A 63,414-nucleotide genomic window follows, 5' to 3' on the forward strand; every position below is an offset into this window, starting at 1 on the left:
TTGCATCATGCGCACTCATTAGATAAAACCAATAATCTTGCCACTGACTCATTTTAGTTACTTCAGTATATTGCTCTTCTAAATTTGCACCCGAATAGTCAGGAACCGCTGAGATCTTGCTGAACCTTGTCTGGCAGGACTGCAATTGGTCCAGCGGGATGGTGATGGAAAGTTCTTGAGAAAGGGAAGTTACATTAATCATCGTCCCCGTTCTGTCCATCAGCAGCCATAGGTTTCCCAGGATGGACGTAGATAACAGTCTACGGCTGGGCAACCGTTCCGTGTTGGTGCTTTCCTTGCTGCGAGGTTGTGCACCATCTGCCATCAGGCACAGCCCTGGAAGAAAGTAAACAGCATATATGGTCGACAGGACTGCGGTCAGCCTCTTGAGTGTGGGTGTGTTTGCCACAGAAAACCCTCTCTCCAACTGTAGTCTTTCGTCGGTACACTGGTGTGTACGTCGTGGAGATCCTACCCCATGGGACTCCCGTCACTAGGCCCGTCAGCAGGGAATCGAAGGAGTTTGCACTGCAACTGGTGGATCCAACCGTCACGTCCCTGGACCTTTACAGCCGTAGGTGTCACTGCTATCACCTGGTGGGGGCCGTCCCAGCGTTCACTGTCCCAGCGAGGTCGTCTCAGCACTTTGAGGAAGACTTGGTCTCCCACGTGGACGTGATCTGTCTGTGGAGCAGAACACACTGGCAAGTCATTGTATTTATGCATCTCTTTCCGGTCAAACATGTTTTTCATGTGGACTGGGATCGATGTACCCGTTGCTGGTGATTCTGACGAGTCCAGGTCTGGAAGTCTACAAGGGCGGCCATATAGAATTTCAAATGGGGATAATGTTTTTCCTTCGGCTGGCACTATCCTCATTGCCATTGCAACGATTGAAACACAGTCTGGCCATTGTCTTTTTGTTTCCCTCATTGTCTTTATGAGTTTAGCTTTGACAGTTCCGTTTGTTCGTTCAACGAGCCCAGCAGATTTCGGATGATACACGCAATGACGTTTTAAGTCGATTTTCAGCAGCTGTCCAACTTTTGTCACAGCGTCATTCACAAAATGTGTGCCATTGTCACTTTGAATCACACTTGGAATGCCAAATGTTGGAATAATACGATTACACAGTGCTTTTACAACTGTCTTTGCATCAGCATGCGCTGTTGGAATCAACTCAACCCATTTGGAGAACACATCAATTATCAACAACCAATATTGCATCCCTAATGCTTTGTTTAACTCAATGTAATCCATATGGATTGTGTGAAATGGTTCTGGAGGCAGAGAAAATGTTCCTCTTCCTGGTCTTAAATACCCTTGTGCATTATTTTTTAAAAAGATAACACATTGTTTGCAAAAAAAATTTGAAAAGTGTGTAAACCCATGTGTGTGATAAAACTGTTGTGTCAATGGCACCATCCCCCCTGTTGACACATGACTCAAGCCATGTGTCAATCTTGCTGTCCATCCAAACAATGATTTTGGCAGCCAGGGTTTTCCATCAGCCAATTTGCTAACCCCGTCCTTGTCAATTTTTGCACCTTTGTCCTCCCAATGTGTGCGTTCAGTGAGTGGTGCTTTTTTTCTGATGTGAAATCAAAATGTCATCATTAACTGCGTGTGTTTTTGTTACCTCTTTCACCAGTGCTGTGTCAACCATGGGGAATCCCTGGGCTACAGCCTTGGCTGCTTGATCAGCTAGTCTGTTACCTATTATGATTGGGTCATTTCCTGCTAAGTGAGCTTCACATTTACAAATGGCTACTTTGTCCGGCAATTGTACTGCATCCAGTAACTGCTGGAGAAGTGCCTTGTGAGCAACCTCTTTACCTGTTGTGGTAGTAAAGCCCCGATTTGACCATTGTTGACAATACACATGAACTGAGCCCCAGCCGTATTGGCTGTCAGTCCAGATTGTAACATGTTTCTTGGAAAACAGCTTACAAGCCTGGATCAGTGCAGACAATTCTGCTGCCTGTGCCGAACACACAGAGTTGAGTGTTGCCTGAAACAAGACCTTAGTTTGTGTCGTGATTGCAAATCCCACCCTGTTGCGGCCATCTTCCCCTTTGCTTGCTGATCCGTCAACAAAAACAACCTCTCCAGTCGGGAGGGGAGTGTCCATTAGGTCAGGTCACAGTTTGGTGGAAATTTGGACCTGCCTTCCACAGTCGTGTGGAGTGCCCTTTGCTGGTGTGGGTAAAAGTGTCACTGAATTCAGTCCCCCACATCTTACAATTGTAATGTGTCCCTGTGATAACAATGTCGCGGTGCAATGTAAGTGCCGTGCTGGTGATAAAAATGTCATCTTTGTTTCCAGCAGAAGGACTGAAACTGTGTGTGGCACTTTCAGTGTTAACTGGTGGAACAAGACTACTTCCGCAGACGCCTCAACAGCCAGAGCAGCAGCCAGCACTGCCTGAACGCACTCTGGAGTGGCTCGTGCTACGGAATCCAATTGTTGCGAAAAGTATGCAACTGGTCTCATTTTTCCTCAGTGTTTCTGCAGTAACACTGAGGTCATGAACCCGTTTTTTGCAGTCACTGTCTGCTCAAATGGCCTATCATAATTTGGTAGTGCTAGCACAGCTGAACAATGAGTTCTTTTTCGCAAGATCAAAAGCTTTGTCGGCTTCTGGCATCCATGCAATTTTGTCTTGTAATGTCATTGGCTTATCATAAATTATGTTCAGCAATGGTCGCGTGATTTCTGAGTAATTTGCAATCCAGGCACGACAATAATTGCAAAGAGCCAAAAATGACATCATGTGCTTTTTTGTTACAGGTTTTGGAGCCTTGGCGACGGCTTGTTTCTGTTTGTCACTGACAATGCGTCCTCGCTCAGTCAAAATGTGTCCTAGATAGGTTACTTCTTGTTTCCATAATTGCATTTTGTCTTTTGAAACTTTATTTCCTGTCTCATACAAATATTGCGGTAACGCTAATGTATCGATTTTGCATTGCTCTTGTGTGTTTGATACAACTAAAATGTCATCCACATATACCAAAATTTGGCTCTTGTGTGGGGCATTAAATGAGGCCAAAAACCTTTTGATTGCTTCTGAGAAAATTGTTGGGGAGTCAGAAAATCCCTGGGATAACCTTGTGAATGTTAATTTCTCACCTTTGAACGTAAACGTGAACCAGTATTGGCTGTCAGGATGGACAGGGATACTCCAAAAGGCATTACTCAGGTCCACCACCGAAAACCAACTGGTTTCCGGTTGTAATGACTTCAAAAGAGTGTGTGGATTAGGAAGGGTTATTTGGCGCACGCGATTGTAGTGCTTGGTTTACTGCAAGCAAATCTTGAATTAATCTCCATTTGTTAGAGTGTGCTTTTCGGACTGGAAATATAGGCGTATGACAAAGCGAGTTTTGGCACGCGCGTATAATTCCTGGCTTTTTTAATTCGTTAACTACAGGTTGGTTGCCTATTTCAGCGTCTTTTTTCAGCGGGTATTGTCGAATTATCGGACGACGTTCCTTCTTCCTGTATAATTACTGGTGGTGTGTTTGTCATGAGTCCAACATCAGCGGGTCCAGTGCTCCACAGCCCGGCTGGGAGATGACAAATGGCATCCTCTTCAACAGGGGTGAGCACAAAAACTTCGGCTAATCAGCTGTAGTGGACTCGTGCAAACGTAGCAAAATTCCATCGAACACGCAATCGGAACCATCCTGAATCTGTTTCTCCAACGCTGTTGATGTTTTGTGATGGGACCCACATTTCGTGTGGAATCATTCCGGCGAAATTGACCCCTTCGTACAGGGCACTTGACCACGCCTCCTGAAGTTACGTCACCCCACGTGTGCTAACCTCAGACAAACAATTACCAAAAATGGCGGCGCAGGAAGAAAAGACGAGAGCGAAATTGTCTGATTTACCAGCTGATTTCTCACTCGCATTCTTAGCGAATAGTGAAATATTGTTGAAAAGCAGACAGCAGGGATTCAATTATTTCAGCGAGGGGTATTTCAATGGTATTTACATGCATATCGACGGAGAAACCATTGATATTAGCGCAAGATATTTCCGGAGTCAGAGGAAGACCGAGAAGCCACCTAATATAATATATTATAACCCAAAGACGAATTCGTCATTGACAGATTCCTATTTTTGTGTTACATATCACACTTGTGTGCAGATTCTGTATGTGTATCTGTATAGCCGTTTGTGAACCGCCGTATGAAGGAAAAGAAGGCAAGGCTTGATTTACGAGTTGTTTCTCTCATTTTCTTTGTGTAATGTCACGCGCTCCCCTCAATAATTATTCTTGAATTATTGCCGAACCTACGTAAGTCCCGACCGAGTACGACAATCACTACTTTAGTGTCCTCAAACATCCTTCCTTCAGTCTTGGTGTCTCGGTGCACGTCGAAGGCTTTTAGGACTCGCTAGTCCGGTTTAGCTTAGCTCACTAGCCGCGAACAAAGAGACACGTTTGTGCAGTCAGGTCCTCGCAAAGTATCGCTCAACACAGATCAAGTGTGTCAATCATTCACACGTAGCTATGTTATGCAAGCAAAGAACTGCTAATTCATTTATATGAGATATGTATTGAAAATCAAATATAGGGCATTCCTTCGTGCTAACAAAGTCTGGTTGAGCTTAGCTCGGGACCGCCGAACAGAGACACGTTTGTGCAGTCAGATCATCGCAAAATATCGCTCAACACAGATCAAGTGTGTCAATCATTCACACGTAGCTATGTTATGCAAGCGAAGAACTGCTAATTCATTTATATGAGACATGTATTGAAAATCAAATATAGGGCATACCTTCGGCCAAACATAGTCCGGTTTAGCTTCGCTCCCTAGCCGGCAACAAACGGACACGTTTGTGCAGTCAGATCATCGCAAAATATCGCTCAACACAGATCAAGTGTGTCAATCATTCACACGGAGCTATGTGATGGAAGCGAAGAACTGCGAATTTATTTATATGAGACATGCATTGAAAATCAAATATAGGGCTTACCTTCGTGCAAACATATCTGTTCCGGTTGATTTTAGATGGATTCAGTTGATCATACGATCTTCCACAAAGTTTGATGCATCGAAGACATTTTTCGTACTGGGTCTTCGGTTTTGGAAAGGGTACGAATTGAACTCCACCAACTACCCTTTCAGGATACCTGACGTCACTCTTACAAAGTCCGTGACTACACCTCTTAACCATATCGATTGTTAAAGAACCCAAAACCAAAAGCTATACTGGACCATGCAACGTTGTCTGAGGGAACGGCGGGTGCAAAAAAGGGGCGTGGTTTATGCAGAGCTCTGGCCTTTGATTGGTCAGTGACGCGGATGACGCAATTTCTACGGAGGGGTGAATTGGCTGGCAACCAGGTCAGGGTGTTCCATGCCTCCTGCCCGTTGACAGCTGGGATAGGCTCCAGCCCTCCCCGCGACCCTTGTGAGGATAAGTGGCTAAGAAAATGGATGGAGGGATGAATGGATGTGTAGCTTGAGGAAACTGACCACGTTTTGGATGCACATTCCCTTGTGGATTATGTCGCATACAGATCAAACAAGCCCTACAAAAAAAGTTTTTTGCATACACGTTAAATCCATGGATCATGTAATGCCTTTGTACCAGGGCAAACATTCCCCCTGTTGAGACCTGAGACTTCCCATGGCTCAAGATTGCCGCCCACTTAAAAAATGTTTTTGGTAGAATTTTTTTTTTTGTGTCTGTGCTGACATAATTCCCATTTTGTAATGTAGTACCTTAACTTTTCCACATTTTTAGTTCTACTGGTAAGCTTTGTTGTTGCATTTTGTTTAACACATCATCTTAAAGTATGTCTTCATTTGTTACATGGTCAGCTGATCCCATAAAGGTTTTGGCTGCTGCTTCTTTTGCTGTTTTATCTGTAAATCAATTTCCTAATGATTCTTTGTCTGTATTTGATGTGTGTACTGCACATTTACATATGGCTATTTCTTTTGGTAATTGAACTGCTGTGAGCAAATTTTGTAGTCGCTCTGCATGTGTCACTGTGTTCCCTGTAGTTGTCGCTATTCCTCTATTTTTCCAGTATTGTCTGTGTAGATTGTGATACCACCGTGAATACAGCAGCATCTGGTCTCAGATTGTTTAAGACTGTCCAATAAGATATTGTCTGTACAGTTCAGTCATCCCAATCCAAATCTGGTTCTTTTTCTGTCCAATCAGGAACATTTCATACTACCAAAACAAATTGTCCCAAACTCTTCCACTCCTGCTGTAATGACGTGTGTGGTGGTGTCCATTGCTTGTTTAGTGCATTTAGTTTGTCAGTCAGTCTTGTTCCTGTGACCATGACTGATATACCATCTGAGGACAGATAATCATGATTTTGTCTGGTGTGGGTTGTTATAAGTTTACAGTATCTTATACTACATAGTCACATGCAATGAGTCACTTCCTATATCATTTTGTGGTTGTTCAATCACGTCTTGAGCTGTTTGTGGCAAGAAATCTCCTGTTCTTGTGGGAGGTTTGTTTGGAATATCTAAGGTGTAATAATAGAGTGCTGGATTTCTATTTTGTAAGATATTTAACTGTCCTCCCAGTAATTCCTTTTTTTCTTTTTACTTCTATTTTTCCTGTCAGAGAGGGAAATAAGCCCAGTCCTAGTACGGGGCAAATTAAAAAGTTGCATTTTGGGAGCATTAGTTGTGACATTTTTGATGGGGAGATGGCTGCTCTCTTCCTCATCTGTGGCCACAATTATCAAACGTTTCGCATAAAGCTCCATAAATTTCTCCTTCCTCTGTCAGAAAGGTGTCAACTTTCTTTTTCTTATTTTGTAGGACTCTTTCTGCATGTCGTGCTTGGTTAACGTAATGTTACAGGCTGCCAGTCGATTTGTCAACCCAATGTTTTTCAATCCATTGTTTTGTAGGATTATTTGAATTTGCATGAAGAGCATTTTTTAATTGCCCTTGATACACACGCTCGGAGTGTGATCTTCAGGAATGCCACTCTTTGCTTTAAAACATGCAGTCATTCCAATTCTATATTCTTCAAATGGTTCATTGTTATTTTATTTTGCTCTTCCAATGGCAGAACAATTTGCCATTGGAAAATTAAAAAAAAAAACTCATTTAGATTTTCTAAATCTAGCAGAGGTGCGCGATATTCACCCTCGAACTCCCTGTTGCTGTGAGAAAGTACTTTGCTGTCATCCAAATTTATTGTACTTCCACACCATTTAAGTGGAAAGATTTTCTCAAGTCTCGCGTTCCCTGGACCAATTATGTTACATCAACTTTATGAGATGTGATACCGTTTTCACATCATCTTGAGTCCAGCTTTTTTTGTTGTTGTTGTTGTTTTTTTTTTTTTGTTTTTTTTTTGTGTGTGTTTCTCTTATTTCATCCTGCAGGTCAACTATATATATTTTTGTGTGTGTATGTTGAGCTGGCCAGCAAAGTCATATTGTGTTATCCACAAATTTGGATGTTTTATTTTAGTAGGACATTTGCTTTCTACAAACTTCTAGTCCTTACACATCATTCTTTTTTTTTTTTCAGATGTGTTTCAACTATTTTGCTGTTTATCAACTATTTTGCGATTTGTTTTTCCCCTGTTGGAGTCAGTGGTTCACCTAGGGTGACTTTCCCCTGAACTATACTGACTGTCCCCTGAAGAGGGTGACAATTATGTTCTGTTTGAGGTAATTCTCAAGCTTCTACCACAAGTGGCGGATAATTCTGACCTCTGCATCCTCAAACAGTTGTCACTCAATTTCCTGTTCAAATGAGGGAGCCAACCTCCACTCATACTTTTACACATGCACACGTTTCACGGAGTTCACGTACAGGACACACCTTGCCCTTTTCTCAGTTTTATAGACTAAAGGTCTACTCAATAGTGACTAGTATTCTCGAGGTTTGGTTCTGCCGCAGTCACCCAGACGCGCATTCACTCATACCTCATGAGTGTGGGAGTTTCCTACTCTCCAGAGATGTCTTCACTTCCTTCGGGTTCTCATCAACCCTCAGCTTCCAGGCGCAAAGTCGAGGCCCAGTCCCGGAAAGGGTCTCGAGTGCCGTGGCCACGGTCTTTGCCTGGACGTGAACTCACCCCTGGAAACCTCAGGTATAGGTAGGAAACTACCCAAATCACTGGTAACGTGGCACGTGATGTTGAGGGCATCAAGGAGCACATGAAGAAAAAATGGGGTTGAGAAAAGTTTTATTTGATATGTGGACGTGGGTAAAAAAGGGACTGGAAATGAGGAAGAAGGCAGATCGAACACACACACACACACACACACACACACACACACACACACACACACACACAGAGAGGAAGCGAGGTGCTGAAGTGGGGGTTGGTGAAAACGGTCTTATTGATTTTGATGCGAAGCGTCCTCTCGGAGGCAGAAATAACACGACTATTATATTATTATATATTATATTAGTCAGTCATTCAGTATCCCACATTTCACTAGCTCTGTCTCCAGGACACGAGGCCCGGCAGCTGGGACCTATGGTGAAACAACTGACTCAAATGACTTACTGGGAGGACACACCACTCCCGAACGTACAGATCTCCAAATCTGGAGATGCATACCGCATCATTGTTCCCGACACACCCCCGACAACTAATATGACTATATTGGAACACGAGACCCGAACTAGAGAACACGGACGTGACTACTCTGACCATGATGACGCCGAGTCAATGTTAAACGAACTGCCTAAATCAGTTTGGTCCTCTGGAGCCTTTGATGTTGGACATTGTACTAAGACACCAGACATTAAAATCAGTGTTGTTCCAGGATGTTTACAGATCTCAATATCTTTGGCTCACAGCTCCGAACCAGGGGATGGAGGACACTCGCAGTGTCCTGTGGAATTCTGGAGTCCTGGAAACATCCACATCCTCCTGGTGTACACCACTCAGGCCAGTTCTAAAAGCAGATGGTAACACTTATTGTATGGCGCATGCTTTGAGAGCGTTGAAAATTCTCATGGCACCAAACATCACATACAGTGAAGAAAATAAGTACTTGGACACGCTGCTATATTATATATAAGTTCTCCCACATAGAAATCATGGAGGGGTCTGAAATTTTCATCGTAGGTGTATATCTACTGTGGAAGAAAATCCAAAAATCACAATATATGATTTTTTTTAACGATTTGTGTGATACAGCTGCAAATAGTATTTGAACACCTATCTATCAGCGAGAAGACCTGTTAGTCCACCTTCCAAAGTCCAGTTCCACTCCATGTATTATCCTGATTCAGATGCACCTGTGTGAGGTCATTAGCTGCATAAAGACACCTGTCCACCCCATACAATCAGGAAGACTCGAACTTGTAATGTGGCCAAGACCAAAGAGCTGTCCAAAGACACTAGAGCCAAAATTGTACAACTCCAAATGGCTGGAAAGGGCTACAGAGAAATTGCCAAGCGGCTTGGTGAAAAAAAAGTCCACTGTTGGAGCAATCATGACAAAATGGAAGAAACTAAACATGACTGTCAATCTCAATCGGAGTGGAGCCTCATGCAAGATATCACCTCATGAGATCTCAATGATCCTTAGAAAGGTGAGGAATCGGCCCATGACTACACGAAAAGACTTGGTCAATGACCTGAAAAGAGCTGGGACTACTGTTTCCAAGGTGACAGTTGATAATCCACGAAGATGTCATAGTTTGAAATCATGCATGGCACGGAAGATTCCCCTGCTTAAACAAGCAAATGTCAAGGCCCATCTTAAGTTTGCCAATGACCATTTGGATGATACAGAGGAGTCATGGGAGAAAGGTTTGTGGTCAGATGACACCAGAATGGAACTTTTTGGTAATTCCACAAACTGTTTTTGGAGGAAGACGAATGACGAGTTCCATCCTAAGAACACCATCCTTACTGTGAAGCATTGGGGTGGTAGTCTCATGCTTTGGGGTGTTTTTCTGCACATGGGACAGGATGAATGTACTGTATTAAGGAGAGGATGACCGCGGCCATGTATTGTAAGATTTTGGAGAACAACCTCTTTCACTCAGTCAGAATATTGAAGATGGGTCGTGGCTGGGTCTTTCAACATGACAATGACCCGAAGCATATAGCCAGGAAAACCAAGGAGTGCCTCCGTAAGAAGCATTTCAAGGTTCTGGTTCTCCGGACCTAAAACCAATGGAAAATCTTTGGAGGGAGCTGAAACCTCTCTGATCTAGAGAAGATCTCTGTGGAGGAGTGGGCCAAAATCCCTCCTGCAGTGTGTGCAAACCTGGTGAACGACTACAGGAAACGTTTGACCTCTGTAATTGCAAACAAAGGCTACGGTAACAAATATTAATATTGGTTTTCTCAGGTGTTCAAATACTTATTTGCAGCTGTATGACACAAATAAATTGTTGAAAAAAATCATACATTGTGATTTCTGGATTTTCTTTTAAGATTATCTCTCTCACAGTGGACATGCACCTATGATAAAAGTTTCAGACCCCTCCATGATTTCTAAGTGTGAGAACTTGCAATATAGCAGCTTGTTCAAATACTTCTTTTCTTCACTGTATCTCCATACTGGCATTAACATGACTGGTTAGCTGCATAAAGACAACTGCTTAACTGGTCATGGATTTCACAGACATGATCACTCCTGTTCAAGGTAAGCGCTAGCTTCTTGTTTTCATTGACACCTTTTCCGGATGGCCTGAAGCCTACTACACCTGTATTTTCCTTCGAGGTGATGGTGCCCCTATTGGCAATATCTCCGATGATCAGTATGCGGAGACCCAGGAAGCACCTTTCTTCCAACCATCCAGCCATGCTGATGTGTGGTGGTGATGCGGAGGGGACAGTCTCTTCGACCGCCTCCTGCGCAACAGGACGGGCAGATGTGCATTAGTAACTTTACTTTTACCCATTTCCGTTGTTCCTGTCACCCTAGATGATCCCCTGAAATCTTAAAGGAAACTCTTGGCCTATTACATAGTTCACATAGGTCCAAACCTACCTGGCTCGGTGCTGACGACCCCACCTACATTGACGCTATTGGCGTCCCCCATGGTGTCCCAGATGAGTATAAACTGGCTGATCAGGTATTTGCCTGTTTTGAAAATATACCTGTAATTTCCACTCTGTTCCATGCTATTCCTAACGAAAATGTCAACTATATTAATTACATACATTATAATGTGCAACATTTGGGCAATTTCCCCCTTGAAGGATTTGAAGTTGTACATGAGCAACTTATGGCTACATCTATTATGGCTTTTCAACATAGAATCGCATTAGAAGCACTGTTGGCCGAGAAAGAAGGTGTTTGCCGAATAACACGCATCCTGGCGGACGCCTTACTTAGGCCGCAGATAACTTAGAACCCTTGCTAAGAAAATGAAGGAAAACTCTGGTGTTGACCCGTTTATGTGGGATAACTGGATGAATGTGTTTGATAAATAGAAGGGTGTCATTGAAACAATCTTCATCTCTCCGGCTGTTTTCACCTCTATTCTCACCCTCTGTGGATGCTCTTGCATTCGTTGCATTCATTCTCTTTTAACCTGTCTGATTGAGAAGGTGACTGGTGCCCCTGCTGATGGCCGCAGCAATTATGTCCTCATTCGACCCCAGCCCCATGTTGCTCCTCAAGATGATTTTATTGTTGCTAACACTCCCCTTGAAAATGATGCTAAACTTCCACTGCTTCCTGATTTTCATGATGTTAACAAATGAGGTTGCTGGTCTTTATCTAACGTGTGGTAGGCATAGTTGACTGAGTATAATTATTGGTTCTCTTATGTTTTTTTTTTTCAGTTTCACAGGTGCCAAAAGGCACCATATGAACAAAATTATCATTACGGCTGTCAATGTTGCAGCCCAACATCTTCTTTTGACCTGTCCCATGAGGGGTCGCCACAGCGTGTAATCTTTTTCCATCCAAGCCTATCTCATGCATCCTCCTCTCGAACACCCACTGTCGTCATGTCCTCCCTCACAACATCCCTCAACCTTCTCTTTGGTCGTCCTCTCACTCTTTTACCTGGCAGCTCCATGCTCAGCACCCTTCTACCAACATAGTCACTCTCTCCCCTATGCACATGTCCAAACCACCGAAGTCTGCCCTCTCTCACCTTGCCTCCAAAACATCCAACTTTGGCTGTCCCTCTAGTGAGCTCATTTCTAATCCTATCCAACCTGTTCACACCAAGCGAGAACCTTAGCATCTTCATTTCTGCTACCTTAAGTTCTGCTTCCTGTTGTTTCTTCAGGGCGACCATCTCTAATCCGTACATCATTGCCGGTCTCAACATTGTTTTATAAACTTTGCCCTTCATCCTGGCAGATACTCTCCTGTCACATAGAACACCAGACACCTTCCGCCAACTGTTCCACCCCGCTTGGACCCAATTCTTCACTTCCTTACCACACTTTTCATTGCTCTGTATTGTTGACCCCGAGTATTCGAAGTTGTCCACTTTCGGTATTTCTTCTCACTGGAGCTTCACTCTTCCTCCTCCGCCCCTCTCATTCACGCACATATATTCTGTTTTACTTTTGCTAATATTCATTCCTCTCCTTTCCAGAGCGTACATCCTTCTTTCTAACTGTTCCTCCGCCTGTTCCCTGCTTTCAGTGCAGGTCCCAATATCATCTGCAAACATCATGGTCCAAGGGGAATCCAGTTTAATCTAACTTCGTTTGTCAGCCTATCCATTACTACCGCAAACAGGAAGGGGCTCAGTGTGGAACACCTCCATCTTAAATTTTTCTGACACACCAATGGCACATCTCACCGCATTTCTGCTGCCCTCATACATGTCCTGTACTATTCTAACATATTTCTCCGCCACACCACAGAAAAAGAAAATAACATTTACAGTATTTTATACTACATAGTCACATGCAATGAGTCACTTCCTACATCATTTTGTGGTTGGTCAATCATGTCTCGTGCTGTTTGCAGCAAGAGATCTCCTGTTCTTGTGGGAGGTTTGTTTGGAATATCTAAGGTGTAATAATAGAGTGCTGCATTCCCATTGTGTAAGATATTTAACTGCCTTCCCAGTAATTCCTTTTTTCTTTTTACTTCTATATTTTGAGTAAGAGAGGGAATTAAGCCCAGTCCTAGTTTCAGGAAGCTATCTCTTACCAACAAATGTATGGGGCAAATTAAAAAGTTGTATTTTGGGAGCTGTGACATTTTTGATGGGGAGATGGCTGCTCTAGTTATGCGGTGGTGGGTGTTTTAGTTTTAGGGCAGTCACGTGAAATGTGTCCTTTTTCTCCAGCACAACAGCAACGACAGCAAAATTTCTTTTTGATCAAATTTGCATCCCCTCCCCATTACTCTTCCTCATCTACGGCCATGATTATAGAGCTCTATAAATTTCTCCTTCCTCTGTCAGAAAGGTGTCAACTTTCTTTTTCTTATTTTGTAGCACTCTTTCTGCGTGTAGTGCTTGGTTAACGTATTGTTATACGCTGACAGTTAGTTTGTTAACCCAATGTTTTTCAGTCCATTGTTTTGTAGGATTATTTGAATTTGCATGAAGAGCATTTTTTAATTGCTCTTGATACACACTGCTTGGAGTGTGATCTTCAGGAATGCCACTGTTTGCTTTAAAACATGCAGTCATTCCAATTTTATATTCTTCAAATGGTTTATTGTTGTTTTATTTTGCTCTTTTAATGGCAAAAACATTTATTTTTGTCTAAATCTAGCAGAAGTGCGCTATATTAACCCTTGAACTCACTGCTGCTTTCCTACACTCCGATTTACATCTCTTGACCATCATTGTGCTCCTCCACGGTGTTCTAGGTCACCTCAGGATGGTTTTAGTTTAAACAGGAGCGACAGCATTCACGGCATTTGTGATTTTCGAGGTGATATTTTCTAAAAGTTCATCAACTGTCTCAGCATTCACAGTCTGTGGCATAGACGCATTTATGTAGCTTTTCTTAATAGAGATAGAGGTTGTCTGAACTTTTGGAAGAATCTGTAATTCAAAAGATACAGAAAAATGGTCAGAAATAGTCATATCCTTAATGTCAATCGATGGAATTTCAACACCCTTAGAGATGACCAGGTCTAAGATGTGACCTTGAGTGTGAGTTGGATATGTTGAGAGAGGTCAAATGTGTTTAGTATTCCAGAAAGTTCTTTGGATTTTTTTTCCATGTTATTGTCAACATGAATGTTAAAGTCGCCTGTTGTGACAAAATAGTTGTACTCAGTACAAATAACTGACAGCAGTTCTGAAAAATCCTCCATAAATTTTCCATTGTATCTTGGAGGTCTATAAATTATTAAAATGATAACCTTTGGGTCACCCTTAACTAAAAAACACAGATATTCAAAAGAGCTCAAATCAGCCAGTATAATTTCTTTATATTGAAATAATGATTTAAAAATAACAGCAATACCACCAACTTTTTCCCTGTTCGACACTTGTTCATAAAATTAAATTCTGCTAGTGTTGCCTCATTTAAAATGGTATCACAGCTACTTTCTGTTTGCTATGTTACATTTAATAACAAAAAGTCCAGACCATATGTTGTAATGATGTCATTAATCAACATTGATTTGTTACCCAGTGACCTGATATTAAAAAGAGCTAGTCTCACAGAGATGGCTGGAGAGAATGGTTCGATAGACTTACATTTTATCCTCACTAAGTTGGAAGTTCTACTTTTTTTGGTTCCATATCTTTTTGAGCAACTTTCTGTCCCTTGTAATTACAGGGATGAAAAATGCCCGATCTCCTTAGGTGTCTGAGTTATTCTGGAAAAGACCCGGTAAAGAGTCAGATTTACAGACAATCTTCATGTAGAAAGCAGACCCGCTGAAAACGCCGCGGGGCCTTACGACGGTCCCAGTACTTAGGGCAGTTAACAATCTTCTACAGTCCCTGAGCCAATCTGGATGCAGGGTGCAGTGTTTCCCTTAGCGATCACACACACATACACACGCACACACACACAGAGACACGTAGACACACAAAATGCATGTAATTAGCGACGTCACGTAAATAAAGTAAACCACATTGTAGCGAAGGACACTGTACTCAACTCAACGCACTTGAATTTACAGTATATAGTATTTTAGAACTAAAGCTCCAATAAAGTGCTATAAATAAAATGAACAAAATAATTAATAAAGAATTAATAATAATTATAATACAATAGAAACAAAATTATGTATTGGGAGGAAAAATATAACTATTTGTTGGAGTGTTCCAGTGGTTTGTAGGAGAATATTGAAAAGATTGACAAATTCTAATATGGACTTAAAGAACAAAGAGCTTAATGAAAATTTAAACGGAGAGCCTGTTTGGTGTATGGTGAGAAGAATGTAGGGAGGGTTGGGTGTTGGTGTTTTACAAATTAAAATAGGCCAGTGAATTTTTTTTCCATGAGTGAAGGGAGACCAATTCACCAGTGCAGTTCACAGTACAGTGGCACCTCTACTTACGAACATTTCTAGTAAAGAAAAATTCAGGTGTCAAAATGACTACTCGGAAAAATATTGTTTTCAGTTACAAAGGAAAATTCAAGATATGAAAGAAAAAAATAGGCACTGGATTCGCAACCCTCAAATTCTCAAGACAGGAAAAAAGGTGACTTTGAAAAATGAAAATATGATCTTGCGTAAATGCAATATGAATATTTTAATTGCACAGGCTGGAAAAAAACATTTGGTCACAGTCTTCAGCCCTGTAATGAAACTTGTCATTCATATAGACAAAAATAACTTCAGAAATACTATTTGAAACCATAAATTTGGTAATGACTGTCCAAGATCACGACCAGGAGGACCCATCACTTTTACCCTTGTTCCGTTCAAGCTTTGATTTGTACAGTACGAATATACGGCGCATCTCTCTTCTTTTGCTTCCAACACAATTTTATCATCTACAATGCCTCTGTGCTCTGCTATTCCTCACTTTGTATTTTAACAACAAATGCAGTGTTTACTCATTCTCGGCACTTAAGATTGTTTTGTATGGCTTTGTCCTGAAACTTGACGTATAAATTAATATGTCATGATTAACATGACTATTACATGACAACTGTATGTTGTCACCTTCTGTATTTAGTAAGCTTTCTGAGGATACTAAACTTTTGATTGTTGCATAAAGAGCAAGAAAGTTAGTGAAATTCTGGATCACCCAACTCTTGTGAGAAAAAAAAACAAACTGCGCTGGCTGACAACCATCAGATGGACGAATATACTGGATCTGAACAGGAGTGTGTTTTATGCAGACAAGATACCACGGGCAAGAGCCCATCATTTACTGTAGAATGAATTTCGATTCATTGACACACACGGGGTGTGAAGAAAATTGGTTGGTACACAGGTCATGAATGCAATGGTAACCCTATACACAATATATGCTCAATTTATGCACAAATGTATTTCTATGGATTTATTAGTGAATGAGGGCCATCTTTTATTATGACGCATTAATACAGCAGCATTAATACACAATACTGTAAAATGATGAAGTGGATGACTTCAAATACTTGGGGTCAACAATCCAGAGCAATGGTGAGTGTGATAAGGATAAGAATGTGATAAGAAACGGGTCCAAGCAGGTTGGAACAGCCGTCGGAACGTGTCTGGTGTGTTATGTAACAGAAACGTCTCTGCTAGGATGAAGGGCACAGTTTATAAAACAGTGGTGAGGGCGGCCATGATGTGCGGATTAGAGACGGTGGCACTAAAGAAACAACAGGATGCAGAGCTGGAGGTAGTAGAAATGAAAATGTTGAGGTTCTCGCTCGGTGTGAGCGGGTTTGATAGGATTAGAAATGAGGTAATTAGAGGGACAGCCAAAGTTGGATGTTTTGAAGACAAGGTTTGAGAGAGCAGACTTCAGTGGTTTGGACATGTCCAGAGGCAAGAGAGTGAGTATATTGGTGGAAGGGAGCTGAGGATGGAGCTTCCAGGCAAAAGAGCGAGAGGAAGACCATGGAGAAGGTTGACGGACATTATGAGGGAAGACATGAGGACAGTGGGTGTAAGAGGAAGATGCATGTGATTGGATAAGATGGAAAAAGATGAAATGATGTCCCGAACGGGACAAGCTGAGAGGAAAAGAAGAAGACTGTAAAATGATGAAAGAATAATGTATTTTTTTTTTATTTCAGTACAGAAAGTCACAAGCAAATCTAACATGTTATGTCTTGTAGTCTCACACCGAATGTCCATGGTGCATTGTTGTGATGTCACTTCTGGTGCTCCGCTGTTACATCACTTCCATTTCACCTCGACAAGAGGAACTTTTGCGGGATGTGTCTCTCTCCAGCTCGTTTTGGCCAAATCGTCACAAATCGTCTTTTTTAGTTCCGTAGGGAAGTGCAAAATGGAACAAACGTGATAAATAAAGCAACCGTGAGTTGATAAACAAACAACCGTAAACAAACAAACCAAACACGAGTCAATAGAAGCATAGTTAGCATAGCAAAAGAAGATTCAAAGCAAAATAAGAGAGCAGATATGAGATAAATTCATGTACGATTAATCCAACACCCTGTACAAGGACACAACGCCATCAACACAATTCCTAAACTCGACAGCTCATTCCATATTGTCACACGCTTTTTGAAAGTTTTCAAACCAACCTTTGCCTCGTCTTCCAGGGGTTGAATGGTTCATGTTGATGTTACCACATCATTCTTTATGTGGCGCGCCACTGATTTCTTCACGACATAATGGCGGCACAAAAGCGTCACATCTGCGGTCTTTGATCATATCCAAAAGTTTCACTTTTTTGCCGATCCATCTGCTCCCTCCTCTTCTCTTCTTCATTGTCACCAGGCCATTTTTTTTTCCCAATCGGCTGTCCGCAATATGAAAGCAGCATAATTTTAAAGCAATCCTCTAATTTTGCATCTTTCTCTTCAGCTTGGGTGTTTGGCAGCAGCTTTAAGATCAAGCATGAGCACTTTGGATACATTTTGAACTAGAAAGGTCATGCACACAGAGTCACCAGCTGAAAAATGAGCATTGGAAGAAGAAGGAAGGGAGAAAGGGAGTTGCTGGGTGTAAATTCGATGATGCGGTCAATTAGCTTCAAAAGGCGGAGTTGGCTTTTATTGGGGTGTTGGGGCTTTTTAACGTGATACAGTACGTCCTGTGAGATTACCATTTTTTTTGGTGGGGGTGTGTGTGGAAAAAAAAAACCTGTGTTGCACTGAATCTGCAATAGGTGATCCACAATCTAGAGAGGAATGACAAAAAATAAATAAATAAATAAATATATATATATATATATATATATATATATATATATATATATACATACACAGTAAAGAAAATAAGTATGAACAGGACCCTGCCATGAGTCAGAGGTTGGAGATAGAGATCTGCCCGTGGACGAAGAGAATCAGCAGTTCGGGTCTACATGCAATAAATCAGTCATTTTAATCCCAGTGTGGACATACAGTGAAGAAAAAAGGTATTTGAGCACCCTGCTATATTACAAGTTCTCCCACTTAGAAATCATGGAGGGGTCTGACATTTTCATCATAGGTGGATGTCCACTGTGAGAGAGATAATCAAATAAGAAAAATCCAGAAATCACAATGTATGATTTTTAACGATTTATTTGTGTGATACAGCTGCAAATAAGTATTTGAACACCTGAGAAAACCAATGTTAATATTTGGTAGAGTAGTTGTCGTTTGCAATTACAGACCTCAAACATTTCCTGTAGTTGTGCACCAGGTTTGCACACACTGCAGGAGGGATCTTGGCCCACTCCTCTACAGAGATCTTCTCTAGATTAGACAGGTTTTTGGGTTTCGCTGAGAAACATAGAGTTTCAGCTCCCTCCAAAGATTTTCTATTGGGTTTAGGTCTGGAGACTGGCTCGGCCACGCCAGAACCTTGATATGCTTCTTACGGTGCCACTCCTTGGTTTTCCTGGCTGTGTGCTTCGGGTCATTGTCATGTTGAAAGACCAAGCCACAACCCATCTTCAATGCCCTGAATGAGGCAAAAAAGTTGTTCCCCAAAATCTCACAATAAATGGCCCCGGTCATCCTCTCCTTAATAAAGTGCAGTGGTTCTATCCCATGTGCAGAACAACAACCCCAAAGCATGATGCTACCACCTCCATGCTTTACAGTAGGGATGGTGTTCTAGGGATGGAACTCATCATTCGTCTTCCTCCAAACACGGTTATTGGAATTATTACCCAAAATTTCCATTTTGGTCTCATCTGACCAGAAAACCTTCTCCCATGACTCCTCTGTATCATCCAAATGGTCATTGGCAAACACAAGACGGGCCTTGACATGTGCTGGTTTTAGCAGGAGAAATCTTCCGTGCCATGCATGATTTCAAACCATGACGTCTGAGTGTATTAAATCCAGTCACCTTGGAAACGCCTGTCAAAGCTCTTTTCAGATCATTGTCCTGTCGTCCTGGGCAGATTCCTCACCTTTTTAAGGATCATTGAGACCCCACGAAGTGATATTGGCATGGGGCTCCACTCCGATTGAGATTGACCATCATGTTTAGCTTCTTCGATCTTCTAATGATTGCTCCAACAGGAGACCTTTTTTTACTAAGCTGCTTGGCAAATTCTCCGTAGCCCTTTCCAGCCATGTGGAGTTATACAATTTTGTCTCTGGTGTATTTGGACAGCTCTTTGGTCTTCGCCATGTTACAAGTTTGAGTCTTACTGATTGCATGGGTTGAACAGGTGTCTTTATGCAGCTAACGACCTCACACAGGTCCATCTGATTCAGGATAATACATGGAGTGGAGGTGGACTTTTAAAGGCGGACTAATAGGTCTTTGAGGGTCAGAATTCTAGCTGATAGACAGGTGTTCAAATACTTAATTGCAGCTGTATCACACACATAAATCGTTAAAAAAAAAAATCATAGATTGTGATTTGTGGATTTTCCTTTTTAGATTATCTCTCTCACAGTGGACATGCCCCTACGATGAAAATTTCAGACTCCGCCATGATTTCTAAGTGGGAAAACTTCCAATAAAGCAGGGTGTTCAAATAGTTATTTTCTTCGCTGTATATATATATATATATATATATATATATACATACATACACATACACTAACTCACATTCGCCTCTGTGCTCGCAATTCTGCAGTCGAGCATGAAAAATCACGCGGGTAAAATTTGTTACGAGTAGAAAAAATGCACATTGAAAGACGTCACTTATTTTGTGTAGTCTTGACATTAATTTACGTGTTTATTTCATAAACTTTAACTAAACAAGCCTGCTTCAAAACAGCCGGTATTCACTTGGAAACAGGAAACGCAAGTTAACTGTACTGAGCATGGATGTTAGGCTGAAAGCGCATGTTCAGAGCTGCTTTAAGTACTGCGAGCGCATTTACGTTGAAAGTCATCAACAGAATGAGCCATGTCAAAGGAAATTCAGTTACACCAGGGGTTCTCATTGCGTCGATCGCGAGGCAGTCAGACAGATTTGAAGCCTGGTCCTCAGAACTGTGAGGCAGATGTGCTCACCAGTCCTCCACTGTTCCACCATATTCTATGTTATTTTCTAAAATACCTTAAAAGAATGTCTGACAAATTCACAAGTGGGTTTCACAGAAACCAAATTGCAGATTCTCGTGTTAAAAACAAAAATCTTGGAAGTAGTTTGTTGTTTCTCCATTGAACTATATCTGTAGCTCCTGCATATTGTATTAGTGTTCGGTGACTGATGAGAACCCACTATACACTCTGGAGTGGAACCCCTTCCATTTCAGTTTTGAGGGTGGTCTTCTTGCGTCTGCAACATACTATTGTTACAGCTGTTATGATGATCAGCACCAAGATGAGGACGATGGCAGTTGCAATCAAACCCACTGAATAAACTGCATGGGAAAAAAAAGAGATTTGAGATAGATTATCAGATGAGTTGATGACAGATTTTGATAAAATAAAAACACAAAAAGACACAAAAACCTTGCCCGAAAGTGGCCCTGAAAGCAAGGCTCCAAATATGTTTTCTTTGAGGAGCAGTTTTTCTCAATAAAAATACAGTATATAAACACCTCTTTATACTCGGAGGCTGCGCTGACATCACTGCGGCTATGTCACACAGATTTTGCTTTTATGCTCTAGAGATGGAAATGTGTTGACTGGTGCCAGTAGTGTGCTAAATAGATGGAAAGAATACTTTGAGATGTTGATGAATGAAGAAAATGAGAGAGAAGGGAGAGTTGAAGAGGCAAGTGTGAAGGATCAGGAAGTGGCAATGATTACTAAGGGGGGAGCCAGAAAGGCACGACAAAGGATGAAAAATGGGAAGGCAGTTGGTCCTGATGACATAATGGGAGAGGTATGGAAGCAATTTGGAGAGATGGCTGTGGAGTTTTTGATCAACTTATTCAACAGAATACTAGCGGGGGAAAAGATGCCTGAAGAATGGAGGAAAAGTGCTCTAGTTCCCATTTTTAAGAACAAAGGGGATGTTCAGAGCTGTGGGAACTATAGAGGAATAAAGATGATGAGCCACACAATGAAGTTATGGGAAAGAGTAGTGGAGGCTAGACTCAGGAAAGAAGTAAGTATCTCCGAGCAACAGCATGGTTTCATGCCTAGAAAGAGTACCACAGATGCATTATTGAGGATGCTAGTGGAAAAGTACAGAGAAGGTCAGAAGGAGCTACATTGTGTCTTTGTGGATCTAGAGAAAGCCTATGACAGAGTACCAAGAGAGGAACTGTGGTATTGCATGCGTAAGTCTGGTGTGGCAGAGAAGTATGTTAAAATAGTACAGGACATGTATGACGGCAGCAGAACAATGGTGATGTGTGCCTTAGGTGTGACAGAGGAATTTAAGGTGGAGGTGGGACTGCATCAGGGGTCAGCTCTGAGCCCCTTCCTGTTTGCAGTGGTAATGGATAGGCTGACAGATGAGGTTAGACTGGAATCCCCTTGGACCATGATGTTCGCAGATGATATTGTGATATGTAGTGAAAGCAGGGAGCATGCAGAGGAACAATTAGAAAGATAGAGACATGCACTGGAATGGAGAGGAATGAAGATTAGCCAAAGAAAAACAGAATATATGTGTGTGAATGAGAAAGGTGGAGGGGGAAGAGTGAGGCTTCAGGGAGAAGAGATAGCGAGGGTCGATGACTTCAAATACTTGGGGTCAACAATACAGACCAATGGAGAGTGTGGTCAGGAAGTGAAGAAACGGGTCCAAGCAGGTTGGAACAGCTGGCGAAAGGTGTCTGGTGTGTTATGTGACAGAAGAGTGTCTGCTAGGATGAAGGGCAAAGTTTACAAAACAGTGGTGAGGCCGGCCATGATGTACGGATTAGAGACAGTGGCACTGAAGAAACAACAGGAATCTGAACTGGAGGTGGCAGAAATGAAGATGTTGAGGTTCTCGCTCGGAGTGACCAGGTTGGATAGGATTAGAAATGAGCTCATTAGAGGGACAGCCAAAGCTGGATGTTTTGGAGACAAGATTCGAGAGAGCAGACTTCGATGGTTTGGACATGTTCAGAGGCGAGAGAGTGAGTATATTGGTAGAAGGATGCTGAGGATGGAGCTCCCAGGCAAAAGAGCGAGAGGAAGACGAAAGAGAAGGTTTATGGATGTGGTGAGGGAAGACATGAGGGCAGTTGGGGTTAGAGAGGAAGATGCAGGAGATAGGCTAAGATGGCAAAAGATGACACGCTGTGGCGACCCCTAACGGGACAAGCCGAAAGGAAACGAAGAAGAAGCACAGGTGTCAAACTCAAGGCCTGGGGGGCAGATCCGACCCGCCACATCATATCATAAATGATAACGTTGAGATATTACAAGCCTTCTTGTGTTACCAAACAACAATAGTTGAAATAACCCATTATCCTTGATTTCTGATTCCAAAACTAGTTCATAAATTTCATGTGTAAATATTTTGAGGCAGTGAAAGATTTTTATCGTATCACAATCTTTATGGCCCATTGAGGGAAACCGCAAGTACAATGTGGCCCGTGACAAAAGTGAGTTTGACACTCTAGCACAACACGCGGGCAGTTTTGAAATTGTGCTGCAGTTTTTTTGTAATTCAGATGTGTCGCTATGGCTGATATTGGCTAGGTCACCACAGGGGAAGTTTCTTGTTTTGGTCATTCCTGGTACCCAATTCTACTTTCCTTTCTGTAAAAAGGACAAAATAACAACCATGAAGACCATGGAACAGTCAGGGATGAGAATGACCAATTTGGAAAAACACTGAAAATGTCTGTCGATGGGGAGGGGGGGGTGTTTAGTTTCCTCCTGGATATTTTTTGCTCCTATCGGAACACAGAGTGCACAGCACTTTGCCGGGAATGTCCACTTTTTGTATGTGTTTGCTTAGACATGTTGATACCGTTTTCGGTCCTATCTTCACGGTTACACTTTTTTCAAGCCATGCCCGTCTGAAACAGTTTTTGATTCCAGCATCCTTGTCAATTGCCCTCGCTCGATCTTCATCCTTTTTTTTCCAACACTTTCGCCATCGTAAAACTTTTAACACACCGTCGCTCAGTTCGCGCTAAGTCCCACGCGCCATTGGTAACTAACAAGTTACACTGCGATTTCTGAGAACCGAGAACACATGCACATGGCAATGGTGAAACTCAATTAACCACTAACACGATTGGATCGTTATACTGTATAACTCTGTTGTCCAATCGAGTAATCTGCCGCAAACAAGTTTTAATGTTTATGTCGCAAAATGCAAATATTTACACTACCGAGCAAGTTAGAACGGCATATGATAGTCGTGCTTGTGCTAGCACTAAGCTGAACTTGCAGCTCGGAGCCCACCACCGAGAGGAAGGCGCACGATAAACCCACCCCCCCCTCCCCCGAAATGTTCTCAACAGATTTGCGCTTAACTCAAGAATGGTCATTTTGGTCTGAAAAAGTCGATCGCGGAAAATTCTCATCCCTGAACAGTGTCTGCTTGAACAACTGAACCTAAATGACCAGATGATGATTTAATTATGTTGCAAAATCGGAAGGGAAGAACGGTGAGTATGTCATAACAGCATGTAACTAAACCAGACAAATCACGAGAGATAATCACGGCTTTCTCTGCTCAGTAATTTTTTTTTGATGGGGGCGCGGCAAGTTACGCAGAGGTCTTGCACGGGGAAATGCGTCAATCACGTGATTCAATGCGGGGGTTGTCAGCTGCGCGAATGAGGGAGTATAAAGAGTAAGGGTGGGAGTTGAATGTATGGATGCATCTCATTAATATTTTAGTACACAAGTGTCCTACTGAAAGTTCTATCAAATAATCAAGTATGTAGATTAAACTTTTGCCTGGTTAAAGAACAAAGGTGACTTGCAGAGCTGTGGCAACTATAGAGGAATAAAGTTGATGGGCCACACAATGAAGTTATGGGAAAGAGTAGTGGAGGGTAGACTCAGGACAGAAGTCAGTATCTGCGAGCAACAACATGCCTAGAAAGACTACCACAGATGCATTATTTGCCTTGAGGATGCTAACTGAAAAGTAGAGAAGGTCAGAAGGAGCTAAATTGTGTCTTTGTGGATTTAAAAAAAGGCCATGACAGAGTATCAAGAGAGGAACTGTGGTACTAGATGCAGAAGTCTAGTGTGGTGGAGAAATATGTTAAAATAGTACAGGACATGTATGAGGGAAGCAGAGCAGCGGTGAGGTGTGCCGTTGGTGTGTAAGAAGAATTTAAGGTGGAGGTGGGACTGCATCGGGGATCCGCGCTGAGACGGTGGCACTGAAGAAAAAACAGGAAACAGAACTGGAGGTGGCAGAAGGGAAGATGTTGAGGTTCTCGCTTGGAGCGAGCAGGTTGAATAGGATTAGAAATTAGCTAACTCGAGCGACAGCCAAAGATGGATGTTTTGGAGACAAGGTTCAAGAGAGCAGGCTTCAATGTTTTGGACATGTCCAGAGGCGAGAGAGTGACTATATTGGTAGAAGGGTGCAGAGGATGGAGCTGCCAGGCAAAAGAGCGAGAGGAAGATAAAAAAAAAGGTTGATTGATGTTGTGAGGGAAGACATGAGGACAGCGGGTGTTGGAGAGGAAGATAGACGAGATAGGCTTAGACGGAAAAAGATGACACGTTGTGGCAACCCCTAACGGAACAAGGCGCAACCACACCCATAACTTTATATCTGCAGGCATGACTCACCACAGCTGTAGATTTTTCAAATGTGAGAGACTGGTATATGGTCTCCTATATAAAAGTTCAAAGGGAGTTTGGCTTTTCTCTTCTGTGGGCAGGATACGCATGTTCATTTTTACAATATCAGTACAATCAGGCGATCGTCTCCCCATTTCTTTCATTGTCTTGATGAATTTATTTTTAATGGTACCATTCGTCCTTTTAACTAAGCAAACTCTTTGCGGTTGATAAATACAATGTCTTTTCAAATCTGTTTTCAAAGGCTCTGATAATGTATGAAGAATATTGTTAAACTGAGAACCATTGTCAGTTGTAATAACTCTCAGAATTCCAAATGTTGGCAATATGTGTTCATTCAATGTTTAGCTACAGTCAAGTGTCTGGTTTGTAGTGTCTAAAATAGGCTCCTTTTTAAGACATAACTATTTTTCTGAATCCGGTGCCCATTTTGTCTCTCCTTGATAATGTCTTGTAAGTCCAGTCTGTCATCAGTGGTGACTTCAGCTTTGCAAACAATCGTAGCACCGGCAGCTGCTGCTTTTGCAGCCCAATCGGCGAATCTGTTCTTGACAACAGTGGGATCATTTCCCTTTAAGTATGCTTCACATTTATAAATTGCTAATTTCGAAGGAAGTTGGATTGCGGCCAAGAGGTCTATTAAAAGTTATTTGTTTCACTTCCTTGCCCGTGGTCGTAATAAAGCTGTCTGTATGTATTGTTACAGGCTTGTCTGTATATAATGTGCATGCCTGAGTGAATGCAATGAGTTCAGCTGCTTGAGAAAATATGTTTGATGCAAGTTTAACAGCCTTAAGAATATCAGTAATTGTGGCAATAGCATAGCTAACACGGTTTTTCCATAATCGTCTTTCGAGGCTGAACCGTCAACAAATAGTAGTTTAGGTCAGGTGACTTTGACCTCTTGGGTCTATCTCCTCCTTTCTTAAGTTTCATCATCATCCTTTTGTTTCACGTCACATATACAGAATGTGAGATTTTCTGGAGAAATGCCACGTGCCTGTTCAATATCACTGATCTCGAGCTTCTTCCATTGACCTCAAGTCTTGGGTGGACATCAGCTGGGTGTTTAAAATTCACAGATCGGGAACAGTTTTAGATCTCCTCCAAATACTCCAGACATGTAATCACCCAGATTTCAGTAGAATAAAACTTATGTTATCATTAAATTTCCATTTCACCCAATTGAAACTGTTGCTTGTGGTATTCAACAATAAATTCAAACGTTAGTTTGTCAAATCAGGCCTATGTCTATTTTTGGAAAGTACATTATCCAAATCATGCCGTTAAAGGGACTGATTTTTCTCCCTACAGAAGTTACATTATCTGCAGTAGTGTCCTATTGACTGAACATAAAGTAAAGTCTCATACTGAACATTATCTAAGTACAGAGAGTCCTCGGGTTAAGACGTTTTCGACTTTAAAAAGCTTGTCCCCCTTCTGCCATTTTGTCTGGCTACTGGTTGTCTGTGTCATGGTCGTGTATGTCCCTTTCATGGGTGTGCCGGTCCCCAATGTGGAGCACACCTGCCACAATCTGCAGATGCGCACATCGGTGCCTTGTCCCAGTAAATACAGCTCACAGATATATGGCCATGCGTGCGGTCTGGTCTTTGCCAGATCGTTGTACTTATGTCGCGTTCCCGCAACTCCTTGTCCATTCTCTTGCTACCCCGTGTACTGAACCCCGCCTCGTTCCTGACCTTCTTTCTCTTACGCCTGCCGATTCTGCTACTGCTGCTTCCGTGGACTGCCTGCCTGGGTTTTGACTTTGCACTGAATAAAAACTTCAAAATCAGCTCCTAAGTATCGTGAGTCATCCATTTGGGTTCAGCCTCGAGATCTGGCCATAACATTCCATGTTTGCGCACTAGGAGTATCTTTGCATTTTTCACACTCCTTTTTACACATAATTGCCCCAAAGAAGAAAGCTGGGTCTTTTAGCAATGCTTCTGCAGCCAAAAGAAAATCTGATCTCCAGTAAGAGGGCTTTTCAGAGATAATTGCTGTGCACGGCCTTCACTGCTCCTTCTGCAACCAACCCTGTCGTCATCAAGCTCAAAGGACCAATTTAAAATGTCAAGGGAGAATCACAACTTATCAATGGAGTGGCCCCCCACCTTGACAAGTTGGAAGTTCAGAGACAAAGGACACGGACAGCAAAGTCAAGATTCTGGCCTGGAGATATGAGAACAGTGACTTGGTTCCGATATCTGTGGCCTAGCCTCATTCCTGAGCTTTTATTAGAATTTACATGTTTACAACATCAGGATGACATACAATTATTGATTCTATTTTGATAATCCCGTTTACTCTGTCCACCTCTGTCACCCCTCTGTCCTTGGTTTCACTCGCTATCCTCTGGGGGTGGTCGGGTCATCCTGACATTATTATATATTCCATTCTCACGCTCCTAGACATTTTCAACAGACCCCGCTTGGGTCTCCTGAGTGGAACCGGCATCTTACCACCATTGAGGCCAAAACTCTGTTGACAGCTCCACCCCTCTTTCTACAAATCTGCTGACGTGACCAAAAAGTCAATCAGTGAATTGCAGTCATGGGTGTCCTGGTGCCAGATACACTTGTGGAGACCCCCTACAGTGTGTCTGAAAATGGTATTTATTATGGACAATCTGTAAAGTCTAATAACAGAACACAAGTCGGGTTGATGGCAAAGGTGGTGTGATGTGCAAAGTGTCCTTGTTGTAGAGTACTGCTCGTCACTTTTCAATTCCAACTAACAGCACTGTAAGATAAGCTTACACATTTCACAGAGGCCTGTGAAATGTATCACCTCATGTGTCATAAATCTCTTTTAATAACTCTGTTACTGTGTAAAGATGCGTGTGTGTACTGTTTGTCTATGGGAAGTTTAAGAGCTCAAGGTGACTGCAAATTTATGATAGCTGCATTCTTGTGGGTTTTTGTAACAGGAAGAACTGTGTCTAATCAGAGGACACCCGGCCTTGAGAAGATTAACTGTCTATGCAAAACAACCTTACTTGTCTTGTGAAACCTGCTCTCCCCTACCCTATGTGTGGAGCTCAATAAAATGTGTGGTTTTGGAGGGGCTCGGAGAGAGTCTTACGGGCGGGCGTGGAGGATATGTTCTTCTCCCCCGAAGCTCTCCCCAAACTGCAGTTTGGTAAAAAAACAACTCTGCCTCTGTCTCATCATTTTATCCTGGTGCCGGAGCCTCTGGGTCCACATTGAGCGAGAAGTCCGTGCTTTGGACCTAACATTTCTCTGGTGCCGAAACCCGGGATCCAACAGCTTGACGCCTGGAACGACACGGGATCAACGAGACCAAGAATCTGGTACCAGTGTCCTCCATTGAAGGATCGGTCGCATCGCTGATCCAGCGCCGGACCGGACCGTCGGGTGACGGGTCCCAACGGACCAGGGCCACGGCACTGAGGTAGGATAAAACTTATTTGGTCTCATAGGATGGTTATATGGTATAACTTAACATCTAAAAATAAAATAGAGCGGAAATAAACCCAGATTTAACAAGTAGTAAAATTACGTTAAAATAGGAGACTAAAAGTGGTGTGTGAGGACCGCTCCGATACTTCCTGCCTTTTAAAACTTGTCTCTAGGTGAGACACAGACAGAATAGGTTTCTGCATACGCGAAGTTTCTAGGTGAAACTAAAATAGAGTAAACGCTGCAGGACGCTGCACAAGTGAGCAGAGGAGGAGGAGGTTCGTTAGCCCCAACCACACCCGTCAAAATTCAGAATTTTCTAAAAAAAAAAAAAAAAAATCTCGCCTTAGGAGCAACAAAGGACAAAAAAAAATGGGACAAGCAGAGACAAAAGAGGTGGCTGAACCTCCTGATGTGAAATTTATGCAGACATCATCCGGGTAGTTGTGAGTATTTGAGAAAATGGGTCAATAAATATGATTTCCGACCCGATCTTAAAGATCCGGAGGAAATTAAGAGATTAAAAGCATGCATGAAAACTCGATGGGAAGAGGTGAGAAAGGGAAAGAAGACAGGGAAAGTTGAGATGGAATTGAGTAAGTTGAAAATTTGGGAAGACGAGTGTGTTAAAAGAACAGAAAGACAAACAGGGGGGTTGATTGCTGCCCTTGGCATCAAGCCAGATGAAGAAACAACCGCGCCACAGAGAAGATCAGCAACAGGAAACACACACCAGCAAGCTACAAGCGCAAGAGGAAGTGAAACCACCCGAGCAGTGGGCCAAAGCCCACCAGAAGGCGGGGATGAAGAGGAAAAAGAAGATTGGAGAGAAGCAACCGATCCTGCAGCCTCTGCATTCTCGCCGATCACCACCAGAGGGGGACGCCGGAGGGCTGATGAGACAAAAGTGAAGATCTACCACAGCTTATCTGATTGGCAGGAGCAGACCCCAGCAAGGAAACAACACCACCCAGCGGGGCCAAGTGGAACTACAAGTGGAGCTGCAGAGATGTACCCACTGTATGCTGTTGCCAATCCTCATTATGGGATGGATGGAGATAACGAACCCACCATCCTAGTGCCAAGGCCATGGACAGCAACTGAATGTTCTGAAGCCTGTACAGGCCTGGGGGATCCAGAGACAGACCCAGCTTTTTGGTCTTCTAATTTCAGAGAACTAAAAAGCTCTTTTCACCTTAATGGGACTGAAGTGGAGACAGCATTCAAGACAGCGCTGAAACATCGTTTGGGAAGAGTGAGAGGAAATTTTAACCCCCGTGGAGGAAACAATGGACCAATCCTACGCCCAGATGACCCCCTCCTGACTACCAGGATGAATGAAGTACTAGAGCGAGTAATGACAGCTTACCAGAAGCCACCAGATTACAGCAAAATCAGACAGTGCCGCCAGAAACCAGAAGAATCAGTCCATGATTTCAAGATCAGACTGGAAGGAATATTCAAAACCAACAGTGGGCTGCCTGAAGATGCTAACGACAATGTTCCCTACCACAGCCAGCTAAGACAATGCCTTATGGACGGTTTCCAACCACACATCAGCGGGTTCATCCAAAAACACTGTGTGACTCACAGAACTTTGAACACCAACCAATTGATGGACTGGGCCAGTCATGCAGAGGAGAACCATAGAAGAAAGAAGGGAATGGACAGCACAACAGCCATGGCAGCGCTGACTGCAGCCATAAGAGGAATGGCGACGTCTACTGAGACACACGAGTCCTCTGAGGTGTACGCTATGCAAAGAGGAGGAGAAAGGAGAGGTCAAAGAAGAGGTCAAGGTCAACAAAAAGGGGGACCAAGCCTGAAGTGCTACAACTGTGGGAAACCAGGACACCTGACTAGAGAATGCAGGAGTCCCAAGAAGTGTTTCAACTGCCAGAAAGAGGGACACATGGCACGTGAATGCCCCCTCCCGGACAGCCGGAAGGGAGGGAGCAACCGAGAACCACCAAGAGACCCCCCATTCAATCCACAATATGATCAATGACTATTAGAGGGAGAAGAAAACCAAGTTTTTGAGCTCTCCATCTTAAATCTGGAAGACCGCTTAAGACCCAAACCATTTCGGTGGCTCAAAGTTGGGCCATTTAAAAAAACAACAAAATTTTTATGTGACACTGGAGCAGACCATTCAGTCCTGATAGATCCAGTTAAGGGAGTAAAAGCTTCCAGAAGACAAATCATAGTGATAGGAGCTGGAGGCCTAGCACAACGCGAACTATGGTCTCACCCGGTGTTGGTAGAGGATGAAGATGGCCAACAAATTGAAACCAAGTTTGTTGTGAGCAACACCTGCCCTGTGAATCTAATGGGCAGAGACCTATTGACAGCACTGAGAATAAACCTGATTGCCACGGAAGATGGGATCAAACCAATCAAAACTATGGAACAGATGGAGGCCTGTGTCAGCCAAGGAAACGGACCACCGGATGAATTTTATTCACTGGACCTTGACAACGTTGGTCCAACCTCAGTTGTCCGTGACCTAGAAAGAACTGCAACACTCTCAACCCTGCAACCCTGTTGCCAACTCCAGAAGATGGAGACCCGCACAGCTGCATAGACAATACTGAAGTCTGCTGCAAGCCATGCCCAAATCTCAGAGACACTCCATTGGGAGGAGGTCACGTCGTCTATGTTGATGGGTCCTCATCCAGGACACCTGATGGAAAGAACAATACAGGCTATGCAGTGGTAACAGAAGAGGCAATACTCAAAGTGGGAAAGCTCCCTGGCAACTGGTCAGCGCAGGCAGCAGAAATCGTGGCACTCACAGAAGCATGCAAACTCTTCCAAGGTCAAGAGGTCACGATATATACGGACAGCCAATATGCCTATTCAACGCTCCACGTCTTTGCTGCACAATAGGCCAGGAGAGGCATGCAAACATCAAGTGGAAAACCAGTCCAGCATGCTGACCTGCTCAAAGCCTTACTCCAAGCAGTTCTACTCCCAAGGAGAATTGCTGTCTGTAAGTGCAAAGCCCACACGAAAGCCACAGATCCAGTCTCCCAAGGGAATGCTAAAGCTGACCAAGCAGCAAAACAAGCAGCGATGGGAACCAGCCACACCCATGTTCAAGAAGAAGCAGACAGCACAGATGAAGATAAGTGTGAACGAACGACACATCCTTCGCAGAAGCAAGACATCATCCCTCTCCAAGTTCTGAAGGACACGCAGGACAATGCCCCGCCGAATGAAAAGCAACAGTGGACTGCAGCAGGAGCAAAAATGGACGGCCTGGGCATTTACAGAGTTTTGGACAAACCCTGCCTCCCTCGGAGTCTTTTTCAAGCAGTGGCTAAATTGAGTCATGGGCCAAGCCATGTCTCAACAGGGGGGATGGTGGGGATAGTAGAAAATAACTTCTACTGTACTAAAGGCCTCATTACCTGTTTTAAAAATTTTTGCAGATCGTGCCTCACATGCTGCAAACACAATCCTCAGGGAAATGTCAGACCTACAAGAGGGAAGTGCCCACAAGGGTCTTGCCCATTTGAAATCATCCACATGGATTTCATAGAACTGAACAGATCCGGTCCACACAAATACTGCTTAGTAATAGTGGACTCATTCTCAAAATGGGTAGAAATCTTCCCACCAAAAAAGCCAGATGCACTGACAGTAACAAAAGCTATATGTAAAAACATCATCCCAGATCACGGTATTCCAAGAGTTATTTGGAGTGACAATGTGTTACATTTTGTTAACCAAATTATTGGAGAAATGGCCCAACATCTAGGGATCAGCCTAAAACATCACTGTGCTTATCATCCACAGAGTGCAGGACTAGTGGAGAGAACTAATGGCACTATCAAACTTAGACTCAAAAAGACCATGGAAGAAACAGGGAAACCATGGCCAGAGTGTTTGCCCTTAGTCAAAACATACATGAGAATAGTTCCAACAGTAACAGGCATCACACCTTTTGAAGCAGTAAAAGGAAGACCTTTTCATCTTCCATTATGGGAAGCGTCAGGAGTACAGGAGGAAAAAGGGAAACTTGACCCCATGACAGACTGGCTGCTTAGACTTTTCCAAAATGACAATGTGAAAAAGAGCAAATGATCTGCCAGGTCCTTCTCTCCCTTCCACACAGGAATCGCTGACTCCAGGAGACCAGGTGCTGATAAAGGTCATCAAGAGGAAGTGCTGGTCCAGCCCGAGGTGGGAAGGCCCATTCACAGTGCTCCTGACCACACCCACAGCTGTCAAAATCGCGGAGAGAGAGACGTGGATTCACCAGTCCCACACCAAAAAGGTCCATCCTGTCACTTAAAGCAGCTACTCTGGTGACGACCCGGTATAAATACTGACTGATTTCCTACTGTCTACGGGTGCGGTACTGAGAACCAAACCCCACCGGTGAGGACATGTGCTAGTAACCTCTGTCCTCCGCTTTCTTTCCCTCTTTATTTAGGTTTACTGTGTTCTCTGACATATTTTATTTGATTCCCTTCTCGGGCAGGCCATGAGGCTGTTGCTCCAATGATGTGAAAAGGGGAGCCGACTGCGTAAGTCTTCCTCTGCCAATACAAGACCTCTTCACCACAATATCCATGCTTGAGTGGCTCCGCCGCACTGCCACCTGGGCAATGAGTACCTTGCGCACTCAGGAAGAACTGGCAAGGACCTGGAGGAGATTTGTCCCAAGACCTGTCTCATACAGGCCCACCCTGGTGCCTCAAGAACTAACTTTGGGCAAATACCTCTACTACCAGCAGGAATCTCGGGAGAGAAGGCTAAGGGAGGAAAACCCGAGAGAAAATCCGGAGGGGGATTCCCTAAGGCGGTTTAACGCTGCCCGATTCAGCAACTCCTGTGATGGCAAAAAAAACATGTGTACTGGCATCTGCCTTTCCAAAGTATCATTTAGGTGACATGGAGAGGGTGGACCGACTGCAAGGGTAACAGTCTGATCTCCATAGATTTCAACCCATCATGCCACCAACAGAGGGAACCAAGAGAACTCTGTTCCGACAGCGCCACACTGTAGCTGGAACAGTGACCTTCACTTCCTCCACAGACGCAAAAGACAAATTCTATGACGACCTCAGCTCTGGCATCATAAATGTTCCTGATATACGCTCACTCTTCATCCTTGGAGATTTCAAAGCCAGCGTGGGCGTCGACCATACAACTTGGCCCTCCTCTCCGGGTGACTGTGGTGTTGGACGCTTGAATGAAAACAGACAGCATCGGCTCAAACTCTGCTTCTATCATGAACTTTGCGTCACGAAGAACTTTTTCAACACCAGCCCGTAACATCAAGTCTCCTGGAGAAACCCTATGTCCAAGCACTGGCACCAATTTGATCAGGTTTTCCTCAAACATCGCAGCCTACCATACGTCAAGCTCACCCGCACCTATCAGAACATTGACTGCGATACAGACCACTCGTTAGTGTGCACCAAGGTGAAATTGCAGACCAGAAGAAGCTATTGCTCAAAGAAAGCTGGCAGACCACGCATCAACACCAGCAACCCATGAAATCCAACTAAGGTAGCAGAATTTCTTGCAGCCCTGGTAAAGTATCTACCAGGCCAACAGAGCAACAAAGCTCATGAAAACTAGGAATAACTGAGGGACCTCGTTTACACCTCAGCAATGTCGGTGTTCGGACAGCAAATAAACAAATCAGCAGACTGGTTTGAAAATTACGCTGTGGATATAAGACCTGCAGTTGAAGCAAAGAGGGCTGCAATGTCCCAGCACCAGCGAACAGAACCTGCTGATCCTGCAGGAAGCCCACCGCAAAATCCAAAAGCGGGGTGGAACAGTTGGCGAAAGGTGTCTGGTGTTCTATGTTACAGAAGAATTTCCGCCAGGGTAAAGGGCAAAGTTTATGAAACAGTGGTAAGGCCGGCCATGATGTACGGATTAGAGACAGTTGCACTGCAGAAACAACAGGAAACAAAACTGGAGGTAGCAAAAATGAAGATGCTGAGGTTCTCGCTTAGAGTGAACAGGTTGGATAGGATTAGAAATGAGCTCATTAGAGGGTCAGCCAAAGTTGGATGTTTTAGAGACAAGGTTAGAGAGAGCAGACTTAGATGGTTTGGGTATGTTCAGAGGTGAGAGAGTAAGTATATTGGTAGAAGGGTGATGAGGATGGAGTTGCCGGGCAAAAGAGCGAGAGGAAGACCAAAGAAAACGTTGATGGATGTTGTGAGAGAGGACATGAGGACAGTGGGTGTTGTAGAGGAAAATGCACGAGATAGGCTTAGATGGAAAAAGATGACACGCTGTGGCGACCTCTAACAGGACAAGCCGAAAGGAAAAGAAGAAGAAACCACAGGGGAAGCCTAAAACAGTGAAGTGTATTTTCCCCTTGAGTCCGGGTAGCAAATGGAGGAAGCACTCTGAGACTGAAGTTTGTTTTATTAATAGGTATCACAGCTGCGAGCAATCCATCCGGTCATCTGTTACCTTTGTTTAACCCGCCAAAAAGAAGTCCCCTCCTGTTCCTTTGTCTGTTTCCGAACAGGACAGCAAAAAAAGTGAAGCTGAATTGGTAAGAGAAATGTGAGAGCAAAATGGCAAAAGTGCATGAGCATACTGAAATATAGAGATATGTAACTGTTTTAAAACAGACCTTTCTTTCACCTGAAGATGCCAGTTATGACGCATAGTGCAAATCAGTAACATTAATGTTACTCCATCTTACTGACATAAGATTAGCTCTCTCTGTTTGTGGCTAAGTCGTTTGTTATGAACGTGACAAGTACAGTGTTAACACAACCATAGCAACCAAAAAATTTGTTATATAGGGTCCTTAAAGTTTTGCTCAGTTTACACAGTGTGTGACATATGGCCAGCATAAAAGCATTTGATCTGTAAGTGGTTACATTTTGAGTCATGTATGCTGAAAACGTGCCAAGGATAAGGATAGGAATAAAAGTAAAATGAGTCATGCACCCTATAAAGAAAACCAATTTTTTGCACATGATTAAGTGAAGGATTTTATTTTAAAATTTGTATTCATAATTGCCTTTCAACCAAGCAAAAGCAGAGTTAATCTAAATATTTGATTATTCTATAGAACAGGGGTGTCCAAACCTTTTGCAAAGGGGGCCAAATTTGGTGCTTTAAAAATGTAGGGGGGCTGACCTTGGCTGACGCTCTTTACAGAGAACAACAATATCCATCCATCCATTTCCTTTGCCGCTAATCCTCACAAGGGTTGTGGGAGTGTTGAATCCTACCCCAGCTGTCAACGGGAAGGTAGAAGGGTACACCCTGAACTAGTTGCCAGCCAATCGCAGAGCACATATTGACAAACAGCCGCACTTACAATCAGACCTAGGGGCAATGTAGACTGTCCAATTAATGTTGCATGTTTTTGGGATGTGGGAGGAAACTGGAGTACCCAGAGAAAACCCAGGCTGGCACGCGGAGAACATGCAAACTTCAAATTTCAAATTTTGGCAAGCCATTCTGTTTCACTTTTGCTTTTTTATTATAATTTCAGCAATCTTAATCATGTTTTTTGGTTCATTTTAAACACAAATATCAGATGAAATTGAAGATTCACTTAACTTCACTTTTTTAACACTAAGGTGTCTGTGCTTTCCTCGGAAGATAGAGAAAAAAAACGAACTCCTTTTTTCTGACTCCCCATTGTCTTTTTATGTCACTGTGTGCTACAGTGTTACGTTCGAGGCAGACTTTGCCAAACTCTTGCTGTTTCGCAGAATTTTTTTTTTTTTACCATAGTCATCATGCAGTCTTTGATAAATTCAGCCTCAGTGAAAGGTTTGGAATGCTTTGCGATCAGCGTGGGTACCTCTTAACTATAAGTGGCCAGTTGTTGGGTTGCCTCAGGGAGGAGAGGCTGGTGGATTGCTCTGGGTCCCGCTGCATGGGACGTATCCCAGACGTGATTTTTCAGTTTATAGGCAGAATTCTGTCTTTTTAAATTGCATAGATATATATTTATTTATTTATTTTCCCCGTTTTTCTGCAAAATTCCGACCGTAACGTGCCAGAATCCACAGTCAGTCATTTTCCGATCCGACTTTTACAAGCAAGGTGGAAAATTTGATACGCGTCCGTATATCACGCTTGTTTTATATGAGGCAGTTTATGGGGCCGTTTGCAAGTGAACACAATGGCGGTGGTCGAGAGGAAGGATGCCTCTCGAGTAAAAGAAATTGATAGATATGTCAAAAATAAGTTCCGAAGGGATTGGATTGAATGAGAAATCTTCGATACAATTGGAAAGAAGGAAGTTACCACTCTGTAAAGTGAGGTTTCAAAGCATAGGAAGGTCACGCGAAACGACAAAAACTCGTCAAACAACTGGAAGCAAGAAAAACTAACTCGTCCGTAGCTGGTACATTCAGATGTCAACCCAAGGCCAATAAACCTTACAGACTCCATCCCTCGTTTACGTCCACTACTACTCAGACGCAAAATCCACCGAAACAACCAACCCCAGTTGCAGACAGGGTTGTCAATTACAAGGTGAGAGTTCAGAAGCAATTTCTTGTCAAAATATCTGTATTGTTTTCTGATACCGAAACATGACGTGTTTTAATATAATTGTCAAATTCACGCGTTTCAATCATTTACAAAAACAAGAAATTAAAACGTTTTTGAATGAATAAGAAATAAATGCTATGAAAGCATGCATGCATGCCATGATGCAAACCTGAATTCTGTTTAGTTTCACTTCTAGTAGTTTACGTAATTGAATTTTGATTTGAATTTGTCATGTTTTGGGGTAAAAGTATGCACCTAAATAATGAACGAACATATTATGTACATTTTGAAAACAGAATAGCATTTATTTATCGATGTACTATATATATATATATATATATAATATATATATATATATATATATATAAAACTTGCACGTTAAAATTGATGATCATCCCTTGATCCTCCTTTGATCATCTTTGCAGCCCCCAGATCTCCGGTTTCTTTCCTTGATTGGGTGAGGTCCATCACCTCTGCGTTGTGGATACAGCAATTATAAAACATTTCTGTCAGTGTTTTTGCATTCACAATGATTTGTATTCACATGCATTCGTCCGTAGGCATACAGCCCTGGGGTTCTGTCACTGGTGTGGGATTAATTACTATTTGCAACGTACAATTCAATTGTACATTAAGGGCGTCTGTATAACTCCACTTTGGTTTTCGTTCTATAGACCTCCATAATTTGTCAGTCCCACGACATTCCAGTTGTATAGCCGAGTTCACGATACTTGTCTTGCAGGCTTCTTCTTCTGTCCTTATCATATCCGATCTTGTCCTGCTCTTGCTTCACAGGGTGTAGCACTGAGCATAGATATGGAATGATCTAGTTCCCCCCCCCCCATTCATACAGGTGGCACTTTGTCTTTATGTCTCTCAACCTTCTCGAAATTCTTCTGTTGGATTGATTGACTCTGATCCTCAATAAAACTTCAATTCAAATACAAAGAAATCACAGAGGAAGTTTATTACTCTTTGACACAGAAAAATTGTTTCTGTATAACGTTCTACATTCTGCTTGATCGATCAGCCGAACAGGACACACACACACACACACACACACACACACACAGGGATTCTTGGATTCTTTTAAATTCACCCTCATCCGCTGGTTCTCTAGAGCACCAGCAAGACACTTCAGCACTTGGTTGTGCTGCCAGGTGTAATGGCCTTGAGTAAGGGTGGTATTGCAACCAACCAGGATGTGCTTCAGTGTTGCAGGACTTGGGCATAACAGGCACTGGGATCTTTGGCATACCACTGGTTTAGGTTCGTTGGAGAAGGCAAGACGTCATATACGGCTCTGATGGTAAAGCTTGCCTTGAATGCCTTCATCTCCCAAAGCTCTTTCCAGGTGATCCTCCTTGCCTCCACTCCCTCCCAGGCCAGCCATCGCCCTTGCTTGGCCTGCAACACAGTTTGGGGGCACCTTTGTGCTTCCTCTTCTCGTCGTACCTCCTGGACCACCAGCTTGCGCTGCTCAGCAATAGTGGCCAACAATGTCCTTGTGTCTGAGTGCTGCCTTTGCCTGTTCAGTTACAGCCAGCGATGGTCAGTTCCTCCCAGTGCCCAGTCTGGGCTACCAGTGGATCGCAGGAATCCAGTAGCATCATTTCTAGTCTTACCTTGGCGCACTTGTACTCCTCTGACAGGCTGGAAATGGACAGCTGTAACATCCCTGTAACATCCCTTTACCTTTGCTGAGGAACACTTCCTCACAAATGAGCTGATCAGTCTGTTCAGCTTTTCTACCTTTCAGAGTGGTATCTCATAGAGGGTTAGGGGCCAAAGGAGTTGTAGAAGTAACCCAGACTGCAAGCACTAACCCTAACCCTAACCCCTAGCTTCAACTTCCCAGGAAGCAGGATTCTATCGATTCTTTCCAGGCCACTCGCCACCTCCTTTCTGAGCTGCTCTACTTGCTCTTTGTCCTTAAGAGAGGCATCGTATCACCGGCCTAAGCTCTTCACAGGCTTCTCTGAGACATTTGGAATTGGTTCCTCACCAATGTGAAAGCGGTGGTTTGACACTTTCACTTGATGATGGAGATGCTTCTAGATCTACTCAGGTTGAGCTTCATGTGAGCCAGCTCGATGTTTTCCTGGAGCTTTTTTAACAATCGTGGGGTGCAGGCCTCGGTTGTGTTGAGTATGTAGGGCCTGACTATTGGCAGCCTTACCCCAGGTCTTCATTTGCTGTCCACCAACCCCCCTGCGAGAGGCTCGGAGGATGACCTCCATGGCCAGGATCAATAGCAGCGGGGTGATGGTACACTCAGCCAAGATTCCCACTTCCAGGTGCGGCCATTCAGTGGTGTACGCTGCTGTTATAACACAGACCTGGATATCCTTGAAATAGGCCCTGACCAAGGTTGTAAGCGCCACTGGGACCTCGAAATAGTCAAGCGCTGTCCACAGAAGATGAGGGACTGAGCCAAAGGAGTTTACTAGGTCCAGGAGCGCCACATGAAAATCTCTTCCCTCTTTTTTAGCGACTTGGATCTAATGCCAGATGACGCTAGTGTGTTCGATGCATCCGGAGAAGCCAGGTAATCCTGGTTTCTGGATTGACGTGTCAATCAGGTTGTTACCTTGCAGGTATTCTGCTAGCCTATGAGAAAGAACGCTGAAGAAAATTTTCCCTTGGACATTTAGGAGGCTGATCTGTTGGAATTGCCAAATCTCTGATGAGTCCTTCTCCTTTGGGATAAGAATTCCTCCAGCTCTATGCCAGGCAGTTGGTATCTCCCTCTTCTGCCACATGACCCTCATCAGCTTCCAGAGGAATTGCAGGACATCTGGTATGTTTTTTTAGAGCTTACATGGAACTCCATTGGGACCAGGAGCTGATACAGCCCTTGCTCGATGCAGAAGATGGATTACCTCACCCCACCTGGGTGGACTGATGTCCAGCTCGTGCTCTGGTGGATCGATTGGTGGCATAACCAGTGGGAGCATAACTTCTTCATGACAGCGGTCATATGTGCAGGAATTTTTCAGGCGTTCTTCCAGGATGGCTTTAGTCACAGAGAGATTTCCGCTTTTCTCCTTTGCAAATCTGAAGGAATTTTTAGTGAACCGTGATCTGTATGGTCTTTCCTTCTACGTTTTTTTCCAAAGGATTTCAGCTCTTCTAAGTGCTGCTAGCCTATCCTGGATTTCTTCCTGCAACATGTTTATGCCTCCCTCTCGTCCTCTGTGGCCTTCCCCCACAACTTCAACTGCCTCCTCTCCTCGATTAAGCGATCTACCTCTTTCTGCCTTCTGGACTTTTGGGGGATAGCTGGGGCAGTCTGTTTGCCTTCCAGCACTCCTAATTGTTCCCCCCATACGTATAAATGAGGTCACCCATCCTTTCCAGCTTCTTTGTGCTGCAGCGATTCACGTTGACCTCCTTCCATAAAGCCTTGTTGCAGGCCTTTGGCCATTTGATCAATGCTCCACGCCCCTGGATCTTCCTCTCTGTGTTTGGTTGTAGTGGTGGCTTGGGTCCAGGTTGGTCTCGTGTGCCCTGTTCCTCCTCCACCTCCTGCACTGGGACAGGGGTGTTTATGTCCTGCAGACTGTGGTGTTTAAGCTGCTCCTGAACTTCTGTCGGTTGACTCGACCTGCTTCTTAAAAAGTAGTTGTCAATGAGACTTACCGACTGTCCCTTCTTTAGGCACAGTTTCCTGCCCTGGTGAATATTCAGACCCTGAGTGGAGGTAACCTTTGCCCAATCACAAACACAGATTTGGACCTCAAGTCCTTCTTTGACTGTTAGAGCTTCATTTATGCTGATAAACGTTTTCGTAGTCTTTCCCATTCCTGTGTTCGTTACCATGTTGTCTGCTGATGAGCTATCTTCCGCCTCCGGTCTTGCAGGTTCAGGGGGTGTTTTCTTCTTAGAGTTTTCTGTACCAATGTTGGGTGGAACCAATAGAGCAGTTGTCCTGGGCCCCGCCAGCATGGGTAGCTAGCCCGAGGCAGGCCCGTTAGGGTCTATTCCATCCTGCCAGGTGTCTTTCCAGGCTGGTACAAGGTCTTTCCCTTGTTGCCTGCTGCCCTTCACAGCAATCACTGGTTTTCCAGATTATCAGACAGTTGAATAATCGGAGGTCAGTCACAGGAGTAAAACATTATTAAGAGAGGGAACAACTTTGAAGAACCTTGTTAGGGCTTAGCCAGACAGGTATTGTTACTCTGTTGAGACGTAGGCTAACTTTAACGGGGCTGGCACTTCATAGGCAGCTGTGAGAAAATACAAAAAATGTAAAACTAACCTATCAACCAAATGGAAGTGAAGGAACACAGACCAAAACCCTGCGAAATAATAGCAGAAAACTACATGTTCAAATATGCCAGAAAAGCAGAAAACATAAGCAACAGAACAAGCTGTTCACAAACAACTCAGAAAGGTACTTGGAACGATCTTTAAACTTAAGAATACAACAAACTCATTCCAGAAGAAAAAGTGAGCCCTCCAAAGTAGTGGCTCTGGGAAGGTCTAATCAGTAATGGCTGAGAAGGCATCTAGTGTCTCGTGAAAATATTCGTCCCCTTGAACTTTTGAACCTTTTCGCCACATTTCAAGCAGATATAAAATTCTATTTTTTTTTGTCAAGGATCAACAACAAGTGGGAAACAATTGTGAAGTGGAACGAAATTTATTGGACATTTTATACTTTTTAAACAAATAAAAACCTTAAAAGTGCGGCGTGCAATATTATTTGGCCCCTTTACTTTCAGTGCAGCAAACTCACTCCAGAAGTTCAGTGAGGATCTCTGAACGATCCATTGTTGACTGATGATGATAAATAGAATTGACCTGTGTGTAATCAAGTCTCTGTATAAATGCACCTGCTCTGTGATCGTCTCAGCTTTCTGTTTAAAGTGCAGACGGCATCATGAAGCCCAAGGAACACACCAGCCAGGTCCGAGATACTGTTGTGGAGAAGTTTAAAGCCGAATTTGTATACAAAAAGATATCCCAAGCTTTAAACATCTCAAGGAGCACTGTGCAAGCAATCATATTGAAATGGAAGTGATATCAGACCAATACAAATATACCAAGATCCGGCCTTCCCTCTAAACTTTCACCTCGAAGAAGGAGGAGACTGATTAGAGATGCAGCCAAGAGGCCCATGATCACTCTGGATGAACTGCAGAGATCTACAGCTGAGGTGGGAGAGTCTGTCCACAGGACAACAATCAGTTGTACACTGCACAAATCTGGCCTTTATGGAAGAGTGGCAAGAAGAAAACCATTTCCCAAAGATATCCATAAAAAGTCTCATTTAAAGTTTGCCAGAACCCATTTGGGAGACACACCAAACGTGGAAGAAGGTGCTCTGGTCAGATGAAAACAAAATCGAACATTTGAAACACGATACGTTTGGCGGAAAAGCAACACACCCTGAACACACCATCTCCACTGTCAAACATGATGGTGGCAGCCTCAGGGTTTGGGCCTGCTTTTCTTCAGCAGGGACAGGGAAGATGGTTAAAATTGATGGGAAAATGAATGGAGCCAAATACAGGACCATTCTGGAAGAAAACCTGTTGGGGTCTGCAAAAGACGTGAGACTGGGATGGAGATTTATCTTCCAACAGGACAATGATCCAAAACAAAGCCAAATCTACAATAGAATGGTTCACAAATAAACGTATCCAGGTGTTAGAATGACCAAGTCAAAGTCCAGACCTTAATCCAATCGAGAATCTGTGGGCAGAGATGAAGACTGCTGTTCACAAAAACTCTCCATCCAACCTCACTGAGCTCTAGCTGTTTTGCACATAAGAATGGGCAAGAATTTCAGTCTCTCGATGTGCAAAACTGATGGAGCGACCTCCCACTGTAACTGCAGCAAAAGGTGGCTCTACAAAGTATGAATGCAATGGGACCGAATAATAGTGCACACCCCACTTTTCAGGTTTTTATTTGTTAAAAAAGTAAAAACTAAATGTAATTTTTTTTCTAGATTTAAACATGGATGTCATCCATCAGAATGCTCATGTCAAGGAATGGGGCATACTGGTAAGACAATGATGAAATAGATCAACACATCCAACGGCGAAGAATTATAGTTGCAGGTTCACAGAAATAGGACAGGACTTGATGAAAGCATACATGAAGCATTTGGCCATGTTGGTCCACTTCCTACATGGAGAGAGTTGGAAAATGTTTACTTTTGGGTCTCCAAGTGAGCAATTTGTGCCACCTTACGGGACTTTAAACAATGGCACATATACAATGGAATCCACTGAGGACACAGGGTGGAAGGACAAACAAAAAGACGTGGCCCCGCTTCATGAGACAAAAAGCTGGATTCTCACATTAAATACAAAAATTGAACTCAACCGGAAGTAAGGCAGGCATTCCCTTACGGTGTATTTGTTGTCCAAAGTTAATATACACTGGAGTTTATACGTGTATGTATATATATCACCAAAACAACTATAAGGCTATTAGCATTTTGATATGCCCTTCCTGACTACTAGGAAGAACAAAAATACTCCTGAAAGTGGCTGCTCTCTGTTCACTGTTGCAGCACCATTCGCTTAAATTGGACCATTGTGAATTTCAATTTGTTGAGGCAAACGTTTAAATGGTTCCACAGGACAACCTTTTCAGTACCCCATGGCTTTTTTAACAGTATGTAGTTCACATTAAAATAGGAACAAATGTTCATTCATTCATATCCTGGTCAGGGTCTAATTTTTATATCACAAAAACCTGGTACAGTGAAGAAAATGGTATTTGAACACCCTGCTATAATGCAAGTTCTCACTTAGAAATCATGGAGGGGTCTGAAATTTTCATCATAGGTGCATTTTTACTGTGAGAGAGATCATTTAAAAAGAAAAATCCAGAAATCACAATATATGATTTTTTTTTATTTTAGTGATACAGCTGCAAATAAGTATTTGAACACCTGTCGATGAGCTAGAATTCTGACCCTCAAAGACCTGTTAGTCCACGTTTAAAAGTCCACTCCCACTCCATGTATTATCCTGATTCAGATGCACCTGTGTGAGGTCGTTAGCTGCATAAAGACACCTGTCCACCCCATACAATCAGTAAGACTCAAACTTGTAACATGGCCAAGACAAAAGAGCTGTCCACACCAGAGACAAAATTGTAGAACTCCACACGGACATTGCCAAGCATCTTGGTGAAAAAAGGTCCACTGTTGGAGCAATCATTAGAAAATGGAACAAGCTAAACATGACTGTCAATCTCAATCAGAGTGGAGCCCTATGCACCTCGTGGGGTGTCAATGTTTCTTAGAACAGTGAGGAATAAGCCCAGGACTACGCGACAGGACTTGGTCAGTGACCTGAAAAGTGCTGGGAACACAATTTCCAAGGTGAGTGTTGGTAATACACAAAGATGACATGGTTTGAAATAACGCATTGCACGGAAGGTTCCCCTACTCAAACCAGCACATATCAAGGCCTGTCTTAAGTTTGCCAATGACCATTTGGATGATACAGAGGAGTCATGGGAGAAGGTTTTGTGGTCAGATGAGACCAAAATGGAACTTTTTGGTCATAATTCCATTCACCCTGTTTTGAGGAAGATCAATGATGAGTTCCATCCAAAGAACACCATCCCAACTGTGAAGCATGGGGGTGGTCGCATCATGCCTTGAGAGTGTTTTTCTGCACATGGGACAAGACGACTGCCCTGTATTAAGGAGAGGATGACTGTGGCCATGTATTGTGAGATTTTGGGGAACAACCTCTTTGCCTCAGTTAGAGCATTGAAGATGGGTCGTGTCTGGGTCTTTCAACATGACAATGACACGAAGCTTACAGCCAGGAAAACCAAGGAGTGGCTCCGTAAGAAGCATATCAAGGTTCTGGCATGGCCTCGACAGTCTCCAGACCTAAACCCAATAGAAAATCTTTGGCGGGAGCTGAAACTCCGTGTTTCTCAGTGACAGCCCAGAAACCTGTCTGATCTAGAGATCTGTGTGGAGGAGTGGGCTATAATCCCTCCTGCAGCGTGAGCAAACCTGGTGAACAACTAAAGGAATCTGTAATTGCAAAAAACAAATGCTACTGGAGCAAATATTATTTATATTTATACAATATAATATATTTACTTATTTGCAGCTGTATCACACAAATAAATTGTGAAAAAAAATCATACATTGTGATTTCTGGATTTTTCTTTTTAGATTTTCTCTCCCACAGTGGACATGCACCTCCGATTAAAATTAAAAATCCTCCATGATTTCTAATTGGGAGAACTTGCAATATAGGAGGGTGTTCAAATACTTATTTTCTTCACTGTATTTTAAAAGTTGTAGTGTAGATTTTTTTTTTTTTGTGGATAATGTTTTAAGTTGTTGGTCATACAGTTCTGTTCAAAGAAAATCAACTTGCAAAATTTGATTGAGTTAAAAGATCAGATAACATCTACTGCTATTTTCTATTTCTTGTATCCACTATTGCGACTGAAACAAAGGTTATCTTATACCCAGTCGCCTTATCCATCCATCCATTTTCTGTGCCACCTAAATCTCACAAGGATCGTGGAAGTCCTAGAGCCTATCCCAGTTATCTTCGGGCAAGGTACAACCTGAACTGCTTTGCCAGCCAATTGCAAGGAACAATAGAAACGAACAACCATTCCCACTCACAATCACACCTTAACGGAATTTAGAGTGTCCAGTTAATGCATTTTTTTGGGATGTGGGAGGAAACTGGAGTTCCCGGAGAAAACCCAAAACAGGGAGAATATGCAAACTCTACACAGGCAGGGCCAGATTTTGAATTCCGGTCCCCCAAACTGTGAGGCAAGCGCTCTAACCAGCTGTTCCACTCTGCTGCCCAAGTAGATCTTATACTTAGCTGTAAATATAAGGTACAGTATACTCAATATACCTTATTATCTTATATTCAGTCTTTTATTTTGTTTGGAACAACACATCAGTTGAATGCTTACCTTCAAAGATGGAGTGTTTGTCATTATCAGAGCACTGAGTTTGGCTCAACTCTCCCAGCTGTTTATTGATATTACGGCTTGTTATAAAGGCCTGAACGTTAAAACAGTAGCTTTCTCCTTGATCCAGATCAGTCAGCTCCATTACACTGCTCTTTGAGATGAACACTTTCTGAAAATATAGGGTTAAGAGAGGAATAAGAGTTTTTTGATGATTAACTCATCATTCATTTGCAATTGATGCTGATTTTGATGGCTGCTGAAATTCACCTTGCCAGTGCTCTTATTTTTACGATATGTTACTTTATAGTGTAGCTTCCCTAAGAAAATGTCTCTGATGTTCAGCTGATGATGATCATCATCAAACAATGCAGTTAGTGGGTCAGTCACATGCAGTGTAGTCTTCTTTTTGTTGTTGTTCACCTCCACCTTGAAATCAGGTCTGCCTATGTCAGCTGTAGAGAAGAAACTGATCAGATGTTTCTCTGGCAAAACGATGAGTCGCAGCTTAATGTTTAAATAACCATAAATTGCACATTTTAATGTCAACCAATTTTATTAAAAATATGTTCAAAAATTTGTATTTTGAACTAATTTCTTTCCGCAATGTTAATTTGTTTAGTCAGCTAGTTTCTAGCAAAATATTACAGGGCTCTATCACGACTTCAATAGCTGTCATCTTTAGCTTGGCGTAGATGCTGAAGTTTGGCATTAAAACATGGTTTGTTGTTATTGAACGTGAAAAAAGGTGGACATTTCAGGTCAAGTTGACCAGGACAAAAGTCAGGAGGAACCCCGACCCCTTCCATTGTTTGTGTTGCAGTGTATAAATTATGGGGCAAGTAGGGCAAAATGCGCTATTTTCTCTCCGCCTGAAAAGCAGACATGAGGTTCGGCTTTCAGCAGGAGGAAAATTCCAAGAATTCTGTCAACATGATATGCTGACTTTCTGAGCAACATAAACAGATTAAAATTGCAACCTGTGTGAGTCATTGGAGTAAACAAAGAAGAGAAAATGAACACGCAAAAATTTGTGTTTGGTGGCAGTTTTTTAATTTGTAATCTGGGCCCATTGGCCATGCATACGATATAACAACCACTACCACATCGACAACAGTAGACTCCCTAATGTTGAGCTTGTCTACCTTTATCGCTGTGTGAGGTCATGTGAATTCTTGTCGTTTGTTTGTTATCTAAACATCAATGTCAAATGGGTTTAAATTGGACCGGAGCAAACGCCACGCATTGCGGGAGTCAATGTTATAATCTCACACAGGAAATAGCAACTATTATTAATTGTAAGCAATAATTGATAAATAAAAGTCATGAGCGACATCTAGATAATTGCAGCGGAATAAAAGTATTGCTACTTCTGAACAGTTTAAACAGCAGAAGGGTTGTTATCTAGTCTCATCAACTCCTGTGACTAGCCTACCACGGAGTAATATTCAGAAAATACAGATTGTGGATGGATATTGGATGTGTGGAATGGATCTAGCTGCCAGCGTTCAGCAAGTATGTCTTTGATGACGGCAATGAAAAGAACAACAGCGTCCCGTGCCACCGGAAAAACCTCATCGGCTCTGACGCTGGCTTGACGCCCATAGGTGTGACTGGCACAAAAGAGTGTGCTTTTGGATCCTATGTGAGGAGAATTTGGACTCAAAGTTGTGAGAAAAGCAGATGCCAACAGGGACATCAGATCACAGATCACATCGCAGCACATCAGAAGATGGCTGTATGTGCCTGCGAGTTCCAAAAGAATGGAGAACTGAGAGTAGGCCCCATTTCAAATATCCACAAGTTGACCAGGGTTGTCAAAAGTGGGGATTAAACAGTTAATTCACCTCCTTGTACCCCTCAAACAATGTGGTTCACTCCGAAATTCCTTTGGTAAAAATGCTAACATAAAAGGGGTACAAAATTGAAATGGGTGCTGACTTGAACAGGAGGAGATGAGTCAACACCCCTTTGTGTTACTAGTGGTGGGACGAAACCAAGAAAGAAATGACAGCACACCAATGGGAAACCCATTCAGAGTTGGACAGCAGGTGTACCATTCGAAATGAACCGCTGATGGGAGCAGGTTCCAGATGGTGGCAAGAGCAGTCAAGATACAATTGTCATTCAGCGAACCCATAGACGGGTGACAGAGAAGGAAGAATGGGGGTGCGCCACCTAAGATTTGGTAGTGGAACCACAGAAATGAGACTGTATGGCAACAATTCACCTGGGCTGATGTAATTAAAAAAAATCAACAGACCAGACATGACCTCAGCGCATCTGCTGGTAGGCTCCCTACCCCTTATGGTACTAGAAGAATTGGGTAGTAAAATTGTTTGGGTCAATTGACCCCTCCGTACAGGGCACTTAACCACGCCTCCTGAAGTGACGTCACGCCACGTGCGCTGACGTAAGACAAACAATTCGTAAAAATGGCAAATACAATACAATACCTTCTTAACTGAGACAGACGCCATGCTTCTGATTTCATTCAAATCAACAATATATTATAGATTCTAAATACAATACATTCTTAACTGAGAGAGACGCCATGCTTCTGATTTCATTCAATCATTCACACGTAGCAATGTTATGCTAGCGAAGAACGTCTCATTCATTTATACAAGATGTGTATTAAAAATCAAATTTAGGGCATATCTTTGTGCAAACACAGTCTGGATAAGCTTCGGCCGCGAGCCAGCAAGAAAGCGACACGTTTAAGCAGTCCGATCATCGCTAAATATCGCTCAACAAAGAATAAGTGTGTCAATCGATCACGCGTAGCGGTGTTATGCTAGCGAAGAACGTCTCATTCATTTATACGAGACGTGTATTAAAAATCAAATTTAGGGCATATCTTCGTGCAAACACAGTCTGGTTAAGCTTCGGCCGCGAGCCAGCAAGAAAGCGATACGATTGTGCAGTCCGATCATCGCTAAATATCGCTCAACAAAGAATAAGTGTGTCAATCGTTCACACGTAGCGGTGTTATGCTAGCGAAGAACCTCTCATTCATTTATATGAGACGTGTATTAAAAATCAAATTTAGGGCATATCTTCGTGCAAACATAGTCTGGTTAAGCTTCGGCCGTGAGCCAGCAAGAAAGCGACACGTTTGTGCAGTCCGATCATCGCTAAATATCGCTCAACAAAGAATAAGTGTGTCAATCATTCACACGGAGCTATGTTATGCAAGCGAACAACTTCGAATTCATTTATACGAGACATGTATTGAAAATCAAATATAGGGCATACCTTCGTGCAAACATATCTGTTCCGGTTGATATTAGATGGATTTAGTTGATGATGCGGTCTTCCACAAAGTTTGATCCATTGAAGGCCTTTTTAGTACTGGGTCTTCGGTTTTGGAAAGGGTACGAAACGAACTCCACCAACTAGCCTTTCAGGATACCTGTTGTCACTATTACAAAGTCCGTGACTTCACCTCTTAAATAACCCAAATATGCGATAAAACGCTAACAAAACCTATACTGGACCATGCAATGTTGTCTGAGAAAATGGCGGGAGCAAAAACGGGCTTTGGTTTATGCAGATCGCTGGCCTCTCATTGGTCAGTGACGCGGATTGTGCAATATCCACGGAGGGGTCAATTGGATACAGCTGCCAGTTAAAATATCTAGGTGGTACTATAGTAACAATTGTTTATCCTCAGAGGGAAACCACAGGCATATTTTTGACAGATCCACATGTGAGTGTATATATATATGCATGGCATGTCAAATAAACAATACCTGTGTGAGGGTGTACCCACGATAGGAGACCTCTGTGTGGTCTGTCATGCCCGCAGATATTAAGTTACAGGTGTTGTCCACCAGTCATGCCCACAGATATAAAGTTGTGGGTGTGACTAGGGATGGAATCTCAAGACCTTAAAATAATTTACCGAGCTGTTATACCTAAGTATGTAGTTGTTACCTAATAACATAATTATGAGTTATTGACACTGCACAGACTGAGACAGACATTTTTAAAAGAGGTCAATAGACATTCAATTTCAAAACAAAATTTTCATATCATCAAATCATTTAATTTCATCATGATCTATTGTTATAATCTCGCGTAATTTACGGCGCTATATATTGTCAATCCATTGATGAAAGATTGCAGATTATCGATAGCTTCCTAAAGCATGGAGAGGGGAAAAGTTTTCAACTTCAAGATAACACGGTACCACGTGGGAAAATGACCGGTCGTATTTATATATATATAGACAGACTAGTCTAACATTAGAATTTAGATCAAGTGAAAGTGAAGCACAATCTCATACTTATTATAGTTAGATACTGAAACATAACCTGTGTTATATCCCAGAAATGTTTTCAATGTAACTCAGGGTGCCCAGATTTTTATCCCCCCCCCCCCCAACACCCCAAGAGACTTTTCAAGCAACCAGCCTCTCGCAAAACGACCGGCGGGGCGGTGGGGCCGGGGGGAGGGAGGTGCATTCACGCGCGCATCGCCGTGACTGCCGTAAATAGGAGGCCAGTATGCTAGAACGCGCCTTTATGTGCATGTGCTTGACGTATTGCCCACACCTGAATGAAGCGACAAGGTGGATGATAGTCTAATGTCTTTTTTGGAGAGGAGGGGGGCACGCCGTCACACGATCAACCAAAACTGCCTGGCGATCGAGGAATTGAGCACCCCTCGTGTAACTGATTATCCTTTGACATGGCTTATGATGTTGATGACTTTCCACGTAAATGCACTCCAGTACGTGAAGCAGCTCAGAACATGTGCTTTTGGCATCACTTCCGTACATGCCCAATACAGTTAACTTTCCCGTTTCCAGGTGAAGACTAATTGTTTAAGAGCAGGCATGTTTTGTTAACAACGTTTATGAAATAAACACATAAATTAATGTCAAGACTACACAAAATAAGCGACATCTTTCAATATCTATATTTTCTGCTCGGAACTGTCATGATCCTGCAGCTCCAGCCCGGACTGTGCGGGTGCCCGAGCGGCCGCGCTAATTGGGAGGCACACACCTGCGCCTCATACGAGCTGATTATCCCCTGTATATCTAGGACCCCGATGACGACTGGTTGTCCGCCAGATCGTTGAGCTTCATGCCCCGTTCGAGTACTCCAGTATCGCTGATTGTCAACCCGTGTGTACCGAACTCCGCCTGTGCTTCGACCGACCCCATAAGCCTGACTCCTTTGACACTTCTGCCTTCCTTGATCGATCGTACCGACTCCTGCTTGCCCACTGACCTGCTCTCAACGCCCGACGTCTCAACTACCGCTGCTGCACCTGACTGCCTGCCCGATCCCCGAGCATTGAATAATAAACGTTTTTCCCCGAACTACCTTGCATCTTCCGTGTCTTCCTGCATTTGGGTCCTACCTCCGTTCCGATGGGTCGTGACAGAGCGATCTGGCCAAAACAGGACCCAGCAGGAAAGATTCGGCGTCGCCGGGACCAACGCAGGGTAGACCGACTCCCGGAGGACCAAGCCTGTCCGATCCGGGTAGGCTCCATGACGTCCTACGCTTCCGTGTCATTCGCTCCGCCGGTGAGCTATGAATACGTCCCGACCTCGACCAGTCCGGCACCGCATATTCTTCTGGACTCTGACTTTTCGGACTATGAGGAGGACCTTGATTTGTATGACCGGCTGCCTGAGTACGACTCCGATTATTTTGATGATGAATCTCTTCGCCCGATCTTTCATCCCAGTCAGTCTGCTTCACCTCCCCGCGTTTCCAGCACCCGAGCGTCTTCGCCCGGTAGGTCCGAGTACACTAACCCGTTTGTGGGAACCCGCTTGGCCATCTACCCGGGACCTCCGCGTGGCGGCCAGAGGAGACACCCAGGCTGGGCGCTCCCTTGTGCCTCCCACTGCGCGGCAACAAAGACGCCGTCCTCGTCCTCCCACTCCTAGCCGGCAACGGTGAAACCGGCAGACCCGCAGCTGGAGGCGAAGCTTCCAGCCCAGAGGGAGGAGGAGCCGCTAAATCACGAGGTGTTCTGCCGCGAAATGCGGGGGGAGATAGAGCGGCAGAGCACCGAATTGGCGGGTTTCACGGCCCAGGTCCGGCAAGGATTGGCGAACCAGCCGAGCTACACTGACGTCGCAACTGCGACGGACTCGCCACTGACTTTTGCTCACGCGGCAGTGGCAACGGATCCGCTGCCAAGCTAAGCGCACGTTGCATTTTCGACGGACTCATTAATGACTTATGCCCACGCCGCGGTTTAAACGGACTCGTTTCTGCCTCCTCTCCATTCCTACATAGCTGTGGGAACGGATCCGCCTCCTCTCCATTCCCACGTAGCTGTGGGAACGGATCGGCCTCCTCGCCATTCCCACGTCAAAGTTTTGGCTGTTCCGAGCAGAGCTCAAGTGGCAGTGGAGACCGATCCGCCGCCGCCTCACGTTGCTGTCCAGGAGGTGGCGACGTTTCTGCAGCCGCTTCTCGTCTGTGCCCAAGAGTACCGGTGGCGATCGGACCGCGGCCGCTCCACGCTCCTGCTTCGTCGGCGACCGGTCCGCGGTCGCCCCCCGTTCCTGCTCCGACGACGATGGGCACCCCCATATGTTTCCGTCCACCAGGTGGCGATGGTGCTGCCACCTTCTCATGTTGCTGTCCAGGAGGAGGTGGCGCTGACGCCGCCTTCTCACGTTGCTGTCCAGGAGGAGGTGGCGCTGACGCCGCCTTCTCATGTTGCCGTCCAGGAGGAGGTGGCTATGTCGCCGCCGCTTCACGTTTCCGTCCAGGAGGTGGCAATGGCGCCGTTCCCTTCTCACGTTGCTGTCCAGGAGGAGATGGCGATGCCGCTGCCGCCGCCTTCTCACGTTCGTGTTCAGGAGGACCGCCTGCGACTGATCCGCGGCCGTCCCACGCCCCTGTCTCGACAGCGACAGGAGCTGAGGAGTTCTGTTGAGCCACCCCGGAGCTGGAGAGACTTCGGGGTGGCGGTCATGGCTCTGGTCGTTCTCTCCATCGTTCTCTTCACTCCTGATGGCTCCCAGCCGCTTCATGACCTGGCCTCGTTGGTAACCAATCCACGGCTGCCTCCTGACCAAGCCTCGGTGGCGACCAATCCCTGGTCGTGTCGCAACCACAGCGTGGGAGGTCCTCATCCGGGGCAGTTGCCTCCCTTGGTCTGGTTCCTGCTTCGCCGTTTGGTTCCTCACCGCGGTCGTCCACCCGAATCACCCCGTAGGGATCCTGGTGCTTGGCGTCCGGGTCGTCCTCCTGACCTGTCCACCCGGACGCCTCGCATTTGGTGGCCTGGATGGCCACCAGACTGGGGTTGGGGGGGGGGGGGGGCCTTCGCCTTTCAACTTTCAACTCCCTCTTACCACAATGGACCGAAACAAAGTCTGCATCACTGCAGATGTTGTACTGATCAGCCTGTCGATCTCTTGCTCCATTCTTCCCTCACTCGTGAACAAGACCCCATGATAGTTGAACTCCACTACTTAGGGCAGGGGTCGGCAACCCACGATTCTGGAGCTGCATGCAGCTCTTTAGCGGCACCCTAGTGGCCCCCGGGAGCATTTACAAAAATGTATGAAAATAGAAAAAGATGGGGGGGGGAGAATTTTGTTTCCATCTGATTTATGTAGAAGGAAAAACATGACCCAAACATTCTTAATGGTTTCTAATGCTATAAAAATGTATTGTTAACATTTCTGTCAATAAGGATTGCATCTATCCTGGAACATGTCCTTCTTTGAGCTCCTCAAAATAATAATGACAGAAAAAAAATTTCATTATCTTTCTACAATTTTATCAACGCAGCAAAACATAATGCATCAATAATCAAAGTTAAACTTAAAACACCATTGTCCAGCAGTGTCACGTGGTAAGTTATTCTCTCCAGGAAACGCATTGAATCGTGAATGTGCACTATGTCATTTGGATAGAGAGACGTACAGCATGTATTGCCTTCACCATAAGGCTTATATAAGGCTTTTCTTTTTTTTTTTTTGCAGCTCCAGACAGATTTGTTTTGGGGATTTTTGGTCCAACATGGCTCTTTTGACATTTTGGGTTGCCGACCCCTGACTTAGGGCAGGATCTCATCGCAAACCCGGAGAGGGCACGCCACCCTTTTCTGACTGAGGGCCACAGTCTCAGATCTGGAGGTGCTGATTCTCGTCCTAGCCGCTTCACACTCTGCTGCGAACTGCTCCAGCAAGCATTGAAGATCACGGATGATGATGAAGCCAACAGAACCACATCATCTGTAAAGCGCAGAGATGCAATGCTGAGAGTCTAACTCTCACTGGAAACGAGTCCCACTTATTGCTGGCTTACACTGGTTGTACAGGGTTTGATCAGGGGGTTTGGTACCCCATACTCCTGAAGCACCCCCCACAGAACTCCTAGAGGGACATGGTCGAACACCTCCAAATTCACAAAACACAAAGACACAAAGGAGTGTCATCCCCCTCTAATTGGAACCCACCCTCTGGTCCCCCTTCTTAAAAAGGGGGACCACCACCCCAGAGGTACTGTCCCCGATGTCCATGTGGTGTTGAAAAGGCGTGTCAACCAGGAGAGCCCCACAATATCCAGAGCCTCTAGGAACTTCACATCGATCTCATCCACCCCTGGGGCCCTGCCATTGAGGAGCTTTTTAACGACCTCTGTGCACTAACCCTAGAAATAGAAGAGCCCACCTCAGAGAACCCAGACTCTGCTTCCTCATGGGAAGGCATGTCAGTGGGTTTGAGATCTTTGAAGCATTCACCCCATCGACTCATAACATCCCGAGTTGAGATCAGCAGTCCCCCATCTTCATGATACATAGTGTTGACGGTGCACCGCTTCCCCTTCCCGAGACACAAGCTGGTGGACCAGAATTTCCTTGAAGTTCTTCATGGCCTCACTGAACTCATCTCATGCCCAGGTTTTTGCCTGAGCGACCACCGAACCTGCATTCCGCTTGGCCAGCCGGTACCTATCAGCTGCCTCGGGAGACCCACAGGCCAGAATTTCCTTATAGGACTCCTTCTCCAGCTTTACGGCATCCCTCACTATTGGTATCCACCAACATGTTCGTGGGTTGTTGCCACGACAGGCTCAGCTGGTAAAGTGTTGGCCTCACAATTCTGAGGACTCGGGTTCGATCCCGGCCCCGCCTGTGTGGAGTTTGGATGTTCTCCCTGTGCCTGCGTGGGTTTTCGCTGGGTACTCCAGTTTCCTTCTACATTCAAAAATATGCTCCATTAATTGGACACTCTAAATTGCGTGTGATTGTGAGTACGGAGTCTCTATGTGCCCTGTGAAAAACATATCCATTCTAACCTCACTTGTGAACAAGACCCAAAATACTTGGCGTAGGACCACATCCACGACCTGGAGAAGGCAGACCACCATTTTCACAATGAGGACAATGGTCTCAGATTTGGAGGTGCTGTTTTTCATTCTGCCGGCATTATGGTTGACTGCTTTAGAGCAGGGTTCGGGAACATTTTTGACTGAGAGAGCCACAAAGACCAAATATTGTAAAATGCAATTGCAAAGGAGCCATACAGTACTTTAAAAACTAAGTAAAGGTGTATTTTCGAATTTATGCAAGACCAATACTCTGAATTCTTTTAAATAACATTGTTACGCTGTTGCTAACCAATGATGACAAAAGTACAGTACTTCTTCCCATCAAAGCAACTTCTGGTGCTGCACGGTTTTGCTTATGCTTTATAATCTCTTTCATACAGTGCCTTGTGAAAGTATTCGGTGCCCCTGAACTTTTCAAACTTTCACCACATTTCCGGCTTCAAACATAAAGATATAAGATTAATATTGTTTTTACCAAGAATCAACAACAAGTGGGACACAATCGCGAAGTGGAACAAAATTTATTGTATATTTTAAACTTTTTTTAACAAATAAATACCTGAAAAGTGGGGCGTGCAATATTATTCGCCCCGTTGCAATAATACTTTGTGGCCACCTTTTGCTGCAATTACAGCTGCAAGTCGCTTGGGGTATGTCTCTATCAATTTTGCACATCGAGACACTGAAATCCTTGCCCATTCTTCCTTGCAAAACAGCTCGAGCTCGGTGAGGTTGGATGGAGAGCGTTTGTGAACAAAAGTCTTCAGCTTTGCCCACAGATTCTCGATTGGATTCAGGTCTGGACTTTGACTTGGCTATTCTAACACCTGGATGTGTTTATTTGTGAACCAATCCATTGTAGATTTGGATTTATGTTTTGGATCATTGTCCTGTTGGAAGATTAATCTCCGTCCCAGTCTCAGGTCTTTTGCAGACTCCAAAAGGTTTTCTTCCAGAATGGTCCTGTAATTGCCTCCATTCATTTTCCAATCAATTTTCATCCAGCCAAAAAGGCCCTAATTCTATTCCATAAACATTAACAATGTGTGTCATGTTTGAATAATGTGCGTTGTGCCTGCTCATTCTCGGCTGTTAAATTCCTTTTGTAAATGTTTTGTGGGCAGAACAGTGGCACAGCTGTAGAGCGTTGGCCTCAGAGTTCTCAGGACCGGAGTTCAAATACTGGCCTCCTCCTGTGTCAAGTTTGCATGTTCTCCCCGTGCCTGTGTGATTTTTTTTCTGGGGACTCCAGTTTCCTCTCACATCCCCAAATCATGCATTAACTCGAGACTCTCAAAATTGCACCTAGGTGTGATTGTAAGTCCAACTGTTGTCTGTCTCCATTTGCCCCGCGACTGGCTGGAAACCGATTCAGGGTGTACCCTGCCTCCTGCCCAATGATATCTTGGTTGGCTCCAGCACTCCCGTGACCCTCGTGAGGATAAGCGGCTCAGAAAATGGATGGATCGATAGATGTTTTGTGCCTTATTCTATCTAAACTTCAAAATTCATTCACAATGATTAACATGACCATTATTTATAAATTGTCAGTTTCTGTGTTTAGCAAGCTTTCTGATTAAACCAACTTTTTAATATACAGTACTGTAAGATAAAGTTCAACAGAATTCTTTAAGTTTTGGATCACCCATCCCTTGTGACTTCAAACTCTGAGATGCATCAGAAGGGCATCCTTTTATAGGGAAAGAGGGGTGCAGATTATGCAGATGACAGGTCACAGCACAAGCGGTTGATTTAGAATAAATCAACACGCACAGTGGTGGGAAGAAAAGGTGCCAATTTGCACATCATAAATCTGAAGGTGCCTTTGCGTATATGCTCAACTTGTGTACAGAGTGAAATTTCTACGCTTTTATTAGTAAATGAGTTCCAATTTTTTAATTTCCAAGTATTTCTGAGTGCCAGATGAATATCTGATTTACAGTCACAGTGACCCTTTTGCTATCCATGCAAAGAAGGACTCTTGCCACTGGATGGCAATGTCTCAATACAAGCACTACATTGAGGAAAAACCCGTTTACGTTTGCAACTATGTATTGGCAGTCACAAACACAATATCAATACACTATTAAAACACAATATGATGCAATGTGTTGTACACTCTGGAACACAAAAGTAGGCTTATTAACCTTAGCCCCAAAGTAAGGTCCAAACATTTATAGGCATTCTTTATTCTTAGTCTCGTGTTTTTGGCTCCTGCAATTTTGTTCTGCAGATTTAAAATAAACTTACTGTCATTGGAGGGACAGAATCGTGATGAGCTTGTATAGGGAAACTCAGTGAGGTCAGAAGTTACTCCCAGTGGAGGTTCAGACAGGATATCGGCTACATAGCAGGCATTTAAGTCAGTCAGTGAACTGGTCAGATCACACATAGTTGTTGAGATACGTATGCAATTAGAGTTCCTCTGTTTGTCCCTTGAAATCCTGCAGCAAAATTCACACACAATTAATTATAGGTCTATAAATACTGCTAATGCAAAAAAATAAGCATGAAATGTCAAAAGATTAGAAAGTTACAATTGTAAAAAATGTCCAACTGCACAATTTCTATGAAAGGTCTTACACAGAGAACTCCACAGTATATGTGTAATCAGTCGGTAATGGTTCCCAAGTCAGAATGGTTTTAAAGTTGGTAGATTTCCAGATGACGGTGTGTGCAGTGGGATAAGAGCCTACAAAATAATGAACACACATCATATGTAAATACTTTTCAGTTTTGCTTTCTTAAAAAGAAAAAAAAATATGGAATCATTTCGTGTCCAACATCACCAACCACACCATGACCAAAATCTCAGCAGGTGAAAAGCCAACTAAATAGATTTACTTCTTCTTTTCCTTTCAGGTTGTCCCGTTAGGGGTCGCCACAGCATGTCATCTTGTTCCATCTAAGCCTATCTCTTGCATCTTCTTCTCTAACACCCACTGTCCTCATGTCCTCCCTCACACAACTGAGTAAATTTAAACTTTAAACATAATGCATGAAGACTGAATAAGCCTTTTTTTTTTCCTGAAACTATTATCTAATTTCATTAAACTCAAATGATGTGAGAGACAGAAAACTTTTTCAAGACTTTTAAAAACCCAACAGAAAACATGCAAAAACTTTGGTGTCTGAAGAGCAAGACCTATGTGAACTTGAAATACAATACATCCACCTTTACTTCACTTGATGTTTCATTAATCCACTCCAATCAGAATTTTTTTTAAATTTTCTCCATAATCATTGACAGAATCTTATCACAGAATGTAGAATATTATTGTTAACTTGATGGAGTGTGAAGTCTGGCTAAACAGCTTGTAGGTCATAAACCACAGTAAATCAGTCATGGCATTGTGATTATGTGGTCTCTGACTGGTTATGGATTCCAATGACATAGGAAGTGACTTGCACAATGGTAATATTGTGTTGGAACCAAATGTTAAGTACTCCTGCCCATCTGATTATTCTACGGTACTGGAAAATGTGCCTATAGAGTGTAAATTGTTGTCTAAAATCTAGTTCTGCTGTTCTCAATGTTAGAGGTTAAAATGGTCTGTCTTTCATTCAAAAAGCACATTCACAGAGTATAGTAAAATTAATTGAAATTTCCTCCTCCTTTCATCCCAGTTTTTAAAGAAGAGATGATTTAGTATTTTATTTTTTTATTTTTATGCCACAGTTTTTTTTTCCAAAATTCGAAATTGCAAAATGAAGAGGAAATCAATTTGGAAAAATGGGTTATGTGGAGGTTTAAAAAACGTTTTACCTGATTTATTAGTTTTGACCGACATGTGTCTTTTTATTTTTTTCTTTACCCACCTTTGGTTTTGTGTCCGTGGCGTTATGTATTTATAGTACATAACTTGGTGCACTGTGCTTGTTTTTAAAGTGCTAAACAAAATAAGATGGACTGAATTCCCCTACAATCAAATTACATTATTCAGTCAAGTAACTTTTCTGAATTAAAATGGTTTCAGTACGTTATGTTTATTTTAGCGCTTTTCAGAAGTTGCAGGTTGTTGCATGTTTCCAGTGATGCCGAATACCCTCTATAATATTGTAAATATAATCGCCTAAAAGAAAAGAATAGCACATGGTTGTTGTGCGTGTATGGTTAAATACAATTTAAAGGAAAAAAATACATATCCATGGATATAACCGGAATGGGTAAACTCACCTGTGATGGCGTTTGAGGAGAGAAAGCCTAGTATTAGACCCGCCAGAGCTGCTTGTGTCCATTTTGTCGTCAGCATTTTGTGTTCAATAAATTCCACACTTTGTATAATCCAGCTGAAAATGTCTCTGTTGTACTTTGTTCTTAGATGATGTATATTATACAGGATTTTAGCGAACTCTTCCAGTGACGCTTGCGTGACTACTGTGATTTGAACTTATAACCATCTAACATAAATAGACCCCGCCCTTGGGGGGTTGGCAAGTTACTGTGCTACGTAAACGGGACCGCCATATTTAATTTGCTTGCTTTGCCACATAACGTGAAAATATCCATCCATCCATTTTCTGAACCGCTTATTCTCACAAGGCTCGCTTGAATGTCTTGAACCTATCCAAGCTGTCATCTGGAAGTAGGCAGACTACACCCTGAAGTGATTGCTATCCAATTGCAGTTGCACACGGAGACAGACAACAATCCACTCACAATTAGACCTAGGAGCAATTTAGTCTCCAATGGCACGTGGAGAACATAGAAATGCCACACAGGCTGGACCGGGATTTGAACTCCGGTTGTTACAACTGTGAGGCCAATGCTGTCCAGCAGCTAACCGTGCTGTGAAAATATAATCATTATTTATTAATTGTACATCATTTTGCCGAGTCAAAATTCCAGTTCAAGATATCTTCAATTCTCATTAACACTAGGGAACAACACATAGCTTTGCAGATATATTAAGTCTAAACCAGGCAAAATTACATGTATAAATGCTATTATGACGATAGTCAAAATTGACTGACTCAACCAGGAGATGCAGTTATCTACAGTTCACTTGCAGATTTCTGGAATTCACTATTGAAGTGGTTTGTTTGTTTTTTGTGATTTGTTTTTTTACAAGTGCCACCTAAAAGGTATGTCTAGTATCATAAGTCACTGCACATGATGAATGGGTGAATGAACTGGATAGCATTCAATTTCAACATTAACGCCAAATGGAAATATTTCATGATTACATACATATCAATAACATATCAAAGTTACATAAAAAAATGTTCCCATATATATTTTTTGAAGAGTTGATTAGGATTAAATGAAAATGTGTTGACCTTAACAGTTAAGTAAAACTGAACTCGACTAAGGCAATGATACTTTCAGATACCACAAGTGGTACTGTATCATATCCGGCGACACGTGTTGCCTGGCGACATTCAAACCTAATTGTTAATCCCACCGTATTTGGCTTTTCACCAGAATACCCTAACCTTAACCCTAACCCGACCATACACGCAGAAACGAGCAATTTTCCACATTCAACATGGCGGCCACATTCCCATAAACTAAAGGGACAATGCAAAGTCAATTTATACATCTATGACTTCACCCCAGCATGACCTATACATCCAGGCATTCCCAGATAAAACTTATCCTGATCGCTAGTCACTCTATTCCTCCAGTACCCGAGTTCTTCAGTTGTCCAAAGTTTGAAATTTGCTCGAAGGTTTCAAGAGATTACACAACAGTAGGTCAAATCACTGACTTCACAAGGATTTACACTGGTGTTTTCCAAGGGACAAATGGAAATATGCAAGTGGTACCGGTGGTCTTCTGTGTTGTGTAAGGTTTAAGGAAGATGTGACACCGAGACCTTTTTACAGACGATCACCTTTTATTCTGACGGAATAACAGAAAAGCCTCCATATAAATTTTGACTGTCCACTTGAGCTCCTCTCGAAGAGGAAGACTGTACAAATGGCAATCATGACTTTGCGATAAAATACATCCATACGTTATCCAAGCCGTTTATCCTCACAAGGGTCACGGGAGAGCCAGAGCCTATCCCAGCTAGCTTCAGGTTACAGGCAGACTATCCCCCGAATGATTTGTCAGTCAGTCACAGGACAGATATCGACACAATCAATGAGCGGGAATTGATCCCACACTGCCTGCACCAAAGTCAGGTGTGCGTACCACTACACCATCAGTGACACACAGTCACGGGGAGAACATGCAAACTCCACATTGGTGGGGCCAGGATTTAACCCGGGTCCTCAGAACTGTGAGGCCAATGCTTTACTGCTGTTTCACCGTGCTGCCTGACAAAATACATAAACAATACATTTAACAAAACATACATGACGGAATAACAGAAAAACGTCCGTATAAACTTTGAGTGTCCTCTTGAACTCCTACACCAGTAGTAGCCAACCCGCGGCTCTCGAACTGCATTCGGCTTTTTCCTCCTTTCCTGCGGCTCTTGTGTAGGCATGAAAGCATATCAAAGTTTTGTTTATGTGTGTGCAAATATAGTCCCTCCAGTGTGTCCTGAGTCATCGGCGGGGCCTCTTATCAGTGGGACATACCCACAACAACTTCTATCAATGCAGAAGAGCCTCCAATTTTTCGTTGATTTTTGACCACCAATTTTGGTGGTACAGTGGATCAACTAAAGTCTTGGCCTCACAGTTCTGAGGTCAAAGGTTCGATCCTGGCTTCGCCTTAGTGGAGTTTGCATGTTTTCCCCGTGTCTGTGTGGGTTTTCTCCGGGTACTCCGGTTTCCTCCCACATCCGAAAAAACATGCAATATTAATTGAAGACTCTAAATTGCCCCTAGGTGTGATTGTGAGTGTGGCTGTTTGTCTGGCTGGCAACCAGTTCAGGGTGTACCCTGCCTCTTGCCTGTTGACATCTGGGATAGGCTCCAGCACTCCCTTGACCCTTGTGAGAATAAGCTGCTAAGAAAATGGATGGATGGATGGATGGATGGATGAATTTTATTTCCATTTTTTAGCTCTTGTGTTGGGGGGGAAAACCCCTAAAATGCTTATTGGCAGTTTATCCCTGTTTATTCAATCATTGTTGGGTTTTGAAAAAAAAAAAAACTATTTTTTTTTCAATATATTTATAATAGCCGTCAACTCTCCGCTGATTTTTGCTGTTCATGGTCTCAAGTGCCCATGAGCAGTCCTGAATAAAGAAAAACCAAAAGCCATGCCAACTCAAATTTACTTAAGATATGAAACCACACTCTCAAAACCAAAGTCAGGCAAGTTATCCACTTTTCACTGTCCGTGACTCAAATTTGACTTGAAATGAAAATAAAATAATAAATAACTAGTAATTCATTACATTTTAATTCACTTATAAATTCAATGTGAGTAGTTCATTATTATTGAGTGATTGTTCAGTTATAATGTTCAGTTATAATGAGTTATAATGAGCAGAAATGGGGTCCAATAAGATCTGCCACAGTATAAGAGTACTCTAATTCTCAATAAAGATGGTAAGTAGAATTGTGGCAGTTTCTCAGATCCCATCATTCTTTTCTCTTAAGTGAACATGGCAAAATGTGTTGTGAAATACTAGTCATACAAATTTTCACATGTTAGTGATCCAACCATAGGTTGGCCACAAAAAGAACCCTTACACATAGGAATGTGGAGGTTTGACGAGACTACAAAGTGCATTCCAAAAAGTCCAGCTCCATCTCTTTGATTGTCTCTCTTACATTGACTAAAGGTATCCAATAGACAGCGTGTATTTAGTAATTATAGTAAGAATGTAATGGAAATGTGGACAAGCTTACTAAACAGGCTCTAGGTTTACAGAGTATTTTTTTCCATGTCATGCCTGTTTAATGTTCAACAATTTGACAATGGAATTCCTCTCATTCTACTTCAAGCTCAAAAGCCTCTGTGGAAAATAGCTATAAATGTTTTTTTTTTAATCACATGAAAATGAATGACACTGTTTTACTGCTACATTCCATTTAGCTAGTATATTTCACTGCACTTGAGATTGCTATTGTTGGATCACCTTTCCTTGAGACAGTAACACGGAACCTGAAAATCTGTTGCATTGCTTGTGTCTTGATCTCCTTTTATAATGATGAGCAATTTATATGATTCATCTCATGCTACTTTTTCGTTAT

General features: G+C 43.2%; 1 protein-coding gene across 6 annotated transcripts; it reads right to left on the reverse strand.

Annotated features, from left to right (window-relative positions):
* Window positions 1-307: 307 nt before the first annotated feature.
* On the reverse strand, window positions 308-60,007 carry f3a (coagulation factor IIIa). Of its 6 annotated transcripts, XR_009792756.1 has the most exons (8): window positions 59,489-60,007; window positions 57,895-58,003; window positions 57,562-57,755; window positions 46,256-46,440; window positions 45,989-46,157; window positions 20,677-20,818; window positions 17,582-18,180; window positions 16,631-17,294 (listed from the first exon to the last, which is right to left on the reverse strand). XR_009792756.1 is itself a non-coding variant. In XM_061805556.1 (7 exons), exons 1-6 carry the CDS (start codon window positions 59,562-59,564, stop codon window positions 10,713-10,715), a joined length of 852 nt encoding a protein of 283 aa, XP_061661540.1. In that variant the 5' UTR covers window positions 59,565-60,006; the 3' UTR covers window positions 8,154-8,915; window positions 10,684-10,712. The 6 variants fall into 6 exon arrangements, 5 of the variants coding, with proteins under 5 accessions (XP_061661542.1, XP_061661540.1, XP_061661539.1 ...); XM_061805556.1 differs by lacking the exons at window positions 16,631-17,294; window positions 17,582-18,180; window positions 20,677-20,818 and adding exons at window positions 8,154-8,915; window positions 10,684-10,831 and having other exon boundaries at window positions 59,489-60,006; XM_061805555.1 differs by having other exon boundaries at window positions 16,631-18,180.
* Between the last annotated feature and the right edge of the window lie 3,407 nt (window positions 60,008-63,414).

Source organism: Syngnathoides biaculeatus, chromosome 19 (genome assembly GCF_019802595.1).
Source record: "Syngnathoides biaculeatus isolate LvHL_M chromosome 19, ASM1980259v1, whole genome shotgun sequence".
NCBI classification, from domain to species: Eukaryota; Metazoa; Chordata; class Actinopteri; order Syngnathiformes; family Syngnathidae; genus Syngnathoides; species Syngnathoides biaculeatus.

What these genes read in the sequence shown, in the direction of transcription:
- f3a (XM_061805555.1), bottom strand. Translation starts at nt 59,564, where the DNA reads ATGCTGACGACAAAATGGACACAAGCAGCTCTGGCGGGTCTAATACTA. An exon ending in CTCCTCAAACGCCATCACAG is followed by an intron (nt 58,004 to 59,488) that starts GTGAGTTTACCC and finishes ATTATTTTGTAG; the next exon opens with GCTCTTATCCCACTGCACAC. An exon ending in ATTCTGTCCCTCCAATGACA is followed by an intron (nt 46,441 to 57,561) that starts GTAAGTTTATTT and finishes TCTTCTCTACAG; the next exon opens with CTGACATAGGCAGACCTGAT.